The sequence below is a fragment of the Rhinatrema bivittatum genome, chromosome 8, assembly GCF_901001135.1.
Source record: "Rhinatrema bivittatum chromosome 8, aRhiBiv1.1, whole genome shotgun sequence".
Taxonomy (NCBI): domain Eukaryota; kingdom Metazoa; phylum Chordata; class Amphibia; order Gymnophiona; family Rhinatrematidae; genus Rhinatrema; species Rhinatrema bivittatum.
The window spans coordinates 153,479,041-153,541,585 of NC_042622.1; the positions used below are offsets into that span (position 1 = coordinate 153,479,041).

Here is a 62,545-nt window from a genome sequence, read left to right on the forward strand (position 1 = left end):
CCAGACTATTTCCATTTTTTCACCATTGCCTTTGGCTTTCGGACAAAAAAGCCTGACTCAGTTGGCAACTCTATCCATCTATCCACCATCCATGCTTAATAATCCTTCCCCCTTGGAGGGTAGGGTAACTGGACTGCAACTCCAGCATAAACTGGGCAGAAGATAGAAAAATCCCCAAGTTCGAAAATAGACTCCTGTAGGCACACTGGTCTAGGAAACATCTCAAATTACTGTCCACAATCACAAAGCCTCTCAAATTCTCTTCCTTCTTGCCTCTGATTTGCAGCATGGGCAAAAAGATCAATGGCCCGGCCCTGCTGGATACCTGTGGGTGTAGGCTTCCTTCCAGACTGGTCAAAGTCCCAACACTCTGTAGTAAATCACAGCAAACTCCTTATCTTCCTTCTGATTAAAAAAAACAAACAAAACTTCAAGGGGTGAGGCTATGACCAGCGATTTAAAAATCCCTCTCCAACTTCTTTCTCTCCAACCTTCCCTCTTTGCCTTTTTCCTCCCTCTCTCTCTCTAGGCCAGAGGGAGCTAGTCGGGGCCTTCCACCAAAAATCTCTCTTCACAGTACCAGTTTCAAATACACCAAACCTTCACACAACTCTGAGCATGCTCTGAGGGGAACGATGGGAGGGTTTCAAAAAGCATAAACCTCCTGCCCTAGCCAGAAGAATATCCGGTTTTTTTTGTGTGTGTGTGTGGGGGGGGGGGGGGGGGGGGGGGGGGGGGGGGGGTAGTAAAACAGGCCGGGGTCCCATGTGTATCAGCATGCACACCTCTGCATCTAGATGTCTCTCTCAGGTCAGGGTCTTCTAATCTAATGGGCACGATTTCGGACTCTCTCAAATGTAATTCTACTATTGTTTAACATTTCTATAGTATTATTAGACACACACACACAGGGCACTGAACACACAGAAGAGATAGTCTTTGCTCCATGGAGCTTACAATCTAGTTGAAACGCACACATGATACAAGTTTCTTAGTAATCACGCAGCTATTACAGTAAATATGTTTAAAATGAAAAGGTCAAGAAATGGAAGAGCAAAATGTCCTGCCAGTGCTTTCCTTAGTACTTGAATTGTGCAAAAGCAAGCTTCCTTCTGGAGTTGGTAAGGTGTAATGTATACACTTCTGTCTTTGTGTCTCTACGTGACAGGTAAGTTGATCCCCTGGGTGCAGGAGCACCTACGCACCTCGTCACCATCCCCATTCCTTTCTCAGGCGGGGACAGCAAGGGCCATCTACTCTAGATTCCTGCAGCAGCTGAACCTGCAAACAAACAAACCTTCGCCTCTCCACCACCAACAGCCTGCCACCATCCTCGCTCTCCGCGCTCGCTAAACCTCTGAGCTGTCGCCATGGTAAGTGCCCTCGATAACTTCCTGATCCAGGCATCCTTTGGTTTCAGGAAATCCTCCTTGAATTTTTGAGATGTGGGACCCTTTATGGGCCTGGTGGAAGAATCATTTACTTTGGGGTTTTATATATGTTTATGATGATTAAGGTACTTGATGATTGTTTTCAAGATGAAATAGGGGCATTCTGATTGTAGATGTGCTGGTTCAGGCGGGAGTGGACTTAGAGAGCTAGGCAGTTTTTATGGTGTAACTCCTTGCAGTGTGCCAGGAAATGGAGTCGCCATGACACACAAGCTGGTAAGGGCTGCCTGCTCCTTGCCTCACCGAACCTCTGGGTGCACTGTACACACTAGTCCTTCGATAATTTTCAGGGTTTGAGTTGGTGCAGACTATATTTTTACAGGATCAGGACAGCCTTTTCTCCTGTATTAGACAGGCTGAGTCAGTGCTAGATTTGCACTCACCCTGCCCCCCACCCAAAATGCCTGCTAGCAATTGTAGTTCCTGTTTTCTCTAGCTACACAGGAGGGGTGAAACTGTCCCTGAGGACCTGCAGGTGATCCCAGTCCCCTTCCCATCAGTCCAGGACTGGATTTAAGCATAGGCAACATACAGGGTTGATGCTAGCTTTTTTGCTGCCCTTTGCGAACAATTACTGTGCTGTCCCCCCTTCCCCCTTCAATTCATTCAGTCTGTCCTGGGCCCATCAAAAAAAGCCCAGCTCCCTCCAGCAATCTTATTTTTTAAAATCTGACACCCTCCCCCAAACGGAACCATGGTGAAAGGATGGTTATTAGGTACTCTAGGACAGTGGCTCTCTTCAGCCAGGACACACCTGCCAGATGGTTCTCACATTCATGACACACTGAATATGTAACCATCACGGGGCTAAATGGAAACATGTACTCTGCGTCCACAGGAACCCCCTCGACCTCCAACAATGAGTGCAGAGCAGAACTAGGGCATTACCCAAACAATTCACCATAGAACAAAGATATTCTGGTTCTGATGACATCTCAGTAAAAGCAAAACAAACTCCCTTTACTACCAGGCACAATAGCCCTCCTTATGAAAAGACAGTAATTTACCACTAATGTATGTCCTATTGAGAAAACACAACAAATAAGATTGATACAAATGCCTGCATGCTAGTAAAATACCTCACTTTGGTCACACACCCAGAACTGACCTTCACCAAGTACAGAAATACCACAAATTACCTGTCTAATAAAAGAACTATCTGTGTCTGTCTCCATACTCAAGCCTAGCTGGTGGTCCCTCTCAGGATCCCCTCCTGGGGGTGCGGTCATCTGCCATCGGCCCAAGGATTCACCTATTTACATTCCTGTCCAGCTGAGCACCCTCTCTAGCACTCCGCTGGTACAGATTGCCAACTCAGCAGTCTATATCATAACAGATTGTCAACTCCTTAGCAGATCCGTAACAGATTGCTAACTCTTCCCCTCTGGAGGAGTAGATCCTATCAGATTGCTACTCCCATCTGCTTGCTCCTCCCATCAGCATAGCAGATCACAACAAATACATCATAATAGGGAATTTCTGGATTGCCCACTACTGACAAAATTAGCAGCATTCTGAGGGGAGGATTTGAATGTGGCTTTAAAGGAGACAGATTATGGAAAAAGCATTAGTAGTTTTATATAGAAATTTGCTACCGGCTAACCTGAGAAAAATACAGTTTAAAATCTTACGTAAGGTTTATTTAGCAAGAGAAAGGGGGGTACGAATGCAACTTTGGGACGACTTCTGTTTAAAATATAATAAGCTGGCAATTTATGCCACATGTTTACTGAATGTGATAAGGGAAAAACGATGTCCTTCTTTGTATATTAGATAAAACTATTGTTTGGGATGTTACGATGACTTTATACAATTTTACTTCAAATATCAGGTTTCCAATAGGAGGAGTGAAATTTTTATGTTAGCTCTTACTATTGCTAAAAAAGTTATTTTGTCATGTTGGAATACAGTGGAAGAACCATCATTTTGTTCTTGGAAAGCTGAAATGCAGCCTTATGCTATGAAGGAGAAACTGCGTCAAAGAGTCTTGTCTGGTCATAAATTATTATTATTATTATTATTATTATTATTTGTGGTTTTTTATACCGGACTTCGTAGGATAACATCAGTTCCGTTTACATTATAACTTCAAAATCAGCAAAACAGAGGCTTTACATAGAACTTATAGGAAAACAGTGAATAAAATAAAATTAAATAAACCTATACAATGAACGAGGCTTACATAGAGAGACATAAATAGAAGTTGTTGGATAACCGAGATGGTATTGAGAGAAATGATTGGGGGATGGATGGAATGTATAGAGAGGATAGGGGTTGTATATTGCATGGGGGAGGGTAATGAAGAGTTGAAAGGGTTGCATGGGGGAGGGAAAGGAGGAGTTGCATAGATTGGAAGGAATTATTTACAATAGATGCATTGGGGAGGAAATAGCATATATGATATAACTATATACAAAGTGTACATTATTGAAGATATGTAATTCAAGGCATGAAATTGAAATCCAAGATGGTAGCAACTAAGAGAGGGAGTTATCTCTATTGAAACATAAAGCTATGGACTAGGTTTAAGAATATGTAATAAATGAAGTCACTCTGGCTAGTTGATACGTTGGTCTAAAGAGATGAAGGGTGAATGGTGTACTTAGTTGAATGATTGGGGGAGGGAAATGGGGGGATTATAAATCATAAAATCTGTGAGCCTTTTGGATCTTATCAGTTTATAATGTTATGCTTGAAACAGAACTTGATGCTGCATGGCTTTTTGTGTAAAATTATGATTTGTATGCTTTTACACGGTTCACACTAATAAAGGTATTCTAAAAAAAAATATACCAGGGACAGGACCAGGCAGGGTAAGACCAGTCTGTCAAGGACAGGTCAAGACAGAACAGAGAATAAGGAATACAGAGGCCTGAAGGCAGCATTTCCGAAGGCCCTAAGGCCAGGCAAAAGGATTGAGTAGGCCGCACAGCAAGGCTAAATAGAAAGCCTGAGAAGGTCATAAGGCAAGGCAAAGCAGAAGGTCTGACAAGCTGTAATGTGGGTTCTACTATGGTATATGGCATTTGCCTTGTAGTCTGTATTACGCAAACAAACTAAGAGAATAAAAACACTCACTATGTCTTATACGAAACAATGAAAAGCTATATTTTCTGTATAATATATGTAAAAAAATAGGTGAATACCTGAGACAAATAATACAACAGACTATATGCAATATATCAGCACAATAAGCAAGAGTAATTTCCCCAACTAATAGGGTATAATTGTATACAAAGGCTTACTGGAAGCTGTCACATTTCCTGGGAAAGTGTCTCCTGCCCACCCCCCCAGATAATGAATCAGCTAAGCAGGTTCTTGGCTGGAGACACGTTAGTGCTGGAGATCCCTTATCTATGTGAGATTAGTGTGCTGTCTATTTAGAATCAGCTCTCAGCAGGGAATCTGTCTGGCATAGGGTGTGCTGGGGTAATATGTCTTTTGGAATAGGACATGCGCTATTCAGATTTCTTTTTGTAGCTTTCCTGAAATATTGTCAAGCTACTGATGATAAAAACTTACTGCGTATGTTCTCTAAGATGGTGGACTTCCTATCTTCATTCACTGCTTATAATTGCCATATTGTGACCACTAGCTTTAAACTTAACATTCTGTCCTGGGTAGCTGCCAGATGTTTTCAGCTCTCAGCACTAGTAAAGCTTATGCTGTAACTCTCTTAATCTGCTAGCTGGCTTTAAGTGAGTACTGCTCTTATGCTTTTAATTAAGTTGTATCTCGATTTTGTGCTCAGTATCTATCTGCTTTGTGACCTTGAAGCTTGCAGACTTCAAGTTAGAGAAAGGGGAGCAACCAAGGGAAACTGCCTAACATCTTTAAGCAGTACTCTGTGTGTGTGTTATCTTTTCTTTGTGAAAAATATGCAGTACTCCCTAACAAGTTATAACACTGGGGGAGAAAAAGTGAGGGCTGTGAAGCATAAAGCAAGAACTGTTTTCTCAATATATTTTTCAATAAACACAAAACATGATGGCATTTTTCTCTCATAAAAGACAAAAATTACACACTAATACAGAAGGCCACAAGACAAGTCAGGTGGCCTGAGAAGGCCACAGAGCTAAATGAGACAGTGCTGAGAGGCCAAGGAGCAATACAAGGAAGAATGGGGCCAAGCAGGGAGCTGAGAAGACTCATTGACAAGGCACTGGGCTTTGCCAGAGGCAGAGTTAAGTAGGCTGGGCCCTGCTGAGTCATGGGACCATGGAGACTTTGACTAGAGCGAGAACAGGTATAGCTCCAAAAGAACCTCTGGTGGCAGGGAGGCTGCATAACATGCAGGATCCTAACATGGCCATTTCTATTATATGAGCAGAGTTCTCCTCCTACCAACGGTGCTACTTTATCACCAGCCACCCCACTCTTTGAATTAATATTGGAAGAGAATTTATCTAAGAATTTTTCAAACATTTTTTGTAAAGTGTTGGTGGTGTCTAGTGGCATCACTGGTGTTGGCCATTCTTCCTCCAAGTCAGAGTTCTCATGTAGACTCATCTCTGCCACTGTTTTCTTACATGATCGCTGAGATTTGCTGGATTGGTCTGCCCACATAGCTGGCAGTGATTTCTTAGATAATTCTTTTGCCATTGCAGACAACCTCGGTACAGAAATAATGAGAAAAAAAAAGGATATAATTCCCTAGGCTGAGGGAGTTAATCTTAGCTACATCTGCAAACTAGCAGAACATTATTTTATTTTTTTTTTATTTAAAAACTTTTCTATGCCATCGCTAAGTTATATACCATCACAACAGTTTACAAATAGGCACATAACCTACATTTACTTACCTTAGTCTATCGTACATTCTAACAGCTGCCAATAAAGTTCAGTTACAATTTCATAAATAAAATCATTATTTGAGTATTGTTGGTCAAGTCCAGGTATATTATTGAGTTACTATCTCTTTGAGATATTACTTCTTAAATGTAGGATTGAGTAAATTCATTCTCATCTGCATTACCCTGTACTTTCATTCTCTACCCTCCAGACTCTTTAGTGAAGGCTTTTTTACAGAGCCATGTTTTTAAATTTTTCTTAAAAGTTTTGAGATTACTCTGTAATCTGAGTTCAGGGGGCATCGTGTTCCATAGTGTGGGCTCAGCCAATGATAAAGCCCTTTCTCTCACTTGGGTTAATTTTGCTGACTTTACTGAAGGGATTGTTAGTAGTGCTTTGTTTGCTGAGCGGAGGTTTCTTTGTGGAACGTGTACTCGTTAGGCTGTGTTTAGCCAGTCTGCTTCTTTATCATATATTAGTTTGTGTATGGTACATAAGGCCTTGTATTTTATCCTGTATTCGATGGGCAACCAATGTAAGTCTGCTAGAGTTTCGGTTATATGGTCCCTCCTCTTTTTTCCCGTCAGTATTCTGGCTGCAGTATTTTGAAGTATCTGGAGTGGTCTTATCGATGTGCTTGGGAGTCCTAGTAAGAGTGCATTGCAGTAGTCAGTGCTGGAAAAGATAAGTGTTTGCAATACTGTTCTGAAGTGGGCGGGTGTGAGTAATGGGTTCAATCTTCTGAGGACCATAAGTTTTGCGTACCCTTCTCTTACTTTTATAGATATGTGTTGCTTCAGGTTGATTTCTGGGTCCATTATTACTCCCAGATTCCTTACTTTTTCGGCTAGCTCAAATTTCTGGTTATTTCTTAGGGTTATCGGTGTTTGAATGATTTCAGTATGTTTTCTCTCCAGGTGAAGGAATTCAGTTTTGTCAATGTTGATAACCAGTTCCATTTGGTTTAGTAGTTGTTTAATTATGTCTAGGTACATGTTAGCTAGACTTAATGTTTTTTCAATTGTGTCGTCTATTGGTAGAAATAATTGAATGTCATCTGCGTAAATGTAATGTATTATCCCTAGGCCTGCCAGCAGATGACATAAGGGTAGCATATATATGTTAAAGAGGGTAGCAGTCTTTAATGCAAGTTTGTGTGCATACTTTGTTACACACAGAGCTCTTTGCTGCATTGGGAGTAAAGTCTATGCAGAAAAATGGGTGCGCATTTGTGATAAAGCTGTGCATGAAGTCCAGCATATCTTATTACATCAGCCTTCAAAAAAGTCACTCGGATCCTAGAGCAAACAAGCCATACCAAAATAGCATTTAACTCTAAGGATTGTTGCTATTTGAATTCTATCTATGAAAAGGCAACAGTGCAAATATTACACTGGGCCCTAGAACACTTCCTATTGGGAACACAGAATGAGCTGAAACTCTACAGTGTCATATATAGAAGCTATATACTAGTGGAATACCTCACCTCAGTCACACACACAGAACACAGACTCTCACCAAAAAGAGAATAAGTGATGACAAATTAAAAATATGAAGACAGAAAGTAAATTTGCTGTACTGTCTATTCTGGCTTTGTCTCTACTATTATGTTGCCTGCAAACAGGAGAGGAGGAGGGAACAAGAAGATGGGAGGGGCTGGTATAAGGAACAGAGTGGCTCTTCTTGGCTATGCTCTAACTGCTCCAGACTTACCCCCTCCTCTTCTGTTCCCTGCAGAGGGGCTGGAGCAGGAAGCAAATGGCTGTTTTCTCCTGCCTGAAATTCAGGGCACTGGCCTGTATTGTCATCAGGTCAGAGCTCTGTGTGCTCATGCAATAGGACCCCTGCTATGTAGTGCCCAGGGCAGCTGCCCTTTTTGCCCACAGGAAAATCGGCCACTGCTGCCATCAGTGTCAGAGCAGCCAATTTATGCCAGCAGAACATTAGAACATAAGAAATTGCCATGCTGGGTCAGACCAAGGGTCCATCAAGCCCAGCATCCTGTTTCCAACAGAGGCCAAACCAGACCACAAGAACCTGGCAATTACCCAAACATTAAGAAGATCCCATGCTACTGATGCAATTAATAGCAGTGGCTATTCTGTAAGGGGCGGATTTTAAAAGCCCTGCTCGCGTAAATCGGCCCGGATTTACGCGAGCAGGGCCTTGCGCGCCGGTGCGCCTATGTTCCATAGGCCTGCCGGTGCGCGCAGAGCCCCGGGACTCACGTACGTCCCGGGGTTTTTCGAGGGGGGCGTGTCGGGGGGCGATCGGTGCGGCGTTTTGGGGGCGGGACGTGGTGTTTCGGGGCGGGCCCAGGGGCGTGGTTTCGGCCCAGGGCGGTCCGGGGGCGTGGTCGCGCCCTCCAGAACCGCTCCCGGGTCGCGTCGCGGTGCGCTAGCGGCCCGCTGGCGCACGGGGATTTACTTCTCCCTCCAGGAGGCGTAAATCCCCCGACAAAGGTAGGGGGGGGTTTAGACAGGGCCGGGGGGGTGGGTTAGGTAGAGGAAGGGAGGGGAAGGTGAGGGGAGGGCGAAAGAGAATTCCCTCCGAGGCCGCTCAGCTCGGCGCGCGCCGGCTACACGAAATCGGCAGCCTTGCGTGCGCCGATCCAGGATTTGCGCGGCTACGCGCGTATCTACTAAAATCCAGCATACTTTTGTTTGCGCCTGATGCGCCAACAAAAGTACGCGAAGGCGCACTTTTTTAAAATCTACCCCTAAGGGCTAGATTTTAAAAGCCCAGCGCCGGCAGCCTATTTTGCATAGGCTGCCGGCGCGCACAAAGCCCCAGGTCGCGCGTAAGTCCCGGGGCTTCGTAAAAGGGGCGGGAGGGGGTGTCTGGGGGCAGTCCGGGGTGGGTCCGGGGGCATGGCGACGGTTCAGGGGCGGGCCGGGAGGGTGGTCTCGAGTACTCCGACACTGCGGCCTGTGCCAGGGGATGCGAGGCGGCACGCGCAAGTTAAGCCTGTTTCAAGCAGACGTAACTTGCTCAATAAAGGTAGGGGGGGATTTAGATAGGGCTGGTGGGTGGGTTAGGTAGGGGAAGGGAGGGGAAGGTGGGGGGATGCGGGAGGGAACGGAGGCAGGCTGCACGGCTCGGCACGCACAGGCTGCCGATTTTTCGCAGCCTTCCGCGCGCCGACCCCAGATTTTATAAGATACGCGCGTATCTTATAAAATCCGGCGTACTTTTTAAAGATCTACCTCTATGTAAACTTGATTAATAGCCGTTAATGGACTTCTCCTCCAAGAACTTATCCAAACCTTTTTTGAACCCAGCTACACTAACTGCACTAACCACATCCTCTGGCAACAAATTCCAGAGCTTTATTGTGCGTTGAGTGAAAAATAATTTTCTCCGATTAGTCTTAAATGTGCTAATTGCTAACTTCATAGAATGCCCCCTAGTCCTTCTATTATTCGAAAGTGTAAATAACTGATTCACATCTACTCGTTCAAGACCTCTCATGATCTTAAAGACCTCTATCATATTTATTTATTTATTTATTGGCTTTTTTATACCGATGTTCGAGAGAACATCACATCGGTTTACATAAAAACTGAAGGAAAATACAATAAAACAAGGGAGGGGGAAGGGGAGCAGGAAGAAACAAAAAAATGCTCTGTATAAGGAGGCTGAAGAGAAGGACAGATGGTAACTAAAAACAAGATCGAACATCCAGAGCAGCTGAATAGAAATAAGAATGTGCATATTATACAAATTTCAAAAGGAGATATACAAATTTACAATGAGGTGATAAGCAAAACTATGTATAAGTAGCCGTATTTAGAAAAACTTGTAGGGGATACAATAGTAACAGGGGGGAGGAGGAGGGGGGGGGGAGGGCAGACAAGAGCGATATATCAAGGAAAACAAAAGAGATAATGTAACTCATTGCGAAGGTAGGAAAGCGATGGAGTGGAAGGGTGAAGAAGAAATACAGAGAATCTTAGCAGGAGCAAGAAGGGACTAAGTGGGGTCCAGGTCCGGGAATGATTGTTTAAAGAGCCAAGTCTTTAGCCCTTTTTTGAATTTTTGGGTGCAGGCTTCCAATCGGAGCTCTAGAGGTATAGAGTTCCAGAGGTTGGGACCTGTGATAGAGATGGCTCGCTCCCTAGTGGAGGTGAGGTGTGCAATTTTGAGGGTAGGGGTGTAGAGGGTGGCCGTTTCTTCTCCAAGCTGAACAGCCCTAACCTCTTCAGCCTTTCCTCATAGGGGAGCTGTTCCATCCCCTTTATCATTTTGGTTGCCCTTCTCTGTACGTTCTCCATCGCAATTATATCTTTTTTGAGATGCGGCGACCAGAATTGTACACAGTATTCAAGGTGCGGTCTCACCATGGAGCGATATAGAGGCATTATGACATTTTCCGTTCTATTAACCATTCCCTTCCTAATAATTCCTAACATTCTATTTGCTTTTTTGACTGCTGCAGCACACTGAGCCGATGATTTCAATGTGTTATCCACTATGATGCCTAGATCTTTTTCCTAGGTGGTAGCTCCTAATATGGAACCTAACATCGTGTAACTAGTGCAAGGGCATATTTTTCCCTATATGCAACACCTTGCACTTGTCCACATTAAATTTCATCTGCCATTTGGATGCCCAATCTTCCAGTCTTGCAAGGTCCTCCTGTAATGTATCACAGTCCGCTTGTGATTTAACTACTCTGAATAATTTTGAATCATCTGCAAATTTGATAACCTCACTCGTCGTATTCCTTTCCAGATCATTTATATATATATTGAAAAGCACAGGTCCAAGTACAGATCCCTGAGGCACTCCACTGTTTACCCTTTTCCACTGAGAAAATTGACCATTTAATCCTACTCTCTGTTTCCTGTCTTTTAACCAGGACATCGCCTCCTATCCCATGACTTTTTCGTTTTCTTAGAAGCCTCTCATGAGGGACTTTGTCAAATGCCTTCTGAAAATCCAAATACACTACATCTACCGGTTCACCTTTATCCACATGTTTATTAACCCTTTCAAAAAAATGAAGCTGATTTGTTAGGCAAGACTTGCCTTGGGTAAATCCATGTTGACTGTTTTCCATTAAACCATGTCTTTCTAAATGCTCTAAGATTTTGATCTTGAGAATAGTTTCCACTATTTTTCCCAGCACTGAAGTCAGGCTCACTGGTCTATAATTACCCGGATTGCCCCTGGAGCCTTTTTTAAATATTGGGGTTACACTGGCCACCCTCCAGAGGCAGAGCATATCTGGAGAAAGCATGCTGATGTCACTACTGCTGCCACAAAATGGCTGTTTCAGTGCCCTTAAAGGTGAGCAAGGCCACAGTCTGCGGGGACAAAACCTTGGTGGCCTGTTCAAAACTCCCTCACTTCTCCTCCCATGAGTATAGTAACATAAGTAAATGATGGCATAAAAAGACCATCTGGATCATCCAGTCTGTCCAGTTATCCTGTCCATATTGTTAACATATATCCCAGATGCCAGCCACGGAGCATGACCACCGGCAAGTTTGGATAGAAGAGTATATAAGATCTCACTTATAGGGAGATTTACCAAACTGCAATAGTTTATCGCAGGAGATGCCAAATATTGCGATTATAGAGCCCCTTCCCAACAAACTATTATGACCGTCCAGCAGCACGATTTTTTATCGTGGCACAAACATGCTCAAAAACTTGTGCTGCGGTACATGGTCTATCCACACAATGGCAGCCGAAACTTCCAACCCCTCAAAGTAATGAAAAATCACCCCAGGGGTCAATGTTGACCACCACAGCCTTTCCCTTTGCCGCCTTACAAGGCAGCTCTGCCCCCCCCCCCCAAAAGAGGAAAAAGAGTTTTGGAGACTGTGTAGCAGCACCCCATTCCCTTCCCCCACCCCCCCCCCAATCAACAAAAGTGCCTCCTTTGTCTTTGGGCCCCCCCATCATCTGCATCCCCCCCCCAACCCCAAAAAAATAACCTTCGTGATCTGGGAGCATAGGCAGACCCCCCCCCCCCCCCCCAAACCCTCTTGTTCCTTCAAATGAAGTCATTGGTAATCAGTGGGATCCTGGAGCACCTCCTAGCTCTGAGCCCATCCATGCCATTTTTCAAAATGGCATTGACCTGGTCTTGCCTCTCTCACATGAGTCACCATCGCGTGATTAGGCCACGTACTATGCCACGATCTTTTGTCGCACTTTTGTGCCACGCTAAAATAATCATGCCATGGTACTGCCATGCTAGTTTATTGGTGAGAGGCTCTATATTCTGGGGACACCCCCCTCCCCCATGATATTTGTCCTCTCTTGCGGTAAACTATCACAGTTTGGTAAATCTCCCTATTAATAGTTCCTTCCAGCACCCACCTTTCCCCATGCCTAAACACATGGCTATGTAATAATCTAAATAGCCAACACTAGTGTGGCTGTTGCCCAAACATCTAGCATCCTGGGTCCTCTGCATAATATGCCGGACAGATCTAGCTAGGTGAGCCTGCATTTCCACTAACACTTGTAGGATAAACACTGAATCTTATCTGAAAGCATGATTCTGTTTATCCCCAGGAGCAGAAATATGGCAAACCTGTCACACAAACTCTTTCATGGGCTTCAGCCTGCTTTTGGCTTTGAGAGTTGCTATCAGAGCACCTCTGTGATGTCAGTTGACCACTGAGCTACCAATTGTGTAAGCAACTGGCTCCATTTTTTTGACAGATTTAGCCAAGCCTGATTTTACCTTCTGCTTTTCACACGGAACTACAAGTCCTTATATGAAGTGAGGGGGAAAACCAGGCACAGCTCAACCTACCCTGATATCTCAGAGCTTGTTCGTATCCCTACATAAAACATAAGGTTGGAGAAGGATTGGTGACTTGCATATATAGGATATAGTTGAAGGCTGAATGTTTTGGACCCTCTGTGTAACCAAGTATAACTAATTTTTTTTTTTTTTTTGGGGGGGGAATCTTTTCTGGTCTCTTCATGCAGGCTTCTGGGGTCGCTGTCTCTGATGAGGTGGTGGCAGCCTACAATGATATGAAATTGCGGAAGAGCTGCAGCCAAGAGGAGAAACGGCAGAGGAAGAAGTTTGTGTTCTTACGCATAAGTCCTGACAAAACTACAATCATCGTGGATAAGCAGCTTGAGCTACTAGTGGGCGATATTGGGGAGAAGGTGCCTGACCCCTTCCACTACCTCATCAATATGTTACCCAAGGATGACTGTCGCTACATCCTTTATGATGCCTTCTATGAAACCAACGAGTGCAAAAAGGAGGCCATGGTCTTCATTGTATGGTACGGTTGCATCCCAGGATTATTCTTGAAGCTGGTCATGGAGCTGATTGCCTGACCCCTAGTCCCCTAGTTCTGTAGGGCTGAGTGTTTCTGTAACACATCCTGTCATGAGACAACAGGGACCGTGGGCTGACCTGGTAAATCAATTGGCAACCGCGGTTGGAGCCGAGGATGCTGCGGAAGCAAAGTTCACAGCACCTGAAGGGAGGAAGTCTCTGCCATTGCTCAAATGTGACACTTAATAGCCACACTTAGGGTCCATACTGGCTGGGCTCCAGATGGAGCCCTGGTTTATGGTCTCCGGTAGAAGATTGTCACTGTGACGCTAAGCTGAGTTCGGAGAATAAAAATTCATACCTTAGTTCAATGAAGAAAACCGATGAGAAAAAAAAAGCCCAAGCAGGGATGGTGCAGAGGAATCGAGGGTTCCTATCACACACCTTGCGCTAAATAATGAAACATTTTCCTATTTATTGACAGCTAGATCACCTCACAAAAATGTTCCATAACATAGCAGGACCTGTGCAGAAGGGCTAAATAGCCCCACAGCACATCCTGACCTTAAACAGCAGGGATTATATAGAAAAGCTGAGTGTTTCTGTACAACATGCAAATGTGAGAAAGCAGGGACTGTGCAGAAGGGCCAAGGGTCCCTGTAACAGCAGGAACTGTGCAGAAGGGCCAAGGGTCCCTGTAGTTTATCAATCCCAAGTGTTCTAAACATCACTACCGGGTTTGAGTAATTTTTACTTTTATGTTTTGCTATCATTTCAGGATATCAGAAGATGCAAGCATTAAAGATAAGATGCTGTATGCTAGCTCAAAAGATGCCCTCAAGAAGAAACTTCAAGGTAAACTCTCCAAAAGGCCAATCTTATGTCACCTTCAGTTAAAAGATAATATTCATACCACTCCTGTTGAGTCAGAGAGGGAGTTGGCAGACACAGCAGGCTCCAGCAGCAGACAAAGGCAGGCAAACAAAACTGTAAAACTCCTACCAGGGCTTTGCAACACCCCCTGAGTCACTGACTGTATCTGCAGGGACAGGAGGAGTCAGCAAAGAAACCTGTGAAACTTGAAATACAAGCAAACAGCTGCTGGCCTGAGGAGGAATGAGGGGGGGGGGGGGGGGACAAGTGCAAAGAGTGTGCAAGAAGGATGAAAAAAGGGTGAGGAAGTTGATAAGGTGGAACGAGTGCCTACAATCCTGCAGTCACCCCCTAACGCAGGCAACCCACAGACTCGCCTCTGATCCCATTTACAGCATTCATCCCCTCACACCACACCACCTTCTCTGGCACCTCTCCGCCTGCCTGCAAACCCCCTCCCCCCCCCCCCCCCCCCCCCATGGCTACTCACACCACAAACTCTATCACTAAGCAATTCTCAGCACTCACCCCACTGAAAACACTAACACCACCACCGCACACTACCCACTCAATCACCTTGCACCTCTGAGACCACCACCCACAACGCTCCTCACACAACCACGCACACCATGACCAAACCCTGTCGCACCACTTACCCACTGCTCAACCCAATCGTCCCGTCGCACCACGGACAGTACCACCACCCACAATGCACCATACACTTTCACCTCTAAACAACCAGAGACACAATCACAAACCCAGTCAGAACACTCAAACCTCAACAAAAACATTCCCTCACACACAGTGCCACTTGCTGCCTTGCACACACCCCTAACTAGAGCCACTTACAGCGTGCGCACACCATTGAAAAGCTTGTCACAACCTTCAATCTCCCTGTACACCCACCCACCCACCCCACCACAAACCCTATCACAACACTCCATCCCCCCACACCCACTCACCCCATCACACCACCACACACACCACCTAGTATTCACCCTTCAGTCTAGTAGTACTATCATGTTCTTCCCACACAGACCCTCCACCCATACACACCCAATACCTACATTGCCACACCACAGCCATCCACAACTCCACACACAAGAAAATTATATCCTCATACACATTCCTCCAGACACTCCCATGAACCTCCATATCCCCAAAATATGCACAATGCCTGAAACATAATGCGATTGCACTCAAAAAGCCCCAAACACATCCCCACTCGCACACAAACATGCACAGTAACTCACAACACCCACAAGACCATGTGTCCAGTCACAACATGCATGCCTACTCGCAACACACTACACCACTCACATCCCAACACACCATCTATCCAACTACCAAAACAAACCTCTACGCACCCCGCGGCCACTCACACTCCACATACCCTCCTACAAACACCCACCAACACAGTAAAATATAGGGTAAGTAAAAGGAGGAGAATGAGTGAGGGAGAAAAGGTAGAGGGGGAAAGCATAGGAAAATATATTTATAAATGATCTGGAAAGGGATACAACAAGTGAGGTGATGAAATTTGCAGATGACACAAAATTATTCAGAGTAGTTAAATCACATGCAGATTGTGATAAATTGCAGGAGAACTTTGTGAAACTGGAAGATTGGGCATCCAAATAGCAAATTAAATTTAATGTGGACAAGTGCAAGGTGATGCAAATAGGGAATTATTAGGGAGGGAATGGTGAATAAAACGAAAAATGTCATAATGCCTCTGAATCACTCCGTGGTGAAACAACACCTTGCAGTTTTGGTTCCCGCATCTCAAAAAAAATACCTTCTCTGTACCTTCTCTGGAGAAGGTACAGAGAAGGGGATGGAACGGCTCCCCTGTGAGGAAAGGGTTAGGGCTGTTCAGCTTGGAGAAGAGATGACTGAGGTGAGATATGATAGAGGTCTATAAAATCATGAGAGGAACAGAATGGGTAAATATGAATCTGTTATTTACTCTTTCAGATAATAGAAGAACTAGGGGGCACTCCATGAAGTTAGCAAGTAGCACATTTAATACAAATCAGAGAAAATTCTTTTTAATTCAAGGCACAATTAAGCTTTGGAATTTGTTGCCAGAGGATATAGTTTATGCAGTTAGTATAGAAGGGTTTTAAAAAAAGGTTTGGATAAGTTCCTGGAGGAAAAGACCATAAACTGCTATTAATCAAGTTAACTTAGGGGATAGCCACTGCTATTACTGGCATTAGTAGCATGGAATCTGTTTAATGTTTGGGTGCTTGCCAAGAACTTGTAACCTGAATTGGCCTGGATTGGAAAAAGGATGCTGGACTTGATGGATCCTCTGTCTGACCCAGCATGGCAACTTCTTATGTTCTTATCCTATCTGGACTCAATTTGAAAGTCTGTCTGTAGAATAAGTCAAATTGCCTGTTAAACCTGTGTAGCTCTGAAGTCATAAGAGTTTCAATTGATGACATTTGCAAACTACTTACATAGTTAGTAAACATCTCGCTTGAAGCCGGTGACTTATCGCCTACACTAAAACAGGCCTCAGTTCTCCTATTATTAAAAAAGCTGATGTAACCAACCTCCCCAATTATTGGCCAAAGTCATCAAGTTTGCCATGTTGTAACAACTCGAGGAATTCCTTGACCTTCATGAAATATTAAACCAATTGCAGTTCAGTTTAGGCAGAAACATAGTACTGAACTCTTAATTAGGTCCAGTCTTGACATCATCTATCGGGATTTCAATAGCGGCACTAATTTCATCCTGGTCTTTTTAGACTTGTCACCTGCTTTCGATACCCTTGATCATAAGATTCTCTGCTTCCACCTGGCCTAGATTGGGTTTGATGGCACTGTTCTAAGCCTGGTTTTGTTCATACCTCTCAGAAAGGACACAGCAAGTTCTGAACACAAGAGTGACCCAGGGGTTGTCCCTATCTATCACGCTATTCAACATTTATTTGAGGCCATTGTGTAAACTGCTTTCAGACCCATGTCTTCATGATCATATCTATGTGGATGACATACAGTTCTTTTTCCCCATAGCTGCTGTTCGGTTTACTTTTCATCTACTTAACTGTGATAAAAGCTGGTTGACAATCACCAGACTGTTGTTGAACTTATCAAAAACCAAGATTGTTTATCTTTCCAGATTCTCCACAATGCCTTTTCCATTGAGTTTGTTTTTCAAAGTTGCAAAATGCCTATTGGTAGGCAGGCAAGAAATCTGGGGGGTTATAACTGACTTGGACCTCTCTTTTAAAGCCCATGTTAGAATGATGGTGCAAAAATCCTTCTGGAAGCTATGTATATTGCATAGGCTAAAGTCTTAATTAATCTTTTTTATTTCTGGTCTGTGTTACAGTCATTGGTAATATCTGACATTGATTATTGCAAATCAATATATCTAAATTTGCCACATTTCACCTTAATAGCCCTCCAAATAATTCAAAATTTTGCCACTAAGATCTTAACTGGGACCACAAAATGTGATCTTATTACACCTGTATTAAGCTCTTTGCACTAGTTACATGTTGAGTAAAGGGTAGAATATAAGATACTAATGATGATACATAATACTTCAGTAATGATGCTCTACCTTGTATTAGTTCCCTGTAAGTCCCTTGTATTAGTCCCTCAGAAGTCTAAGATCAAAGGGTCAATGTCTACTTGATGATCCCAATCATCAGACTGTCAGACTTACAGAATCAAGAGACAAATCTTTTTGCGGTCACAGGACAAATATTGTGGATTCAGCTTCCTATCTTGCTGCGGAAAGAAGCCTGTCCTAAAACATTTAAGAAGCAACTAAAGGCTCATTTATTCAGGAAAGCTTATTATACAGTTTAATGGGCCAACATTTCTCTGACATTTGACTTTATTAGACAACTAACTCAGATATTCTTTTTTTACCATTTAATTTTTATTAAAGTTTAAATAATTTACTAGAATGAAATTAAAAACCAATAAATCATGAACACTATATGAAATTTCAAAAAGAAAATATCCAGTGTAAGTCATAATTTAGTCCTCCATTAATAAGAAAAAAAGGGGGGGGGGGGGGGAGGAGAAAAGAAAATGAATATTAAAGAAAAAAGGACCAAGATGCTGCACATTTAAACTGTTATAAAATTAATCAGCTACCTAGCCACCAAATCATGGGTTACAATAAAAGTATATTCGAATTCCCCATATTTTTATCATCAAGAAAAGTCTCTAAATGTAAAGGGTCAGAAAAAATAAACTTATTTTATCATAAACAGCAATGTATGTGGTAGCTCCCAGAGTTACAACAAAAGAAACTGTTTTCTACAAGCTTGTGTAGCACGAGAAGTATCAAGAAATGCTTGAATTTTCTGACCACAAAAACAGAAAATCCTTATTTCTTAGTGTCCAGTGAGATGAATCCAGAATAAGAGGGTTATGCATTCCTACCAGCAGATGGAGATGGAGCAAACTGACATAACAGTATATATGCCCCTGCAGTTACATCAGCCTGCTAATATTCTCCATCTCCAGCAGTGGGTGGATGTGAATCTCCCCACTGGGGATTGCTTTATTTTCAGGAAAAGGACAATTAAGGTAAGAAAATTTGCCCTGTTCTCCAGCGGTGATACCAAATGGTCCCTCCCCCAGTTGAGAATTCCTGAGGTGATTTCCGTGGTCCCCCAGATGTGTGCCTTGGTCCGGTAGATGGTTTCAGCTGGCGTGGACTTGGCTGCTTGAGCAGCTGAAAGGCAGCGGATGCAGAAAGCTGAGTGCGGCAGTGACGGCAAATGCCCTCTCTCCCCCCAGACGGAGATAGTCTCTGTGCTCAGCCAGGTAAGGCTGAGCTCCAGTAAGTTAAAAAAAAAAAACCCCAAAAACGGAGAGTTAGGAGGTTTTTTGTTGTAGGGCTTTCTCCTCCCCCTGTCGCCCTGCTCAGCACACTGGTCAAACATTCGTTCCACTCCGTGGGAGGTCGAGGGACATGGGCAGCCTGGCGGGTTGAGCAGCCTCCTTATCTAGGCCCCCGCTACGAGGCTTTTCGCTGCACACCGTGTAGTAGGCTGCAACGGCTTTTTGCACGCTTTCTGAGCCTGCTCTCTACAGGCTTGTCAGTCCGGAATGTGCATCTCACTGTGTGTCCAGGTTGTGTGCCCAGTTTTTGGCTGCACAGTAGGGCCTTGTAGTCTGAGCGCCCACGTTAGGCAATGCATAGTAATCGCAGACTTGCCTCTGCGTGCAGGTGTTACTGTGTGCTTAAGTTTTTTATGCACTTAATTTTTGGCTGCCTAGGTGTGCACATCTAAGTGTTGGATGCATAATTTTGGGCACCTAGTTGGGTGCCTAAGTGTGCATGCCTAAGTGTTAGGCAAATAATTTAATAATTTTTGGGTGCCTAGTTGAGTGTCTATATAAAAAAAAAACAACAGCTAGACGTGCACCTTTGGCCACCGCTCAGCACATTGTCGGCTGTGCTTAAGAAGCCTAAGCGTCTTTCTCATGCACTGCTTATCATATTTGGGCATCTCAGCCAGGAGTGCCTGCTGATTTGTGCCAGCGCTGTTTGGAGGTTCAGGGTGAATTGTCTTCCTCTGATTTCACTAAGCCTGATTCTTCCCAGCCGGATGTGGGCTTGGGTAACGACATCTTAGGTAGGGCACCTGATTTTGGAACTCCCCTAACTGATTCCTCCGAAGAAGAAGGTAGCTTAGTGAGTACTTCTCAGGTACCTCCCAGTCTGGATGCTTCTATTTTTTCATGGGTAGAATTTTTCCAGGGGTTGCAATCCTTTCTTCAGGCACAGTCCTCAGTCCTGTCCCATGTTCCTAGAGCAGAGGTGTAGGTAGGAACCTTTCCTGGATCTTCTGTTGAGTGCTCGACTACTCCTAGAATGGCAGCGGGTCCTCTGGATGAAGATCCGGATGGCACAGATGATGATGCCAATCCTGCCTCTCTTGAGGATGGGGAAATTCCCCTCAGATTGGAGCCATATAGAACTATATTACGGTTCTTTCATAGAGATCAACTTCCAGCTCTGATTTCCCAGACCTTGACAATGCTTGGAGTTCCTGGGGCAGCTTCAGTATCTGAGCCAGAGAAATTCTATTTTGGTTTCCTTACAAAAAGCTTCTTGTCTTTTCCCCATGCTAGAAACCATTCAAGAATTGACTGATCTTGAGTGGGGTGCCCCAGAAGCTAATTTCAAAGGGGGTTGGATTTTGGAAAGCCTGTACACTCTGGATCCAGTGGTAAGAGAGTGCTTAAGTGTTCCGAAGGTAGATGCACTTGTGTGTGCAGTCTCCAAGCAGACCACTATATCCATGGAAGGAGGAGCAGCCTTGAAGGATGCTCATGATAGAAAGATTGAGACTATCCTTAAGCAGGCATTTGAAGTTATAGCAATGTCCTTGCAGATTGCTTTTTGTTGTTCCTTGGTGGCTCACTCTTGTTTGCTTCTCACTCAGGAGGTTGATGACTCTGGAGTGAATCCCAGAGCAGTTATGGAACCAGCTGCTGCCTTCTTGGCAGATGTGGGCTGCAATTTGGTCCACACTTCAACCAGAGATGTGGCTTCAATAGTAATGACCAGGCATCAGTTATTGTTGAGAAATTGGTTGGCCAATGAGACCTCCAAGGCTAATCTTACCAAATTGCCCTTTAACGACTCGCTCTTGTTTGGCAGCGAGTTGTAGAAACTGGCCAGTAAGTGGGGCGAATCTCTGGTTCCTTGTTTTGCTGGAAGATAAGGGAGTGCTGCACTACTTCTTATCGCGAGAGGTCATGCCAGAGGATCCAAGTGTTTTTGACCCTATAGAGGAGCAGCTTTTCAGAGGACTCGACCCTTTAGTAGGTCTCTGTCCTTTCGTCCCTGACAATGCAGCCGAGGCACAGGCTCGGGTGGTAGGCCCTTCTGAACCTTCCAATGAAGGTTTGCCGACCTACCCCCAGGAAGAGGAGATAGGGGGTCGCCTCTCTCTCTTTTATTAGAGGTGGGTTGAGATCCATCAGATCAGTGGTTCCTGGAGGTGATACAAGAAGGATATGCATTGGAGTTTCGCAGTGTTCCTTGGGATATGTTCATGGAGTCTCCTTACCACTCCTCACAGAAGAAGCAGACAGTGGAGGTTACATTGGCAAGGCTCCTCAGTCTGAGGGCTGTGGTCCCGGTGCCCACGTCTCAAGAAGATACGGGGTGATATTCCATTTATTTAATTGTGCCAAAGAAGGAGGGCTCTTTTTGTCCCATCCTGGATCTCAATGGCATCAACCGTCATCTGCGAGTGAAGCATTTTCGCATGGAGACATTGCGCTCTGTGATAATGGCCATGCAGTCGGGGGAATTTCTGACCTCTCTGTATCTGTGTGAGGCATATCTCCACATTCCCATCTGACTAGAACATCAAAGCTTCCTGATATTCGCAGTTATGGGATGCCACTTTCAGTTTCAGGCACTGCCCTTTGGTCAGGCCACCATTCCCAGGACCTTCTCAAAGGTAATGGTGGTAGTTGCGGCAGAGTTGTGAGAGGATGGGATCCTAGTGCACCTGTATTTGGACAACTGGCTAATTCACACCAAGCCACTGGAAGAGAGCCACCTGGTGACTCACAAAGTGATTTCTCTATTGCAGGAGCTTGTCTGGGTAGTGAACTTTGCCAAGAGCAGTCTTCAGCCTACTCAGTTGCTGGAATACCTGTGAGTTTGACACAAAGCTGGACAAGGTGTTCCTGCTGGGAAGCTCAAATTCAGAAGTTGCTAGCTCAACTCTCTGTTGTTAAACACTCTGCACCCGACCATGTGTTCTTACCTGCAGGTCCTTGGTCTGATGGCGGCAACCCTGGAAGTGGTGCCATGGGCGAGGGTGAATATGCGTCCTCCTGCAGCGCTCCCTGCTCTCTTGGTGTTGTCCGCAGCCTCAGGATTATTTGATTCGGCTCCACATGCCAATGGAGGTTTCCTCCCAACTGCAGTGGTTGCTGCAGGTGGATCATTTAAGGTGGGGGGTTTCGCTATTCACACTGGACTGGATGGTGCTGACAACTAGTCTATCTTTAATATAATTAATATCAGAAGTTTGTAAACATGTAACTTGTTCACCTATAATTAATTCTGAGTTCTCGAGTCCAAATAATCACAACTCATGCTCTTCCAGCTTGGACCTAGAGTCTTCAGTAAATTTATACAGTTGAAAAAATAGACTGGATTAAAGTCTTCTCCATTCTTTTAATCAGTTTGTAATCCACGAAAGGACATCGCCTCCTACCCCATGACTTTTTAGTTTTCTTAGAAGCCTCTCATGAGGGTCTTTGTCAAACGCCTTCTGAAAATCCAAATACACTACATCTACCGGTTCACCTTTATCCACATGTTTATTAACCCTTTCAAAAAAATGAAGCAGATTTGTTAGGCAAGACTTCCCTTGGGTAAATCCATGTTGACTGTTTCCATTAAATCATGTCTTTCTATATGCTCTACGAGTTTGATCTTTAGAATTGTTTCCACTATTTTTCCCAGCACTGAAGTCAGACTCACTGGTCTATAGTTACCCGGATCTCCCCTGGAGCCTTTTTTAAATATTGGGGTTACATTGGCCACCCTCCAGTCTTCAGGTACAATGGATGATTTTAATAATAGGTTACAAATTTTAACTAATAGATCAGAAATTTCATTTTTTAGTTCCTTCAGTACCCTAGGATGCATACCATCCGGTCCAGGTGATTTGCTACTTTTTAGTTTATCAATCTGGCCTACTACATCTTCCAGGTTCACAGTGATTTCATTCAGTTCATCTGACTCATCACCCCTGAAAACCATCGCTGGAATTGGTATCTCCCCAACATCCTCATTAGTAAATACGGAAGCAAAGAATTCATTTAGTCTTTCTGCAATGGCCTTATCTTCCCTAAGAGCCCCTTTAACCCCTCTGTCATCTAATGGTCCAACCGACTCCCTCACAGGTTTCTTGTTTCGGATATATTTTTAAAACTTTTTATTATGAGTTTTTGCCTCTATGGCCAACATCATTTCAAATTCTCTCTTCGCATGTCTTATCAATGTTTTACACTTAACTTGACAATGCTTATGTTTTATCCTATTTTCTTCAGATGGATCCTTCTTCCAATTTTTGAAGGATTTTTTTTTGGCTAAAATAGCCTCTTTCACCTCACCTTTTAACCACGACGGTAATTGTTTTGCCTTCCTTCCACCTTTCTTAATGTGTGGAATACATATGGACTGCGCCTCTAGGATTTTATTTTTAAACAATGTCCATGCCTATTGAACACTTTTAACCTTTGCAGCTACACCTTTCAGTTTTTTTCTATTTTCCTCATTTTATCAAATTTTCCCTTTTGAAACTTTAGTATTAGAGCTGCAGATTTACTTATTGTCCCCCTTCCAGTTATTAGTTTAAATTTGATCATGTTATGATCACTGTTGCCAAGTGGCCCCACCACTGTTACCTCTCTCACCAAATCCTGCGTTCCACTAAGAATTAAATCTAAAATAGCTCCCTCTCTTGTTGGTTCCTGAACCAATTGCTCCATGAAGCAGTCATTTATTACATCCAGGAACTTTATGTCTCTAGCAAGTCCCGATATTACATTTACCCAGTCAATATTGGGGTAATTGAAATCTAATATCAAGAAGAGTCAATATGGCAACCCAAATGATAAACTTAGCAAAAAAAGGGAGCCAAAATTTTACATATAACAAAATCCTAAATGACTGTGTCAGCAAGCCTGTTGTTGTGGTTTTTGCAAAGAAACCCAACCGGTCTTCTCAATTATTCACCATCATTGTCAAAATTTTTTTACAAAAATCTTTTTTTCTTTTTTCTTTAAAATATAATCAACTCTCGTCTAGGCTGTGTTTACTATTCTGTCAAAGAGACTGTTGGTCATATATCGTTCCTGTACGAGAGTTGATGGCATTTTAAAGAAAAAAGAAAAAAAGATTTTTGGAATTAATAAAAATTTTTGACAATGATGGTGAATGATTGATTGAGAAGACCGGTTGGGTTTCTTTGCAAAAACCACAACGGTAATTGAAATCTCCCATTATTATTGCACTGCCAAATTGGTTAGCTTCCTTGATTTCTCTTAGCATTTCATCATCTGTCTGACCATTTTGCCAGGTGGACGGTAGCTAATTCCTATCACTATACTCTTACCCAACACACATGGGATTTCTACCTATATAGATTCTACTGAGCATTTAGTCCCTTGTATGATCTTTATCCTGTTGGACTCTATACCCTCCCGGACAAAGTGCCTCACCCCCAAAAAGTTGGTCCTCCCTATCATTGCGATATAATTTGTACCCTGATATAGCACTGTCCCATTTGTCATTCCCTTCCACCAAGTCTCTGTGATGTCAATTATGTCAATCTCATCATTTGCTGCTATACACTCTAACTCTCCCATCTTACTTCTTAGACTTCTGGCATTGGCATACAGACTTTTCAAAGTGTGTTTTTTGTTTGTATTAACAACCTACTTTTCAGTTGTTAGGGATAATGCTTGGGAAAAGCAGCGACGTTCCCTCCCTCTATGTTCTTATCAATTTCAGGCACAGCTGTGTGGCCTTCAGTCTCTTAAACTCTTTTATGAGTTAATTGTTTACTTTCTCACCATAAAACTACTGGCATAACTACAATAAACAGACTCTTGCCTATTCATAAGCATTTCACAGTGCAAAACAGGAAATATGAGTTCACTCAAAATGAGATTAAGCATGGTAGGAGGCAAATCTTCAAATGGCCTGCTGTCCCCCATATTTTTGCCACCCTAGGCACAGGCCTAGTGTGCCTTTTGGGTTGATACTGGGTTTGCAGGGATGTTCAGCTGGAAGTGTGGGTTGGGGTTGGGGTAGGGCCGGCGGAACCACTAGGCCTGGGCCTAGGGCGCCAACCATTAGGGGGTGCGAGCCATGTAGGGCTGCGAGCAGTGGCGCCAAAGAGGAGTGGAGATTTGGCAATCGCCACTCCTCTTTGCTGCTGCAGCGCCGCCACTCGTAGCCCCACATGGTTCACACCCCCTAATGGGGGTGGCGGCAAAACGAGGGGGGTGGGCTCAAGGCAGAAGGTGCCTAGGCCGCCTAATCCCCTTGCACCGGCCCTGGGTGGGGGAGTGTGTTGGGTGAATAGGCAGGTGACATGGGGGATGTCTGTGAGTTATATGGGTTGTAATGAAGGAGTGTTGAGCTGGGGGCGTGCATGAACATTTGGGATGGTTTGGTTTGAAGTTATGGGAGGGGAGTGTGTTGGTATGGAGAGTTTATGGATGGGGTTTATATGTGTGGTTGAGGAAGTTGTGCGGGGATACTGGGATATGTGTGCGAGTATACGTTGGCAGTGTTTATGAGGGGGTAGATGTGTTGTGGAGAGGGTGGTAGTGCATCTGGTGTGTGGGTGTGAATGTCTATTGGTGGGTGCCTTCCCATTCCCTCTTTTTCCCTATCTCTGTTCTTGAGCTCTGCTTTGGACTATCCATTTTCTCAACCTGCCCACAGCCTTGTCTCTACACCTTATGCCATGCTTTTCCCCGCTACCTCCTCTCTCTCTCACTCATTCTCCTCCCTTTACTTACCCTGTCTTCCACTGTGTTGTTAGGTGTTTGAGGAAGAGGTATGGTATATAAAATGTGCCTTAGAGGTTTGTGTTTATTGAGATGTGGGGAGTGTAGTGTGTTGTGACTGGATACATGGTCTTGTGGGTGTTGCGAGTTGCTGTGCATGTTTGTGTGTGAGTGGGGATGTGTTTGGGGCTGTTTGAGTGCAATCGCATTATGTTTCAGGCATTGTGCATATTATGGGGATATGGAGGGATGTGTATGAGGATATAATTTCTTTGTGTGTGGTATTGCGGATGGCTGTAGTGTGTCACTGTAGCTGCTGGGTGTGAATGAGTGGAGTGCCTGTGTGGGAAGAGCTTGGGAGTGTCACTGGACTGAGAGGCAATGATTGAGTGGTGTGTGATGGTGGAAGATGTGGGTTGGAATGAGTGGGTGTGGGGGGGGGTTGAGTGTTCTGACAGGTATTATGGTGGGAGTGTATGTTAGTGGAGTATGATGGTGGGGTGGGTGGGGGTGAGTATGGCGAGAGACTTTTCAATAGTGTGCACCCTGTATGTGGCTGTTGTTAGGGGTGCGTGTAAGGTGGGGTGCAAGTGGCATTGTGTGCGAGGGAAAGTTTTTGTAGTATGAGGGAAGTAGGATTTGGTGGTTTCTGGTGGTGTCTGTGATTGTTTAGAGGTGAAGGTATATGGCGCATTGTGTGTGGTGATGCTGTCGATAGTGTGAGGGGGTGATTGGGCTTATGGTGGGAGAGTAGTGCTACAGGGTTTGCAGTGGTGTATGGGGTACGTTGTGGGTGGTGGTCTCAGCGGTGCAAGGGGGATGAGTGGGTAAAATGTGGTGGTGATGTTAGCGGTGTGCAGTGGGTGTTCAGAATTGCTTGGCAGTGGAGTGTGTGGTGTGAGTGGCTGTGGAGGGTTGCTTTCAGGTGGGAGTGTGTGGGCAGGTGTCAGAGGAAAGGTTTCTGTACTATGTGCTGGCATGAGGGGTGAATGGTGTAGTGGTGTCAGAGGGGTATTTGTGGGTTGTCTGTGCTAGGGGTGTGGGGTGACTGTAGGAGTGTGGGCACTCCTTGCTTTCTCCACTTTGTCATCCTCTCTAATGTTTGCCTACTTCCTCCCTCTTGCGCACTCTCCCCCTTCCTCCTCCCTTGTCAGGTAAGCATCTGTTTGCTTGTGGCTCCAGTTTCACAGGTTGTTTGCCAGCTCCATCTCTGTCTGCTGTCCCCATGGATACCATCACTGACTCAGAGGCTGTTGTAAAGCCCCAAGCAGGATTTTGACTGTTTTGTTTTCCCGCCTTCGTCTGCCTGCTCCCTCACTGACTCAACGGTGTCTGAAACCGCTGTGGCATGCAATCCCCCCCCCCCCTGGCGAAGTCCATTCGTTTCTGTAGTCTCTCTCTCCTTCTCAGCCTTCATTTCTCATGCTGGGGCCTGCCCTCCCATACTATTTGCCTGTCTGCCTGCGTAATACAGCATGTGCATGTGCCATCATGCTGAAATGATCACCTGGAACTCCTGTAATTCTTATAATATAGAGAGATATTTGTTTGCATGTATGCATCACATAATAGGTTGAATCTATAAGGTGTATTCAGCAGACTGCACAGTTTTACTCAAGGTGGTGTGCACATTTTGTGTGGGTAAACCTCACTGCTGTTTTAGCAAGGAATTTTATGCACACATAATCCCATGCATTACCTCACAATGCAGAAAGGTGCGCTGGCCTAACCCAGGTTTTCTTAGCACTGGAAACATTACTCCTGGTCAGAGATGGAGTAAGGTTTCCGGCATTGATCCTGTCTACCTAATACCTTAGATGAAACAAGTGAAAATCAAAATTTAACAAAGAGGTGGTATTAACAGTCATGTGGTTCTATCTCTTTCCTTCCTGCTCCTGTCTACCTCCCTCCATGTCCATCTCTCCTGTTCCCACCCCTCAGGGTTGGTTTTTAAATCTTACAGGTTTTATTTTTTGCAGTACGTTTTTTCACCACGCTGTCACTGACAATGGGCTGTGACTCTCCCTTCGAGCTTGCACACATTCAGCTGTAGCCCAAACGCATCTGCAGATGCCCCCCTGAGCTAGGAAAGCATGCGCCGAATTTCAGTGTCTCAGCTTTCTGCATTGGCCTGATAGCTTAGGATAATAAAAGCCCTTCCTGACTCTTTCACAGGTGTTCCCTTTCTCTGCCCACAGGTATCAGGCTCGAGGTGCAGGCGACCAACAAAGAGGATCTGATGGATCGCAGGACAGTGGCTGAGAAGCTGGGTGGCTGCGTGATCAAACTGGAAGGCAAACCATTGTGAAGCTGCAACTGCAGTTATATTTATGGGTGGAATTCCTAATCATTTGTTTAGATTTTTTGGTTGCATACTCCATGCCTTCTGCGCCTTCCTGTGTTTCATCTCTTCTCTACCTCCATCTGCCCATGTCTCTCCAGGATTAAAGTGACCTTAGAACAGAAGAAGTGCCATGCTGGGTCAGACCAGAGGTCAATCGAGCCCAACATCCTGACTCCAATAGTGGCCAGTCCAGATCACTGGGAAGTAACTGGTTGATGCTAAAGGGGAAGATCCATTCTCTGTTGCTCATTCCCAGAAGTAACAATCCCCAAGCCCTCCTAGGTAATAAGTGTTAATGGACCTGTCCTTCAGAAACGTGTTTAAACCTTTTTTAAACCAGCTATATTACTAGCTGTGACCATGTCCTCTGGCAACAAATCCCTCAGCTTAATTTTATATTAACAAAAGCAAAAGAGACTCCTAAATTTGTTTAAATCTGCTACTAGTTAGTTTTATCCAGTACCCTCTAATCCTAGTACTATTTGACAGGTAAAAAACCATTCCCCATTAACTTGTTCTGCATCATTCACTCCTCTGCCAGTATTTCAAAGGGCGGGAGGGATAAAAAAAGAAATCCCTTGTTGGTGATACCCATTTGTGTGTGCTCTGTTCTATGGCCACCTATTTGATGTAAATGTACATAGTTTATGGGTCACCAATCACTTTGCCTCTCCATTACTGCAGAGAAACAATGGACGAGGATGCTCAAAATGTGTGTGCTGGCATGAAGATCTTTGTCCCTTGACTCTCAGATTCAGCATCTGATTTGCACACTCCCTGTGATGTCCCCTGTCACTGCAGATGGAGAAAAGCATCCTGAACTTTGGATGCCACGCTGCTCTGCGGTAACTGTGTGTGTGTGCATGTGGCGGGAAGCGGAAGGGGGCATGGGAAAGAGGATCTACTTTTCCGCAATGACCAGATGGATGACTGTGGGTCATTGGGAACAGGTTAATCGGTCTCCTGGGCTGTCTGCTGTCCCCAAGGAGTATGGGATAAACAGACAGAGAGAGCAATAAATGTCAGACAGCAAGAGATATACAGATGGAGAGATAGAGACAGCTGGAGAGAAAGAAAGATACGAGCAAGCCTATGCATTTCAGATACGGGTGGTAGTTTGGTCCATACTTCCAGTGTAAGGAAGAGATGCCAAGGAGTTATGGGATAGTCTCACCACCTGTGGAATCCAGCCTAGATACGTCTTATTCCTGCTCAGGGGCCGATGCAATAAAAGCGCATAGAAAACAGGCGCTTGCATTGAGCACCCATATTCCTACCATGTGCCCCCGTCCACCTTTCCTGGGCGTCCGATGCGATATGTCAATGAGGTGCTGTGCTAAAAAGGACACGCCAGGGATAAGTTGTATATCTCTAGCGTGTCCTTGGCATCAGGCACCCAGGAGACTTGGCTTTGCGGGTTAGGAAAACGGACACTGGCAGATTGAGCAACCGTTTTCCTAACCCGACTGCCGTCAAGACTTTTTTTTTTTCATGATGCTGCTTTCTGTGGTTCCTCCGACTTAGTATCACGTCAATATTAAGTCAGAGGAACCACATAAAAGCAGTATTTTTTGCTGTTTTGTTGAGTCTTGGGGTGCATCAGGACTTAACACCAGCTCCAGGGCTGGCGTTAATTTTTGCAGGTTAAAACATGTGTTGGGCGCACAGTGGTTTTTTGGATCAGGGATACTAGCTAATAGCCTCATCAACGTGGCATTTACATGTGATGAGCGCTATTAGATATGCACTGGCTGCATCAGGAGTTATTCTAGTGCGTCCAAAACGCACATCCAACCAGGCGTCAAGCTGTGCGCTAGGCTGAGCTCACTATATTGCATCGGCCTGTAAGTAGAGACAACTATTGGTATCTTTTCCTGGAGGACATTATGGTTCTTTAATCATTCTCTTTTCCTTCTATTTCTTGTACTCAGGAATCTACCACAAGGAAAACTTATTTTAAAAAAATTAAAATGGTCTTAATCCTGCCTGCTTTGTCCTTTCTTTCTTATTCCATACTTTAAACAGATGTTTTTATTATTTAATATGTCAGCATTATGCATGCAGTTATCTCTGGGGTAGAAAGGTAAGCTGCTTGGAAGCTTCTAAAGATGAGAGGAAAGAAGGAACAACATTCAGGCCAATGCAAAACTGGGATTACCGTCCAATCGCACGCTTAGGTAATAGCGTTCATCACATGTGAATGCATGTTGATGAGGCTATTATCTGTCCCCCCCCATGCCAAAAAAGAAAATGTGCTCCCCCCCAAGTGCACATTTTTTACTCGCCAAAATTAACGCCTGCCCTGAGCAGGCATTAATTTTGGAGGAGCCCAAAAAGTGTATAGAAAAGCAGAAAATACTGCTTTTCTGTACTTAATCTTGCTATGATATGAAGTCAGAGGAAGTCGGAGGAACTGAAAAAATTAGAATGTCCCGAAAAAATTAAAAAGGGTGCCAGCGGTCAGGTTAGGAAAAGAGACGCTCAATTAACAAGTGTCTATTTTCCTAAGCTGTGGCCGTGCACAGGTTAGTAAAACAGAGGCTCTAAAATTGAGCATCCATTTTCTTAACCGGCTGACAGCCACCTCTCCCGGGCACCTGCTGCCGAGGAGGTATTAGGGGCACGCAATTTCCCCTAGCGCCTTCTTTTTACCATGGCAGCCCATTTGCATGTAGCATTGGGCGCCCCAGAGAGGTGGATTGGCCCGTGTTAAGGGAGCGGGCGCTTCATCATGAGCACCCTTTTAACGCATGCTGATATTGCATTAGCCTGATTCTTATTAACTCATTACACAGGGGTAACTCAAGCACAGGGAAGCAAAATGACTCTCCTTCCAAGTTCACAGTGAATAATCAGCCAATTGATGCACGGGGCGATAGAGTGACTCAGCCCCCAAGGCCATATTGGAGAGTCATTGACAGAACCAGGTATTCGAACTGAGGCACCCCCAGATCATAGTCAGTGGTGTAGTAGCCAATCAAACACACTATTTCACCAGCTTCTCTCTCACATCATGTCAATCACTGAGTCACTGCTGTTATCATTATGGCATAGAGTTAAGTACAGGATCATAACGCGAACCCATTCTCGCATACGCCTTCCTTCCCCCACTGCTCAGCATGCTCCCCTTCCCTGCCAGGGTGTTCTGCACACTTCTGCTGCGGGGGTACATAATGTCCTGGAAAACTGTTGAAACATTTCTTGGTTTTAGCTGAAACTTGAACCCAAGCTCCTTACTCCAACCTCAAAGATCACTGACCTGTATCTTCCCCACCCCTCTGCTTGTCCCATCTAGGCAGGGGTACAGTTGTATTTTAATATTTACAGTCGGCTTCTTTTTGTTCTACCCTAAGTGGGTGAGGCTTCAAATACTGACACCATCAGTGGCCAAATTAATGCAGGCTTGCGGAACGGTTCAACTAGCAGCCCAGAGAGGTGGCTTGCTGTTGCCAGGGTGATTTAAGGAGGGGAAGGGTTGAGGTGGTGATAGGCAAACAGGTAGAGGGAGAGATAGTTGGATGGAATTGGCTGGGAAAGAAAAGGAGGAGGAGTAGGAGAAAGAGGTGATGACAGCATCAAAGGCCTCATAGTTGACCATCGGAATCAGAAGAGAATTAACCAGGGGAGGGCGCAAAGTAGAGCTGGCTCCGGTGGAGAAGGGGAAAAGCAGGCAGATGATGAATAAGAATGGCGTGCTGGCCACAGATGCAAATTAGGTGGATTTAAGCACCCCTCCCCCCCCCCCCAAGTCATTACTGCTGCTACATGGTTATCCTGCATCCAGATCTCTCCATATGGGGGAGGGGCAGCTAGGATTAAGTCAAGGGGGAGGGAGGGTATCCTTTGGCTATAGTGACCACTCTATCTTTGAGGAAGGAGAGGGTTAATTTTGAGCTGGCAGGCAGGGAGGGTTCAAGGCACTCTTCTGCCCAAGAGGAAGGATGAGATAGTGCTCTCCCCTCCCCAGGCATGGTGCCGCTCAAATCACTGAGCAAGTCAAGGGGGGGTTGGTCCCCCTTGGAGTAATGATTTAAAATGCTGGGGAAGGGAGGAGGAGTGGCAGATAGAGCACCAGTGATAATATTTCTAGGAAGCTGGTAACCCTACCACACTCCTAGGAACTCTACCCACCCTTCCTCAGCATTTGCCCCCTGGGGACGTTGGAGATGGGTGAATACTGGGTGTCCGTGTGTATTGCATGCTCTCAGGGCTGGTGCAAGAGTATTATGTGCTCTGGGTGAACTTACATCCTTGAGCCCTAGCCCTCACCACACAAAAATTTAAAATTATGCATTTACACTAACAGATTTTACATGAAAAAGGGCATTCAAAGTGCAGTCTTCTGAGATAAAAATTTCACAACATGCACTAATGTGGTGCCAATGAGAAACTAAGCAAAAAAGACATTTGCAACCCGTATGGTATTAGGCCTTTTGTAAAGTGCATTGGGTTTGGTTTTGGCACTTGAATAAACTGAACAACACTTACAGTATGGTAAACCTCCATACAAAAACAGCACTAAGTGCCAGCACTCAAACAGTAATAACCCTACCTATGAAAAGGCAACATTGCAAATATTACACCAAGCCTTAAAACACCAATACACCTTCTATTAAAAACACAGAGCAAGCCAGGCTGCTATAGACCCACACAAATAAATTACACGGTTGCAGAATACCTCATCTTGGTCACACACCTTGATCTAATAAAGATAAATTCCCCACTCTCTATACCTGAAATCTTTTGATTTTCAGTTACCTTGAGATAGTCCTGGATTATTGGGGGAGTTATCTGCACACAAACTTTGTCCATTCTCATTTACACACACTAACAAACATGTTCATTCTCTCACTCACACCTCACTCACTCTCACATGCTTGCTCACACATATCTCTATCTTGCTCATTCACTCACACACTCATGCTCACTCACACACTCATGCTCACTCTTCTAGCCTTCTGGAATTCACAAGCAGCTCATGCAGCTAATGGGAATTCTCCACAGGCCAACACTGCTCCTTCCAGCCCCAGCAATTGTACCTCCTTCTTCCCACCCGTGCAGATCCATATGATACAACTTTCTTTTCCAGGCCCGTACTGGAAGGAAGAACAATGGGGGTTTACGAGCGTGGCCGGGCCTTTGAAAATTGGCCCGGCACGCGTAGGTGATTTAAAATCCGCCTCTAAGTCTACTTTATTAATAACAGTTTATGGACCTCCTCCAGGAACTTGTCCAAACCTTTTTTAAATCTAGCTATGCTAACTGACTTAACTACATCCTGTGACGATGAAGTCCAGAGCTTAACTAGGTGCTGAAAGAGAATTTTCTCAGATTTGTTTTAAATGTGCTACTTACTAACTTAATGGCATGTCCTCTAGTCTTTGTATTTTTTGAAAGAGTAAATAATTGATTTACCTGTTCTATTCCACTCATGATTTTGTAGACCTCACTTGTTTCACTTTCTAGATCATTTCTAAATATATTCAAAGCACTGGTCCAAGTATAGATCCCTGAGGTACAACAAATATGAATGTCCCGGCAAAATTATAATAATCCCAAAGGGTATTGATGACTGTTTAAATGCTTGTAAACAACCTACATAGAAACATAGAAACATAGAAATGACGGCAGAAGAAGACCAAACGGCCCATCCAGTCTGCCCAGCAAGCTTCACACATTTTTTTCTCTCATACTTATCTGTTTCTCTTAGCTCTTGGTTCTATTTCCCTTCCTCCCCCACCATTGAAATATCTAGCTTGATTATTTTATTTATTTATTTATTTATTTATTTAAGGGTTTTTTATATACCGAGGCACGTTTGCAAAACATCACCTCGGTTAGTTAGGGGTAGTAGGGGTAGTAACCGCCGCAATAAGCAAGCCACACCCATGCTTATTTGTTTTACCCAGACTATGTTATACAGTCCTTATTGGTTGTTTTTTTTCTCCCCTGCTGTTGAAGCAGGGAGCTATGCTGGAAATGCGTGATGTATCAGTCTTCTCCCATGCCGTTGAAGCAGAGAGCCATGCTGGATATGCATCGAAAGTGAAGTATCAGACACATTTGGTTTGGGGTAGTAACCGCCGTAACAAGCCAGCTACTCCCCGCTTTGTGAGTGCGAACCCTTTTTTCTTCTCCCCTGCCGTTGAAGCAGAGAACTATGCTGTATATGCATTGAAGGTGAAGCATCAGGCTTATTTGGTTTGGGGTAGTAACCGCCGTAACAAGCCAGCTACTCCCCTCTTTGTGAGTGTAAAACCATTTTTCCACATTTCCTCTTGCTGTTGAAGCTTAGAGCGATGTTGGAGTCACAGTAAGCATGTGTATGTTTATTGAATAAGGGTATTGTCTCCAGGCAGTAGCCGTCATTCTGGCGAGTCACCCACTCTTCATTGGCGGCCTCTTGACTTTATGGATCCACAGTGTTTATCCCACGCCCCTTTGAAGTCCTTCACAGTTCTGGTCTTCAGCACATCCTCCGGAAGGGCATTCCAGGCGTCCACCACCCTCTCCGTGAAGAAATACTTCCTGACATTGGTTCTGAATCTTCCTCCCTGGAGCTTCAAATCGTGACCCCTGGTTCTGCTGATTTTTTTCCTACGGAACAGGTTTGTCGTTGTCTTTGGATCATTAAAACCTTTCAAGTATCTGAAAGTCTGTATCATATCACCTCTGCTCCTCCTTTCCTCCAGGGTGTACATATTTAGATTCTTCAATCTCTCCTCGTACGTCATGCGATGAAGATCCTCCACCTTCCTGGTCGCCCTTCTCTGTACCGCTTCCATCTTGTCTTTGTCTTTTTGTAGATACGGTCTCCAGAACTGAACACAGTACTCCAGGTGAGGCCTCACCAAGGACCTGTACAAGGGAATAATCACTTCCCTTTTCTTACTCGATATTCCTCTCTCTATGCAGCCCAGCATTCTTCTGGCTTTTGCTATCGCCTTGTCGCATTGTTTCGCAGACTTCATATCATTAGACACTATCACCCCAAGGTCCCTCTCCTGCTCCGTGCACATCAGCTTTTCCCCCCCATCGAATACGGTTCATTCGGATTTCCACTCCCCATATGCATGACTTTGCACTTCTTGGCATTGAATCTGAGCTGCCATATCTTCGACCACTCTTCCAGTTTCCTTAGATCCCGTCTCATTCTCTCCACTCCTTCCGGCGTGTCCACTCTGTTGCTGATCTTCGTGTCATCCGCAAAAAGACAAACCTTACCTTCTATCCCGTCCGCAATGTCGCTCACAAAGATATTGAACAGGACCAGTCCCAACACCGATCCCTGCGGTACACCACTTAAAACCCCGCTAGGCATAGAAAATTGTAAATGAAGGCTTAATGGCTAAGCTCCTTCAACATCCCGACTTATCATTTACAATTTTCTATGCCTAGCGGGGTTGTTTACAAGCATTTAAACAGTCATCAATATCCTTTGGGATTATTATAATTTTGCCGGGACATTCATATTTGTTGTTTCACAGTTGATGGAGTGAAATTTTTCACCGTTGTTAACAAGGAAGAATTTTATAAAAACACACTAGAAGCCAAGGCAGTGCTGCGCGGTGAAATTATATCTTATGTGTCCCACCACCGGAAAACCCTTAATCGTCGCATTATGGTTCTTAATGCCCAGGTGCGCCTTGCTAGAACTCAGTTGATTCGGGTTCAATCCGAGGAGACCAGAGCGTCCTATTTGTCCAAACAACATGCTCTTAATTCCCTTCTACACCAGAGGGCAAAGAAGAGCCATCTGTACTATAAATTTAAACTCTATCAGTACAGTAATAAGACTGGGAGAATGATGTCTAACCTTATTAAGTCCTCGGGGGTCAGTAGATTTATCCCTGTGCTGAGTAGATCCCCAGCTGTGGTGGTCAGAGATACACCCTCTATCTTAACGTGTTTTCGAGATTTTTATGCTTCCCTTTATACATCTGACGGGTGGAACCAGGAGGCTTGTCAGCAGTTTTGTGATTTCGTGTCCCTTCCTCAGCTGACCCGGGATCAATGTATTATGCTGAATGCCCCCATTTCAGAAGCGGAAATACGCTTGGCCATCCAAAGATCCAAAAATTTTAAAGCCCCGGGACCTGACGGGTTCACAGCGGAGTTTTTTAAATTATTGGCAGATCAGGTGTCCAAACCGCTGTCTTTAATGTTCTCCACTTTGGTGGCCCAAGGTTCTTTCCCCGACCATGCAAATTTGGCGCATATTACTTTGATACCGAAGGCAGGTAAGGACCCCCTATTGCCGGAATCTTACCGTCCGATTTCTTTACTTAACTATGATCATAAGCTGCTGGCCAAAATCCTGGCGGATAGACTCGCTGTGTATCTTCCTACTCTGGTGGGGGAGCATCAAGCGGGGTTTGTCCGTCAACGTTACGCGCTTAATAATATTCGCAAAGTTTTAAGTGCTATGACGATGAGTCAATGGATGTCCCACCCGTACCTGGCTATCAGCTTCGACGCCGAAAAAGCGTTTGATAGGGTGGAGTGGGATTATCTGTTTTATGTATTGAGGCGTATGGGTTTTGGAGGTTTTTTTCTACAGGCTATTCAACTACTTTACAGTGAGCCGAAAGCTTGTATACTGGCTAATGGGGCGCAATCGGCTCCCTTCCCGGTGGGCAGGGGTACCCGACAGGGCTGTCCTCTTTCCCCTCTCTTATTTATTTTACAATTAGAGCCACTGTTACTTGCCATTAACGGGTCTCGAGAGATTCGTGGCATTCGCATGGGTGATGACATTTTTAAGCAAGTCGCCTTTGCTGATGATCTCTTGGTCTTTATCACTGACCCTCACAAGTCGTTACCCCCCTTTGCTGCGATTTCGGCTTAACAGGTCCAAATCTCTGGTTTTGTCATACCCTAGCACTCTGAGGGATACCTGGGTAGGCCCCTTCCCTTTACAGTGGGCGGGAGATGACCTCCGATATTTGGGGGTTTACCTTCCAGGGAATCCGGACCGCATATACCAGGCCAATGTACCCCGCTTGCTTCATCAGACCCAAAACCATTTGACAACCTGGGGGTCACTGCCCCTCTCACTTACGGGGCGTGTTTCACTTTTCAAAATGACCATACTGCTGAAATGGCTGTACCTTTTGCAGAATGTACCCCTGCTATTGAAACGCAAAGATTTGGCCATCATAGAGCGTTCATTGCGCAGATTCTTATGGCGGGGCGGGAAATCTAGACTTCCTCTAAGGTGGCTACAGAATCCTTGGGGGAAGGGTGGTTTGGGTGTGCCCGATCTCGCTCGTTATAACTTAGCCTGCAATTTGCGGCTCATACGTAATTGGCTGATGGGGACCTCCCATTATGCGTCCTTATCGGTGGACCAAGCTCTCTTACATCCGCTGGCCCCGGCTTATGTGCTTCAGGCGAGTTCGGGCCGCCTTCCGGCCATTGTGTCCCAATCTGCTCTGGTTAGGCCTTTTAGGCTTACTTGGCTCCGTCTTACCAGGCTTTTACAAGTTCCCTCGACCTGTGCTTACTTTTTACCCCTGGGGGGGAATGTCGATTTCCCCGCGGGGTCTCAATCCGTCATGTTTAAGGCGTGGGTGTCCAAAGATATTACTCACTTGGGGCACCTGTGGACTCGTGAAGGGGAATTTATGCAGTTCTCGGACTTCCGAGACTTGTATCACCTGGGGGCTACTCATATTTTTCCCTACTTACAAGTCCGCCACTATGTGAATACTCTGCCGGCGGCTACTAAGGAGCATACACTGTTCATTACACTAGATAGTCTTTTTCACTTTGAACAGACCAGGGTCCCTTCCCTATCTAGTTACTATAAGTTCTTGCAGCACCGGCTTAGGTTGGATGTTAATTCTTATCTAGTGGAGCAGTGGAATAGGGACGGGGACTTTTGTCTTACAAGCCTCATTTTACGCAACTGTTTTCGGCGTATTACCAGAATCTCGGCTAATATGTACTTTAGGGAAATGCAGTTTAAATTTTTAAGTCGGGCGTATATATCTCCCCAGATGGCGTATAACTCCTCTATAGCTGTTTCATCGTCCTGTGTTCGCTGTCCTGGGACGGTGGGTACGCTGTCCCATGTTTTTTGGACGTGCCCTTTGATTCGCAAATTTTGGCGTAAGATAGCGGATTATATGGCAGATTTATTGGATGTGGCCCTGCCTTTTTCGCCCATGTGGTTTTTATTTGGCTGCATTTCCCCCATTAGAGTCCGAGATCCTGGTGCACGCCTGCTACTACAAAAAGCTGGTTTGGTGGGGAAGAAAACCATTTTGTTGCTTTGGCGATCCCCGGAGCCCCCATCCTTTTGGGGGTGGAGGAATCATCTGCATGCCATGATGTCCATGGAGAGTATGGTGGCACGAGGTTCTCCGCGAAGGCGTCATCTATTCTCAAGCATCTGGAATTCCTATCTTCAACGGCTTCCTTCCCGGGTGCGTAGTCTTGCGCTGAATGATTGAGTGGTGACTGCTATCTTTCCCTCGGACTTGCTTGTTGATCCAGACTATTTGCCTGCCCACTCCGTCTGTCTTCAATGTCATGGACTATAGCGGATTGCAGGGGGGGATGGGTTGGGGGGGGGAACCGGGGGGGGGGGGAGATTCTGCATATGGGGGGGGAGAAAAGGTGTATATGTGTGTTGGTTTGCCTAACCTCGGGAGGGCTCAGGAAACACCCTCTTTACTTTGTATTTATTTTGTAAAACCAATAAAAATTGTTTGAACATAAAAAAAAAACACACTAGAAAGGTTTGCACTTGGTGTCATTACATTTATCTTAAGAAAAATATTGGACGGAGGAGGTTCGTTTATGATTATAATTATAATCATATTACCCCTGGTGGGGATCTATGATAACGATATATGAAACGTTCCTCTCTTTCCTTAAACATTTTTTTCTTAAAATACACATTTCTTTAAATGCTGCTTAAATTGTTTTATCCGTTTTTGGGATCTGAAGGATCATAGACCTATTTAGATAATTCATTACGGAGGATTCAAATTTTGGTTTTTCAATTTGTGCTTAGGAATCCTTCTAAAGCAATTTGGTGCTCATTGTGAGTTTTGGTATCTTCTGTTACAAGATGACACGCACATGGCAGAGGGCACAAAATTAAGCCTCTATGCTTAACCTCAGCACTACAAATGCAGTGCCTTGCAATCATGCAGTGGTGCTCCATCCTGCTATCCATGGCATACATGCACCTGTTATCACAACTCCTGTCCCAATTCCACATTGGTATTGCAGCCCACAACCCAGCATGTCTTGGCATGAACCAGCAACTAAGCTCCTGGTACATATAGTGTGCTGCATAGTAGCTGACCCTTGAGATGTGTGATTGAGGTGTCAATTCCAGTGATGCTATGCAGCACCCCATGGTGTCAGGCATGCAAGAGCACTGGACAGCACCTAGTGACAACACATTAAGGACACATGATGGCAACCTGAAACCTCTGCACTGGTGTGCTTGTCCTGGGCAGCCCAACATTGCTGTAAGACACCCCATGGCATGCACTCCAGAGTTAGACATTAAAATCCCCTCAAAGTGCCTACAATGTTCCATAGTGGAAAGAGGTGGTGCTAGCATTAAATGGCATCCCTAATCCACAACAGCAATGGCACTGATGACATCCATAGCAACACTAACATTCATAGCACCCCTGGCACTCCATATCAACAGTGTTGGCAGTATCCATCACTACCCACAGTGCTCAGTGGTAACATCTGCCCATGTCCACAACAGATGTCCTCAACTGTATCTGTGGCACTGCCTTGATATATTATGGTGTCAGCAGCGCTCATAATGCCCAACATCAATGGCTCGCTTCACTGGCTGTCAGTGCTTGTGGCATTAGTCATTGACAGTGGCACCCACTGGCCCCCAGCACTCAAGGGTGAATGCGCCCCATGATGCTCAATGGCACATGCTACACTTCCCTAGAGCTCCTGGACTACATACCCAGCATCTGACCACTAATGCTCTGGCACATGGATGTACATTGGTGCCAGAAGTTAGGCATGGCACCAATGCAGCAGCAGAGCTAATTGCCAAGGCTTATAGCTCACCCTCTTCCAAGGAGACTGCTCTGCCAGAGCATGCAGGAGGCTGTCATCCAGGGCACCAGAGATGAAGATTAACTTGGGCCCATGGAGACTAGTTCTCATGGACATGGGGAGGATGAGTTCTCCTCCCCAGAGTATCATTTCAAGTGCTGGATTCCTTTTCTGTCTGAGTCTGTCAATACCCAGTGATCAGACAAAACTTCATGAAACTCCTGCCATGTAGCTGGTTGAGAGAAAACTAGGAAAAGGTAAAAATAAAACAAGCTACGAAGGTACACAAGGAGAAAAAACAAACAAACCCAAAACTACAAACAGCTAGAGGAAAGAATACCCCAGCTTCTGCAGCACTAGAACTTTCATTGAAGTAGCTGTGAGGGAGAAAGCAAAGAACTGTAGCTTACAGTTGGGGGGGGGGGGGGGGGGGGAGAGTGAGGGGCTCTGCCTGGGAGGTGACAGCACCTGCTTATGCTCAGAGTATCTTAAATCTCTAGAATTTGAGATAAAAGGTCCATGCCAGGTTCTGTCTGATGTTACCCATTTGTGAAGACTGCTTGTCCTCAAACTAGGGGATATAAGAGGATCCACTGAAGCAGCGGAGGCTGAGAGAAAGCATCAATTAGAGTGGAGGTTAACACTGGAGTGATTATTTTTGGAGGAGGAAAACCACATCCATCTGTTTTGGTCATTCTTTGGGGTCATGTGAATTTAACTGCTAAAATGAGGTCATATTAGCTAAAACTTTGGGAAGCACCTGTAAGCCTTATCACTCAACTAAGCCCCAGGGCCCACAAACTGCAGAAATTACTTACCTGATAATTTCATTTTCTTTAGTGTAGGCAGATGGACTCAGGACCAATGGGTATAGTGTACTCCTGATAGCAGATGGAGGCGGTCCAGAGAAGGGCAACCAAAAAGGTGGATGGTCTTCATTGAATGACTTATGAGGAGAGATTGAAGAATCTAAATATGTACACCCTGGAGGAAAGAAGGTGCAGAGGTGACATGATACAGACTTTCAGATACTTGAAAGGTTTTAATGATCCAAAGACGACAAACCTTTTCAGTTGGAAAAAAATCAGTAGAACCAGGGGTCACGATTTGAAGCTCTAGGGAGGAAGACTCAGAACCAATGTCAGGAAGTATTTCTTCACAGAGAGGGTGGTGGATGCCTGGAATGCCCTTCTGAAGGAAGTGATGAAGACCAGATCTGTGAAGGACTTCAAAGGGGTGTGGGATAAACACCGTGGATCCATAAAGTCTAGAGGCTGTGATTGAAGAGTGGATGGCTCGCGGGAATGATGGCTACTACCTGGAGATAATACCCTTATTCAATAAACATACACACGGTTAATGCAACTCCAACATTGCTCTAAGCTTCAACGGCAAGAGGAAACGTGGAAAAAGATTTGCATTCACAAAAAAGCAGGGAGTAGCTTGCTTGTTACGGCAGTTACTACCCCAAACCAAATAAGCCTGATACTTCACTTTCAATGCATATCCAGCATAGCTCTCTGCTTCAACGGCAGGGGAGAAAGACTGATACATCACGCATATCCAGCATAGCTCTCTGCTTCTACGGCAGTGGGAATGAAGAAAAGTGGATCTATATACAGACAACAACCAACAGGTCTGAATTATTTAGTCTGGGTAAACAAATGCCCAATCACCGAACGTATCATAAATACCGCAGTGAAACCCTCTAAGCCATGGTACACCCAAGAGTTAAAAACCCTTAAATGCAATCTCAGACAAAAAGAGAGAAAATGGCGCAAGGACCCAACCCCCCAACTATCCTCCAGCTACAAAACAGCCCTTCATATATATAGACTGTCCACCCTTAAACATAAGCGAGACTTCTATGGAAAAAAAATCCATGACTATAATTTCAACCCTAAAGCTCTTTTCTCCTATGTCGCTAGCCTTACCACCCCTATCCCTCCTACCATTCCAGACTCTGAGGCTGCGGCTAAAACTGAAGAACTCGCCAACTACTTCCAAAGCAAAATCGCCAACCTGCTCTCCAGATTTTCCCCCACCAACCCCTCTCCCCCCACTAACCCACCGTCAATCCCCTCCCCATCCCAACCTTCAATGACCACAATTGACCTCACCTCCTCTAAAGAAATTACAGGCCTTTTGCGAAAACTTAAGCCAGCCTCTCACCCCAGCGATACCATCCCCACCAAAGCCCTAATAACCATCCCCAACAGCATATCCAACACCATAGCAGATATTATCAACTGCTCCACCACCCATGGGGTAGTCCCAGATTCCCTCAAACACGCTGTTGTCAAACCCCTCCTTAAGAAACCCTCCCTAGATCCGAAAGACCCTTCCAACTTCCGCCCCATTTCCAACCTCCCTTTTATCTCCAAACTTATGGAAAAGGTGGTCAATTCACAACTCATGGACTACCTAGAAAATCATGATATCCTCCATGTTTCCCAATTTGGATTCAGAAAACACTTTAATACCGAATCCTTACTGCTCTCCCTCTCTGACTATCTTCTCAGAGGACTGGGACAAGGTCACAGTTACCTCCTCGCCCTTCTCGATATCTCAGCTGCCTTCGACACCATCAGCCACCACCACCTCCTGACACGGCTAGAAAGCATCGGCATCTCAGGAATAGCTCTAGCCTGGTTCAAATCCTATCTCTCTAACAGAAAGTTCTCTGTTAAAATCGGAAACAACCTATCTGCCGCATACCCCCTACAACAAGGAGTCCCGCAAGGTTCATCACTTTCATCTACCCTCTTCAATATCTACCTCATCCCTCTCTGCCATCTCCTTTCCGACCTTAAACTCAAATTCTATCTCTATGCTGATGATGTACAGATCATCATTCCCATTCACAACTCTATATCTGACGCCCTGGAGCACTGGGAAAAGTGCCTTGCAGCCATCAACGCACTCCTCTCCAACCTTCAGCTTGCACTCAACACGAACAAAACGGAACTCCTCTACATCTCCTCACATCCCCCCGACCTCCCACCTAACGACCCTAAACTTAACCTCCTCACAGCCCAACCGTCCATTAGGGACCTCGGAGTCCTTCTTGATCCTAATCTTAGCATGAAACCTCACATCAATTCCATCCTTAAAGCGGGCTTCTTCAAGCTCAATGTACTAAAGAAACTCAGACCCCTGCTCTACACCCATGACCTCTGTACAGTGATTCAAGCCACTCTCACCTCCAAACTAGATTACTGTAATGCTCTCCTATTAGGGCTCCCATTGTCCTCAATAAAACCCCTTCAACTACTGCAAAATGCTACTGCAAGACTCATTACTAACGCACGCAAACACGACCATATTACCCCCATCCTTAAGGACTTACATTGGCTCCCCATCCTGTCCCGTATACATTACAAAACATTGACCATAATACACAAGTCCATCCACACCCACAACTCCAACTGGCTCGACCTACCTTTCACTGCCCCCCTGTCCACCCGAGCCACCAGATCTACCAACAAAGGCACCCTACATGTCCAATCCCTGAAAATGGCTCATCTCTCCACTACCCGCGACCGTGCTATCTCTATTGCCGGTCCGGCTCTTTGGAACTCCCTACCTGACCACATGCGCATTGAACCCTGTGCAATCAAATTCAAAAAGAAATTAAAAACACTCCTGTTCAACCATGCCTACCCAGAATAACCCTTCTCCATCTCCCCTCACAGTTCCCCCTTCAGGGGTCTGCCCTCTCCTTATATTAAGGAGACTATCATTGTAAATTATAAACTGTATTCTCTGGTTATGACTTTCTTGTTTTTTAACTATCTTTCCTACTGCCTATTTATTTTATCCCCTGCCCAGTTACTGTCTCCCTGTTGAAATGTATTTTCCAAACTTTCAGTTATTATGTGAACCGGTATGATGTACCCACTAATGCCGGTATATAAAAGTTTCTAAATAAATAAATAAATAAATAAGTAAGCATGGGTATAGCTTGCTTATTGCGGCGGTTACTACCTCTAACTAATTAAGCTAGATATTTCACTTAGATGCAGTTCCAACACTGCTCTCTACATTAATGGTGGGGGTGGAAGGGAAATAGAATCAAAAGGTTACTAAGAGCCAAGAGTAACAGATAAGTATGAGAAAAAAAAAAAGTGCAAAACTTGCTGGGCAGACTGGATGGGCCGTTTGGTCTTCTTCTGCCGTCGTTTCTATGTTTCTATGTAGGAAGCTCAGCTGTTCAGTATTCTCTTCGAAAAAGCAATTGTGATATGTGTGCTTGATTAACTAGGACTAGTTCAACTGATTTCCAAATTGGAGACCGCCAGTGCACTCAAGGGGATAACGCCGCCACTAAGCAACTATGGGTGTCTTGAACTAAGGGTAATACCTGGCTTACGCATGCTTGTCTTGTTCTCAGGGTTTGTCACCTGAGCTTCCCGGATTCAGGGGCAGCCGTGGGTGGGGTGCTGAGTCCATCTGTCTACACTAAGGAACAGGGGTGGATTGTGGGAAAATAGTGGCCCGGGGGATTTTTCTCCATACTGGCCCATGGGTAACCAATTACATATACAATATAATTTACATATATGTACACACCGCTATATTTCGGTATGGTCCTCCCATATCAACACAGTACTATTTGCCAACACTCAAACAATAACAACCCCACCTATGAAAAAGAATACCACAAATATTACACCAGAACCTAAAATATCAGTATTACACCAGAACCTAAAATATCCTATCAGGAAAACAGAACAGGCCAAGCTTCTACAGATCCCTACAGAGAAACCACATGCTAAAAGAATGCTTCATCTCAGTCTTTGCATACAGAACACAAACTCTCACCAAATACAGAATACAAAATAAAGGAGCACAAATGACAAAAATTGAAATGGAAACTGCAAGAAGCCAGACTCCATGTACTAACAATAGAAAAATAGAACCACCATTCCTCATAAAACAAATAAAATCAAGAAACATAAAGCATCAGTTATAATAGTAAAACCATAATAAAAAAATATTTAAAACTACTGATAAATAGAATTTCTATTAATTAAAATAATATACATTTTTTACAATGTCCCAAACACTAATAAAATATTTCAAAACAGCACATATATCAAATAACATCCAATAATTAAAACTAATAAGGATTTTAAAAAGCCCCTGCTGTCCCCTTCTGTGGGAGTTCTTTATTTCCAGTCACCCTGATATTGTCGAGGATTAGGAGGTTATCTTCTCTCTCGCACACATACTCACATGTCCATTCTCTCTCACACATATACTGTCACATACATACACATTCATGCTCTTATACCCATCATAACCTCTCGCTCTCACTGACACTGACACACTCTCAGGCTCTAAGACACTCTCCCTCCACACACTCCCCCCCCCCCCCCCCCCCACACACACAAATACAAACTCTTACTCCCTTGGATTTTCTCATACACACTCATGCTCTCACACTCACACACACTGACCCCCAGGCAGGCTCCCATTCATTTTCACACCACTCCCTCCCCATCCCCCAGGCATGCACACATTCATTCTCACACACACAGACCCCCAGGCCGGCACCTATGCATTCACACACATACACCCCCAGGCAGAGTCCCATTCATACACATGCACAAACTAAAGGCAGATCCCCTCTCTTTCTTTTGCCAACAACCTTGGAACCTCTCTCATTCCTCTGCTGCCACTGTCACTGCTGCTGCTTGGCTATTGGGGAGGCATCGATTGCTGCTACTGACACCGAAGCCCATTATGCTGCCTCCTCTGTGCAGGCCCCCTGGGCTTCCACTTTCTCCATGCTGATCTCGTTTATTGTGAGATCCGCATAGAGAAAGTGCTATTCTTGCACATTCCCAAAGATTACATGTGCCAATCACTAAAAAGTAATTTTTTTTTTTTTTTTACCTTTGCTGGCTGATCTTAGTTTTCTAATCGGTTGGTCACAGGCTTTTTTTCCCCACCTTCCCTTTCTTATTTTTTTGCCAATTCCTTTTATATTGTCTTTTTTTCTATTTCTTTTCTCTCCATCTTCTTCCCTTAAATACATACTCAGGTTCTCATTCTCACATGCTTTCTCTCTCTTCTCACACAGCCTCTCACTGTCACATGCTCTCTCATACAATCATTCATACACACAGGCTCTCACTGTCACATGCTCTCTCTCATACAATCATTCATACACACAGGCTCTCACTGTCACATGCTCTCTCTCACTCCCACATGCTGTCTTACTCAAGCACAGGCTCTCACTGTCACATGCTCTCTCTCATACAATCATTCATTCACACAGGCTCTCACTGTCACATGCTCTCTCATACAATCATTCATTCACACAGGCTCTCACTGTCACATGCTCTCTCTCATACAATCATTCATACACACAGGCTCTCACTGGCACATGCTCTCTCTCATACAATCATTCATACACACAGGCTCTCACTGGCACATGCTGTCTGACTCTCACACACACAGGCTCTCTCTCACTCCCACATGCTGTCTTACTCAAGCACAGGCTCTCACTGTCACATGCTCTCTCTCATACAATCATTCATACACACAGGCTCTCACTGGCACATGCTGTCTGACTCTCACACACATAGGCTCTCTCTCACTCCCACATGCTGTCTTACTCAAGCACAGGCTCTCACTCTCACATGCTGTCTCTCTCACACACACACAGGCTCTCACATGCTGTCTCTGCAAACATTCAGATCCTCACTACCACACACAATTTCTCAACTCATCTCATACACACGCGCACACACACTCTCTACAGACCCTCAGCCTCTCTCTCGCCTCTGGGTCTCCTCTTCGCAGGTCGCCGCAGGATGGGTTCTGCAGCGGCCCTGATCTTCTCGGGCCGCAGCGGCCCTGCTACCGGGTCTCCTCCTCTTCTCGGGCCGCTGCGATGATTCGCGGTGGCCCGTAAGCACTGCTCCTCTTCTGCATGCGCTGATGCCCCTCCTCCTTCCTGCCGACGCGGCTCCGGCAACGTTTACTTCCGGGGCCACACAGGCAGGAAGGAGGAGGAGCATTAGCGCTTTTAAACGCGATCTTTTTCTTCGGGCAGTGGTGACGTGAGCCTCACCACGGCCCTGCCGATCTGCCTGCTATATACGTATTGCTACTCAGCGGCCGCATGAGCCTCCTTGCGCCCGGGGGCATTGGCTCCCCTCGGGATACCACTGCTCGCGGTGCCCCCTAATACTTTGGTTGGAAATTTTATAATACAAAAAAAAAAAAAATCACGTGACAGGAGTGACCAGCCAACCGGGGGAAGCCCAAACCCCCGATAGGTCAATCCGCCCCTGCTAAGGAAAATGAAATTATCAGGTAAGTAATTTCTCCATTTCCTAGTGTGTAGAAAGATGGACTCAGGACCAATAGGATGTACAAAAGCTATTCCTGAACAGGGCGGGAGGCTGCCCATGGCCCACTTAGTACTGCCCTTGCAAAGGTTGTGTCCTCCCGGGCCTGGACATCCAGGCGGTAGAACCTACAGAAGGTGTGAATGGAGGACCATGTCGCCGCCCGACAGATCTTGGCAGGTGACAGCAGCTTGGTTTCTGCCCAGGACACTGCCTGGGCCCTTGTTGAATGGGCCTTGACTTGCAGAGGTGGGGGCTTCCCTGCCTCTACATAGGCCACCTTGATTACTTCTTTGATCCAGTGGGCTATGGTTGCCCGCGAGGCCGCTTCCCCGTTTCTTCCCACTGTGAAGGAAGAATAGGTGGTCCGTCTTTCGCACAGATTCCGATCTTTCCAGGTATCGAACTAGGAGTCTGTTGACGTTTAGATGGCGAAGAAGGTACGAGTCTTCAGAGTCCTTATGTTCGTCTGGAGATGGCAGTGAGATGGTTTGGTTTAGATGAAATTGAGAAACCACTTTCAGTAGGAAGGAGGGGACAGTGCGAAGCGTATGGCTCCCAGTGTGAACCTGAGGAATGATTCCCGACAGGATAGCGCTTGAAGCTCAGAGATGCAACGGGCTGAACATATTGCCACTAGGAATGCAGTCTTCAAGGTCAGGAGCCATAGTGACAGGCCGACTGTTGGTCTGAAGGAAGTTCCCGCTAGGAAGTCTGTACTAGATTGAGATTCCATAGGGGCACCGGCCACTTTAATGGTGTTTCGGATTTGTTTGACTATTCTCAGGAAGTGGAAAACATCTGGATAGGTTGATGGACTGATGCCATCCACTTTGGCTCTGAAGCAGGCCAGCTCGGCCACCTGAACCTTGAGGGAGTTGAGACACAAGCTTTTCTTTAAGCCATCCTGCAGAAATTCCAGGATCATGAGGATTTTGACTGTCCGTGGGAGGATCTTGCGGTCCTCACACCAGGCTTCTACTACTCTCCATATTCGTATGTAAGCTAGTGATGTGGAGAACTTACATGCTCAAAGCAAGGTATCAATCACTGCCTTAGAGTATCCGCTCTTCTTCAGGTGAGACCTCTCAAGGGCCAGATTGTAAGAGATAATCGAGTCGGGTTTTCGTGGAGGATCGGTCCTTGCCGGAGAAAGTCCCTGTGTGGAGGTAGGCACAGAGGGTTCCCCGCAAGAAGTCTTTGCATGTCTGTGTACCATGGCCTTCTTGGCCAGTCCGGGGCCACTAGAAGTACTAGTCCCTGTGGTGTTTTATCTTGCGGATGATCCTGCCCAGTAGTGGGCATGGGGGAAGGCATACAGCAGGGCTTCCTGTGGCCAGGTCTGGACGAGGGCGTCGATTCCCGGGATTGCAGTTCTCGTCTGTGGCTGAAGAACTTGGGCATTGGACCGGGTTGCCAGTAGATCCATGGCCGGGGTTCCCCAGTGGTTTACTATCAACTGGAAGGCTGTGGTAGACAGCGTCCATTCCCCTGGGTCTAGGTTCTCTGCTGAGGTAGTCCGCAGAGATGTTATCTTTTCCCACGTTGTGGAAGGCTGAGATCCCTTGCAGGTTTATTTCTGCCCATGCCATGAGGGGGTCTATCTCCAGGGATACCTGTTGGCTTCTGGTTCCTCCCTGGTGGTTGATGTAGGCAACTGTTTGTGGCGTGCCCGACATGACTGACAGATTCTCCCTGGAGCCAACTCATAGACAGGCTAGTCTGACTGCTCGGGCTTCCAGTCTGTTTATTTTCCATCCTGCCTCTTCCTTGTCCCTGGGCTGTCAGTTCTTGACAGTGGGCTCCCCACCCTCGCAGGCTCGCATCTGTGGTGAGCAAGATCTGGTTTGGTGGGGATAGTTTTACTCCTTTGCTCAGATGGTCTTCCTGTAGCCACTTCCTGCTGGTAGCTGGAGGTGAATGGAGAAGTTCTGGAACGTCTGGTTCCATATTGACAGTAGGGAATGTTGTAGTGGGCGCATGTGGGCCCTTGCCCATGGAACAACTTCCAGGGTTGATGTCATGAGGCCAAGAACTTGGAGGTAGTCCCATACCTTGGGGCGAGCATAGTTCAACAGTTTTCGCAGCTGACCCATCAGTTTCCTTTTCCTTAGAGAGGGAAGGAAAACCTTGTCTTGCTTGGTGTCGAACCGAACTCCCAGGTACTCTAGTGATTGGGAGGGCTGCAGGCAGCTCTTGGCTGTGTTGATGACCCACCTGAGATTCTGCAGCAGATTGATTCTGGTGGTCACCTGGGATTCTCCTCTCGAGATTTTGCCCTGATCAGGCAATCGTCCAGGTAAGGATGTACGAGGATTCCTTCTTTCCTCAGTGTTGCCGCCACTACCATGATTTTGGTGAAGGGCCAAGGGGCGGTAGCTAGTCCAAAGGGTAGCACCTGGAACTGGTAATGATGGTCCAGTATCAAAAAGCATAGGAAGTGCTGATGGTCACAATGGAGCGGGATGTGGAGATAGGCTTCGGTAAATCCAGTGAGGTCAGGAATTCTCCTGGTAGTACTGCCTTTATGACTGAGCCTTGGGTTTCCATGCGGAGGTGTGGTACCCTCAGGTAATGATTGACGGTCTTGAGGTCCAGAATGGGCCGGAATGTTCCTTCCTTCCTTCTTGGGAAGGATAAAATAGATGGAATAGTGACTAGTATTTTGTTGGTGCGTGGGCACTGGGGGTCATCACCTTTAGGCTGAGTAGTCTTGCCAGTGTGGTTTCCACTGCCGTCCTCTTGGAGTGGGAGTGACATGGTGATCTCGCAAATTTGTCTGGAGGGATGCTGTGGAAGTCCAGATAGTACCCCTCTTGAATGATGGTTAGGACCCACTTGTCTGACATTATCTCGACCCATCTTTGGCAGAAGAGGGTAAGTCTGCTCCCTATGACTTCTTCCTGTGGATGGGTCTGCTGATTCTCATTGTGGGGTGCGGCCTTTACCTGAGCCTGCTCCCCTCTTGCGTCTGTTCTGAAAGGACTAAGCCCTGCCTGCGGGGCGAAGTGCTTGGCAGTGTGTGTTCTTGTACAGTCTAAAGTGCTGCGCTCCTCTACCCTTGGTTCTTCTGGGAGAGGAGCACTGATTTCTTTTATTCCTGTCTTCTGGTAGACGAGGTACTGGAGACTCACCCCATTTGTTACATAGAAACATAGAAATGACGGCAGAAGAAGACCAAACGGCCCATCCAGTCTGCCCAGCAAGCTTCACACACTTTTTTCTCTCATACTTATCTGTTTCTCTTAGCTCTTGGTTCTATTTTCCTTCCACCCCCACCATTAATGTAGAAAGCAGTGATGGAGCTGCATCCAAATGAAATATCTAGCTTGATAAGTTAGGGGTAGTAGGGGTAGTAACCGCTGCAATAAGCAAGCTACACCCATGCTTATTTGTTTTACTCAGACTATGTTATACAGCCCTTATTGGTTGTTTTTCTTCTCCCCTGCCGTTGAAGCAGGGAGCTATGCTGGATATGCTTGAAGTATCAGTTTATTCTTCTCCCATGCTGTTGAAGCAGAGAGCCATGCTGGATATGCATCGAAAGTGAAGTATCAGGCACATTTGGTTTGGGGTAGTAACCGCCGTAACAAGCCAGCTACTCCCCGCTTTGTGAGTGCGAACCCTTTTTTCTTCTCCCCTGCCGTTGAAGCAGAGAGCTCTGCTGGATGTGTGTAGTATCAGTTTTTTCTTCTCCCCTGCCATTGAAGCAGAGAACTATGCTGTATATGCATAGAAATTGAAGTAACAGGCTTATTTGATTTGGGGTAGTAACCGCCGTAACAAGCCAGCTACTCCCCCCTTTGTGAGTGCAGAACCTTTATTCCACATTTCCTCTTGCTGTTGAAGCTAGAACGATGTTGGAGTCACAGTAAGCATGTGTACGTTTATTGAATAAGGGTATTGTCTCCAGGCAGTAGCCATCATTCTGGCGAGTCACCCACTCTTCATTGGTGGCCTCTTGACTTTATGGATCCACAGTGTTTATCCCACGCCCCTTTGAAGTCCTTCACAGTTCTGGTCTTCACCACATCCTCCGGAAGGGCATTCCAGGCATCCACCACCCTCTCCGTGAAGAAATACTTGCTAACATTGGTTCTGAATCTTCCTCCCTGGAGCTTCAAATCGTGACCCCTGGTTCTGCTGATTTTTTTCCTACGGAAAAGGTTTGTCGTTGTCTTTGGATCATTAAAACCTTTCAAGTATCTGAAAGTCTGTATCATATCGCCTCTGCTCCTCCTTTCCTCCAGGGTATACATATTTAGATTCTTCAATCTCTCCTCGTACGTCATCCAATGAAGATCCTCCACCTTCCTGGTCGCCCTTCTCTGTACCGCTTCCATCTTGTCTTTGTCTTTTTGTAGATACGGTCTCCAGAACTGAACACAGTACTCCAGGTGAGGCCTCACCAAGGACCTGTACAAGGGAATAATCACTTCCCTTTTTCTTACTCGATATTCCTCTCTCTATGCAGCCCAGCATTCTTCTGGCTTTTGCTATAGCCTTGTCGCATTGTTTCGCAGACTTCATATCATTAGACACTATCACTCCAAGGTCCCTCTCCTGCTCCGTGCACATCAGCCTTTCCCCCCCCATCGAATACAGTTCATTCGGGTTTCCACTCCCCATATGCATGACTTTGCACTTCTTGGCATTGAATCTCAGCTGCCATATCTTCGACCACTCTTCCAGTTTCCTTAGATCCCGTCTCATTCTCTCCACTCCTTCCGGCGTGTCCACTCTGTTGCAGATCTTAGTGTCATCCGCGAAAAGACAAACCTTGCCTTCTATCCCGTCCGCAATGTCGCTCACAAGGATATTGAACAGGACCGGTCCCAACACCGATCCTTGCGGTACACCACTTAAAACCGCTCTCTCTTCAGAGAAGGTTCCATTTACCATCACACGTTGTCTTCTGTCCGTCAACCAATTTGCAATCCAGGTCACCACCTCGGCACTCACTCCCAAGCTTCTCGTTTTATTCACCGTCTCCTGTGCGGAACCGGGTCAAAAGCTTTGCTGAAATCCAAGTATAAGATATCGAGCGCTCTTCCTCGATCCAATTCCTTGGTTACCCAGTCAAAAAAGTCAATCAGATTTGTCTGACAGGATCTTCCCCTGGTGAATCCATGTTGCCTCTGGTCCATCAATTCTCCGGACTGTAGATAGTTCACTATTCTCACTTTCAGCAGTGACTCCATTACTTTTCCCACCACCGAAGTGAGGCTGACCGGTCTGTAGTTGCCAGCCTCCTCCCTGTTCCCACTCTTGTGAAGCGGGACCACCACCGCTCTTCTCCAATCACTCGGCACCACTCCCGTTTCTAGGGATCTATTGAACAGGTCACACAGCGGAGCTGCCAGAACATCTCTGAGCTCCCTCAATATCCTTGGATGAATCCCATCAGGCCCCATGGCTTTGTCCACTTTCAGGTTCTTTAGCTCTTCCCACACATTTTCTACTGTAAAAGGATTTTCATGTATTCCGCTTCCCACCAGTTTTTTGTTGTGTAGAGATGGTCCTTCTCCAGGGTCTTCTTTAGTGAACACAGAGCTGAAGTATTTGTTTAATATTTCTGCCATTTCTTCGTCTCCCTCCACACATTGATCATTACCACCTTTCAATTTCACTATACCACTTTGGATCTTTCTCTTTTCGCTGATGTATCTGAAAAATGTTTTGTCACCATTTTTTATCTCCTTGGCAATCCTCTCTTCCGCTTGACTTTTTGCCAACTTGATTAATTTCTTTGTCTCCCTCAGTTGATACAAATATTCTTCTTTGTGTTCCTCCCTTTGGGATCTTTTATATGTCTTGAATGCTGTTCTTTTAGCTTTAATTTTGTCAGCCACCTCCTTTGAGAACCAGATAGGTTTCAATTTTCTTTTGCTTTTCTTTACATTTCTAACGTATAGAGCAGTTGCCTTGGTGATTGCTCCTTTTAGATTGGTCCACTGCTGATCCACATCTCTCTCGTTCTCCCATCCTTTTAGTTCTTCCTCCAGGTACTTCCCCATTTCCTCAAAGTCTGTGTTTTTGAACTGTAAAACTCGGGTCTTTGTGGTTCTTTTCCCTATTCTTTTAGTGATATTAAACCATACCGTTTGATGATCACTGCTGCTGAGGTGGGCACCCACCTGGACATCTGAGACATTATCTGCATTAGTGAGTACTAAGTCGAGTATAGCTCCTTCTCTGGTGGGTTCCAACACCATTTGTTTGAACAAAGATACTTGCATGGCATCCACTATCGCTCTGCTATTTTTAGTTTCTGCAGATGGGATTTTCCAGTCTACATCTGGCATATTAAAGTCACCCACGATCACCACTTCTCCCTTCTTACCTATCTTATGGATGTCTTCAACCAGGTCTCTGTCCAGCTCTTCCTTTTGGTTTGGAGGCCTGTAAACCACTCCAATATAAATGGACGCTCCGTCATCTTTTTTTAGGTCGAGCCATAGAGCTTCTTCCTTACCCCAACTTCCTTGTAGCTCAGATGCTTGGATGTTGTTTCTGACATAAAGAGCCACACCTCCCCCTTTCCTATCCTCTCTGTCCTTCCTTAACAAGTTATAGCCTGGTATTGTTGTATCCCAATCATGAGATTCTGTGAACCATGTCTCTGTGATAGCAACAATGTCCAATTCTACCTCAGCCATTAGGGCCTGCAGATCTGGGATTTTATTCCCCAAACTATGAGCATTTGTGGTCATAGCCTTCCAGGTACTCTCTTTAAGGTTATTGCTTTTCCTGGACTCCTTATCAGATATTAGTTGAGATTTGCTATTCACTTCACTCTCTCTTTTTGTAGTTGTGCCACTGTTGACAGAGTTATTCATCTGAATTAGATTTTTCTTTTGGTTATGGATCTTGAAATACTGCATGCATTGTGTTTTTTCTCTCATTTCTGGTAACACTTCAATGTTTTTCTCAAGAACTTCTTCAGTTTTTAATATAGAGATGGCTTGTTCTTTTTGCATTTGGTACATTGTGTGTCTCCTCATCACAGGTCTAATTCTGGATGGCCTGGCGCCGGCCATCCAGTGCTCCCTCCATGTGACAGGGGCCGGCCAATGGCACGGATACCCTGTCACATGGTAAGGGCAAAGGGCCATTGGCGCCATTTTGATTAGTGGCAGCCGACGGCCCGAGAGCGGGAGATCGCTCCTGGGACACCCACTGGACCACCAGGTACCTGTAAAAAGTTTTTAGGGGTTTGGGAGGGTGGGGGAAGCTAAGGGATTATTTTTAGTGGGTCAGGGTGGGTTTTTTGTTTATCGGCTCGGGTGCAGTCGATAAAAAAAAAACCCGATCGGGCCGGACAAAAAAAAAAAAATCGCGATGTGAATTGGAACCGGAACCGATTCCAGTTCCGATCCACATCTCTACTTCCGAACAAGAGAGATCCTTTAAAAGGCATCCTCATGAGGTTCGCTTTGGATGTCGTGTCGGCTGACCAATTTCGGAGCCATAGATGTCTTCTGGCTGCCACTGCCTAGGCGATGTTCCTGGCTGAGGTGCACACTAGGTCTGAGGTCGCATCCGTGAGGAAGGATTCCGCAGGTTCCATAGTCTCAAAGGGCATGGTTGCATCTCTGGAGAGGAGCAAGAACGTGCCACCAGAGTGCAGCAGGAAGCAATCTGAAGAGTCATTGCTGCTACATCAAAGGACTGTTTAAGGATGGATTCCAGCATGTTCTGGGCATCCTTTAGTGCCGCTCCTCCCAACGGGAATGGTTGTGTGCTTGGAGGTTGCACAGACCATGGCTTTGTGAACTGCAGGAGTTCCTTAGCCACGGGTTCCAGGGGATATAGGGCTTCTAGGGCCCTTCCTCCTTTGAAGTTGGCCTCTGGGGCATTCCAGTCCAGGTCAATCAGTTGCCATATGGCTTGTAATGTTGGAAAATAGCACGAAGCCTGACGGAGAGAGACCAAGATGAGGTTTATCTTTGGTTCCGCTGTGGTGTCTGTGCCTCGAATGTCCAGCATCTTCAGGGTCTGGGACACGAGAGCTGGTAACTTGTCTTTGGAGAAGAATCGCAGCATGGTTTGGTATGGTTCCTTCCGGGGGGGGGGGGGGGGGGGGGATTTCTCCTTCCTCCAGGGAGTCAGTCTCATCCTCCGAGATGGCTGTAGCCCCAGTAGGGATGCTCTTGCTTAGGAAGGACATGTCTCAATGGGTCAGAGAGGTGCTTGGAAGGTCTTGCGCTTCTGGTGACGACTGGGACTGAGTCACAGCCAGTACAGAGTGTGCTTGGACAAAGGTTTGCAGCCCTTTGAAGAATTCCACCCAGGAAAAAGTCCCTGGGTCCATATTGATTCCAGGCGGTGCTATAGTGGAGGCCCCAGGTGTGCCTTCCTGTGTAGGTGCCAAGTTGTAGATACAGAGGTCCGGGGTACTATTATTAGTGGATCTGGATCCCTCTACTGGCTGTGAGGAACCTTGCTTTGGTTCCCCCTGAGCCTCTTCACACTGCTGGCATAGGGAGGAGGCCACTTCAGGTTGCGCAGCTCTCAGGTGGCAGGCTAGGCAGAGGGCTTGTCCCTTGGCCTTCTTGGCAGGTGGTGCCATGGTTTGTGCTTGTGGGGAACTTCAAAACTTGATTGTACGCATCAGGAGGTTTAGTTGTGCACTGCAGATGCACATGCAGGCTGCTACTTTATGCACATGGCAATATTTGTGCGCTCGGGCCGTTATGTGCACCACTGTGTGCACATGGATCAATTGAGCGGACAATATGGCGGTCAAGGAAATTGTGACAACCACAGACAAGATGGCGACTCAAGTGTGTGGACCCTTGTACCGGATCGGGGTCTAGCCCAGACAGGGCTGCTCAACTCGATTTAACATATGCCGGAAGGGACTATCTGTGCAGCTATTCAAGCCTCAGAGCCTCGAGAGGTTTCTACCTTACCTGGTCTCAATGTTTCCGTCTCATGCTGGGCGGTCTCCGGGGGAGAGGAAGTTACCTTCACCACCATGCTCAATTCTGCACCCACTGCCTCTCAGCCACCCTGGGTGCCAAGTTCATGCCCTGAGCTGGCTACCAGACCAAGCCTTGCCTCTGAGGAATTTCAGAAATCACCTCAGGAATTCAACTGAGGGAGTGACGCCATAGGTATCACTGCAGGAGAGCAGGGCTTGTCTTCTAGAAGTTCTCTTTGGTTTAAAATTGCTAACATTATTCTAGTATGTGTAGTGTCCCTATCTGCTTAGGAGACTGAGAAATACTGAAGAGCTGAGCTTCCTGCACAGGTATATGTAGGCTAACAACAGCTTTGAAATATGACTCCATCTCCCATCAAGTGTACACTATACCAATTGGTCCTGAGTCCATCTGGCTATACACTAGGAAATAATGTATGTCTGAGGCTTCTGCCCTCTTGACCTCTCTAAACCAGAAGAAAAGGGGGGGGGGGGGGGAACGACTCATCTATGTCCCAGGCCATGATCTGATTAATCTTGTGGGCAGGTAGCTGTGGCAACCCCAGAAGGGAGTTGCTATGACCAAACACAACACCCATTACTTGGTCTTGTCTATCAGTAAATTATTTAAGAGTCAACTTAGTCAATTTTTAAATACTTGTGCAGTTACAGATTATTCTTTGTATGGTTTGGCTGTTTTACTTTAGCAAACTGATTGAACTTCCCATTATGGTGTAGAATGTACATTAAAATTCTCCCAGAATTCCTATGACATGGGTCCCCATCTACCATAGCAAAAGCTATCCTACCTCAGTCTCTAGCTTCTCAATGAGCACCCAGCCCTGTATCCTGGTCCCATGTAGGTGGCAAGCTGAATGGGGTTTCCTTGGTCTTAACTTTAGTCAACTTTACAGAATAAGTCCTCTGATTGAAAAGTCTGGTTAGGAACCTGCTGATCCAGACAAGCTCCCACTGAGGAGGGGTGGCTTACAACTCCTCACAGAGTTTACTTTCTTCTTCAAAAATCTTGCAAATCTGGTGTTCTATCACAGGTGCTTGCCACCTTCATGGAGTGAATGGGCTTTACTGGTCTTCAGTGCCTGCCCTGAGTCTAAAGGAACAGGACCACTAGGATGTATAAAAGCTACTCCTGATCTGGGTGGGAGGCTGCCCATGACCCATTTAGTACTGCCGTTGCAAATGCTGTGTCCTCCTGAGCCTGAACATCCAGCCAGTAAAACCTGGAGAAGATGTGGATGAAGACCATGTCACCACCCTGCAGATCTCAACGGGTGACAGCATCTTGGTTTCTGCCCAGGATACTGCCTGGGCCTTGACTTATAAAAGTTGGTGGCTTGCCTGCTTCTACGTAGGCCTTGACTTCTTTGATCCAGTGGGCTATGGTTGCTCGTGAGACCGCTTCCCCTTGCGAAGGATAAATAGGTGGTCAGTCTTTCGTATGGATTCCGACATTTCCAGGTAACGGACTAGGAGTCTGCCGCTGTTGAGATGGTATAGACTTCGAGCCTCTTCCAAATTCTTATGCTCAGCTGGCGATGGTAGCAAGATGGTTTTGTTGATATGGAAGTGAGACACCACTTTGGTGAGGAACAACGGAACTGTGCATAACTGGATGGTTCCCAGGGTGAGTCTGAGGAACGGCCCCTGGCAGGACAGTGCTTGCAGCTTGGATATACGATGGGCTGAGCAGACTGCCAGCAGGAAGGCTGTCTTCAATGTTAGTCTGAGAGACAGGCCACAGAGAGGTCTGAAGAAGGTTCATGCTAGGAAATCTAGGACCAGGTTGAGGTTCCAAAGAGGCACCAGCCACTTTAGGGGTGGGCAGATGTGCTTGACTTTTCAGGAAGCGGGAGATACCCGGGTGAGAGAGGCTATGCTGCCGCTCTCTGTTCCATAGCATGACAATGCAGCCACCTGTACCTTGATGGAGTTGAGGGACAATCACTTCTGTAGGCCCTCCAGCAGGAATTCCAAAATCGCAGGAATTTTGACTGAGCATGGTATAATGTCATGGTCCTCGCACCAGGCTTCGAATACTCTCCAAATCCTTGTTAGGGATGTGGAGAACTTGCATGCCTCAGAGTAGGGTGGTCAATTACTGCCCCCGTGTATCCTCTCCTCCTTAGGAGAGTCCTCTTAATGGCCAGACCGTAAGAGAGAATCAAGCTGGATCCTCATGGAGGATTGGTCCCTGTTGGAACAGGTCTGTGTGGAGGTAGTGGCAGGGGGTTTCCCTATCAGCAGCCTTCGCATGTCTGTGTACCATGGTCTTCTTGGCCAGTCCAGGCCACTAGAAGTACTGGTCCCCTGTGGTGTTTCTCTTGTGGATGATCATCCCAATAGGGACCATGGCAGGAAGGCATAACAGTCTGTGGCCAGGTCTGTACCAGGGTATTGATTCCCTGGGACTGGGGTTCTTGCCTGCAGCTGAAGAAACTGGGTACTTTGGTATTGGACTGGTTTGCCAGGAGGTCCATGGTTGGTGTTCCAGTAGTTTACTATCAATTGGAATGCTGTGGTCGACAGCTTCCATTCTCCTGATCTAGACTTTCTCTGCTGAGGTAGTCTGCCGTGACATTGTCTTTCCCGGCAATGTGGACAGCTGAGATCTCTTGAAGGTTCACTTCCACCCACGACATTAGGGGGTCTTTCCAGAGACACCTGTTTGCTTCTGGTTCCTCCCTGTTGTAGGCCACTGTTGTGATTGTCAGACATTACTCTGACTGCTTGGTCTTGGAGTCTGACCGAACCTTAGGCAGGCTAGTTTGACTGCCCGGCTTCTAGGCGATTGATGTTCCATCCCGACTCTTCTTGGTTCCATTGCCCTTGGGTGGTTAGCTCCTGGCAGTGTGCTCCCCATCCTTGTAGGCTGGCATCTGTGGTGAGTAGGATCAAGGTTGGTGAGGATAGTCTTGTTCCCTGGCTTAGATGGGCTTCTTGTAGCCACCCTCGTAGTTGGGCCTGAACTCTGTCCGGGAGCTGAAGCCATACAGTATAGTTCTGGGACAGTGGATGCCATCATGAAAGTAGTGAGCGGTGTAGGGTCTCATGTGAGCTTGTGCCCATGGGACTACTTCCAGTGTGGATGCCATGAGGCTGAGAATTTGTAGGTAATCCCATGCTGTGGGGGTGAAGTTTGCTCAACAGGGTTTGTAACTGGGTCATCAGTTTTGATCTCGTCTGTGTCAGGATGATCTTGTCTTGTTTGGTGTCGAGCCAGACTCCAAATATTCTAGAGATTGGGAGGGCTGCAGGTAGCTCTTGTTTGTGTTGACCACCCACCTGAGGTTCTCCAGTAGAGTTTTGACTGTTGGTTGCCTGGAGGCTTTTCTCTGGGGAATTATCTAGATAAGGGTGCAGGTAGATTCCTTCCTTCCTCAGTGTTGCTGCCGCCACCACCATGATCTTTGTGAATGCCCAGGGTGCAGTGGCTACCCTGAAAGGTAGTGCCTGGAACTGGTAGTGATGGTCCAGGATTGAGAAGCGTAGAAAAAGTTGATGCGCTTTATGGATCAGAATGTGTAGGTAGGCTTCTGACAGATCCACGGAGGTAAGAAACTCTCCCGGTTGTACTGCCCTTATTACCGAGTGTAGGGTTTCCATGTGGAAGAGAGGATTCTTCAGGTGATGGTTGACCCCCTTGAGGTCCAGGATGGGTCTAACATTCCTTCTTTCTTGGGGGGTGAGAAGATAAAATAGATGGAATAATGGCCAGTATTGTTGTGGAGGCACCAGTGTTATAGCCTCTAAGGCTAGTAATCTTGTCAGTGTAGCTTCCACTGCCATTCTCTTGGAAGGATTGTGGTGGGAAGATGGTGATGGAAATCCAGGTAATATCCCTCTTGAATGATGGATAGGATTCACTTGTCTGAAGTTCGACCCATCTTTGGTAGATTAGGGCAAGTCTGCCCCCTATCGCTTCTTCCTTTGGATGGGTCGGCTGATTTTCATTGTGGGGTGCGGCTGAGGTCTGGGCCCAAGCTGGCTCCTCTTATTGTGCTTGTTCCGAAAGGACTGGCTCCTGCCTGCGGGACGGGCCGCTTGATATGAGCTTCTATATGGGTTGAAGTGCTGTGATCCTCTGCCCCTGGAGGTCCAGGGGGAAGGATCACTGGTTTCTCTTATTCCTGTCCTCTGGTAGCCATGGCAGTGGGGACTCGCCCCATTTGTTGGCTAGTTTGCTTCCAAACTAGAGTGTTCCCTTGAAAGGCATCCTTGTGAGTCTTGTTTGAGGATGTGTCAGCTGACTAGTTTCAGAGCCAGATTTGTCTTCTGGCTGCCATGGTGGATGAGACTCCTCTAGCTGCTGTGCGTACCAGATCTGAAGCAGCATCCACGAGGAATGATACAGCTGGTTCCAGGGCATCCCCAGGAGTGTTGTTCCTGGTCTGTTAAGCAGGCCGCAATCTGTAAAGACATAGCAGATACGTGAAAGGACTGTTTGAGGATAGATTCCAGACGTCTGTCTTGAGCATTCTTGAGTGCTGCTCCTCCCTCCACAGGTAAGGGTAGTGTGCTTCGAGACTGCACAGACCATGGCATCCACGTCGGACATGCCAGGAGATATTTGGCTGCTGGGTCCAGAGGGTACATGGCTGCTAGAGCCCGGCCCCCTTTGAATGTAGTTTCTGGGGCATCCCATTCCAGGTCAATTAGTTGCTGGACGGCTTGTAATAGTGGGAAATGGCGGGAGGTCTGATGGAGTCCCTCTAATAGTGGGTTCATCTTAGATTCCCCCAAGGCACTTGTACCCAGGATGGCAAGCTCTTTTAAGCTGTGTGTGACCAGGTCAGGAAGCTCGTCCTTTGTGAAGCGTCTCATGGTTCGATGGGGGTTCTGTCCCCAGAGGGAGTTCCCTTTCCTCCAGGGGTTCTGACTCCTCATCTGAGATGTCCCTGAAGGTGGGGATTCTGGGCAGTGGGATCACTTCCCTGGGCATAGAGGGTCCCAGCCTGTTGAGGTCCTCTGGTGGAGCCCGTGGCAGTATTATGGGAGGCCCCAGTTGCAAGTGGATGAAGGTATGCAGACCTTTGAAGAATCCCACCCAGGAGATAGATGCTGGTTCTAGGCTAGGGGGTGCCATTGTCCCTGAGGAGCCCCATTTGGGGGGGGGTCCTGCTGTGTAATGCTAGGTCTGGTGTACTGCTTGAGAGGCTGGGGTCCAGTATCAGCTGGGGAGGGCCATGAGTTGGGTCCCCTAGGGCCTCTTTGTACTGTATACATAGGGCCGTGGTCTCATGCTGTGCAGCTCTAATGTGGCATGCTGGGCAAAGGCCCTGAGCTTTATTTTCAGGTGGTGCCATGGCTTGTTTGCATACAATACAGTTGTGTGCTCCAGTGTGCATCGAAGTTGCACACGTAGGTTTGATGTGCATGCTGTTATGCTCACAGGTCAAAGTTATACGCCCAGCAAGTGCATGGTATTTGAACGCACAGATCGAAATAGTGGACAAGGTGGCGAACAGCCAAAATGGTGACTGCAACTGCATGGACAATATGGCAACCACCTCGGAGAGTCCTCTGATCTGACCAGGGTCTAGTCCTGCTAGGACAGATCAACCCAGTGGCACCTGTCCCAGCTGGCGACCTGGGAGTCTCCTTGAGCTTCGGAGACCGGAGACTTTTAAATAGATCTCTACCTTACCTCGTCTCTGTGCTTCCCGGTGGTCTCTGGCTGGGGGGGGGGGGGGGGGGGGGGGGGAAAAATACTTTCAGTGTCACTCTCTAGGTTGCACCTGCTGCCTTCTCAGCCTCACCTGATGTTGGGGGGCTAGGTCCGGACAGAGGCTTACCTCCGAGAGATTGTGGAAATCACCTTGGGAAATCTCAACTGGGGGAGGGACAGTGAGGCACCTCTGTAGAGGTAAGTTTTCTTCTTAATTTGGTTCTCTTTGATAAAATTACTCTAATGCTGTGCTAGCAT

General features: G+C 46.0%; 1 protein-coding gene across 1 annotated transcript; it reads left to right on the forward strand.

Moving 5' to 3' along the window:
- The first annotated feature begins 1,217 nt into the window (after window positions 1-1,217).
- LOC115097241 (cofilin-2-like) lies at window positions 1,218-30,245 on the forward strand. The gene is made up of 4 exons (XM_029612879.1): window positions 1,218-1,373; window positions 13,197-13,504; window positions 14,279-14,355; window positions 28,115-30,245. The coding sequence occupies exons 1-4, from the start codon at window positions 1,371-1,373 to the stop codon at window positions 28,222-28,224; spliced, it is 498 nt and encodes a 165-aa protein (XP_029468739.1). The 5' UTR covers window positions 1,218-1,370; the 3' UTR covers window positions 28,225-30,245.
- The last annotated feature ends 32,300 nt before the right edge of the window (window positions 30,246-62,545 follow it).

Coding starts and splice junctions, on each gene's coding strand:
- LOC115097241 (XM_029612879.1), top strand. Junction 13,505..14,278: donor GCCATGGTCTTCATTGTATG/GTACGGTTGCAT, acceptor CTATCATTTCAG/GATATCAGAAGATGCAAGCA. Junction 14,356..28,114: donor CCTCAAGAAGAAACTTCAAG/GTAAACTCTCCA, acceptor CTCTGCCCACAG/GTATCAGGCTCGAGGTGCAG.